Source organism: Orycteropus afer, unplaced genomic scaffold (genome assembly GCF_000298275.1).
Source record: "Orycteropus afer afer isolate SDZICR_OR568_19922 unplaced genomic scaffold, OryAfe1.0 scaffold00085, whole genome shotgun sequence".
NCBI lineage: Eukaryota > Metazoa > Chordata > Mammalia > Tubulidentata > Orycteropodidae > Orycteropus > Orycteropus afer.
The window spans coordinates 5,472,301-5,544,389 of record NW_006921672.1 but is presented as its reverse complement, the minus strand read 5'-3'; the positions used below and the strand labels follow the sequence as shown (position 1 = coordinate 5,544,389).

The 72,089-nt window shown below is 44.1% G+C and overlaps 1 protein-coding gene across 1 annotated transcript; it reads right to left on the bottom strand.

Moving 5' to 3' along the window:
* Positions 1-17,072: 17,072 nt before the first annotated feature.
* Positions 17,073-45,115, bottom strand: TTLL6 (tubulin tyrosine ligase like 6). Its single transcript, XM_007941956.1, is given in 14 exon segments — positions 17,073-17,341; positions 17,797-18,163; positions 25,389-25,667; positions 26,619-26,793; positions 28,045-28,233; positions 31,918-32,093; positions 33,348-33,573; positions 38,925-39,010; positions 39,596-39,739; positions 40,540-40,696; positions 42,421-42,551; positions 42,704-42,822; positions 43,755-43,795; positions 44,901-45,115. Coding segments are annotated over 14 exon segments (2,538 nt in total). The 5' UTR covers positions 45,080-45,115.
* Between the last annotated feature and the right edge of the window lie 26,974 nt (positions 45,116-72,089).

The following is a 72,089-nucleotide window of genomic DNA, read 5'->3' as shown; positions in this document are numbered from 1 at the left end:
GGTCTCTGGCCTTGCAGAGCTCCAGGTGCAGAAGCCGGGTGTACCCAAGCAGAGAGAGCAAATCGCTAACATTTCCTGAGCACTTATAGCACACCAGGAACTGATAGCTTGGAAGGTGGGAGACTTCAACCTTCGTTAAATACCTCACGGCAGTGTTTGACATTTAAAAACCAAATACATCTTTTCCAAGATTTTGTTATTAATTTTACTTCCTCAGAATATTTGGAAGTAAGGTGTGTATTAGCTTAATCAAATTTTAAAGTTTAAAAAATGACTTATCTATTTCTTTTTGTCAAAAGACCGGTCCCAGAACAGGCCTGATGGGCTTTCTTAGCTGGTTTCTGACCACAGACATTTAATTTCTTGGGCCCATTATCAGATTATGTCAGGTGGGAAGAAGTACTTCTGATTTATCCAAATAATTGCTTGAATTAGTGTAAGCTGCACACTTGAGTTTAGGACTCTACCCGCGGATTTCCTGTCCCAACTGCTCCCCCCACCTCCACCGGACCCTGCCTCTCAGGAGCAAGCCAGGCTTCCAGGGGACTCGAGAGCCTCCTCTTTTTTTGGAAGAAAGGATGGAGAGAAGAGTTGGGGGAGGGTGTGAGGTGGAACTAGTGTTGCTGGTAGCAGTAGGGGCACCCGAAGCAAACAGCTGCGAGAAGAAGAAACCAGATTTGTAATGGCAGCTCCCTCTACCATGGACAGATAGTCTGTGAATCTGGGGCCATGACTCACATTGGCTTTGTCCATGCTGCGTGATACCAGGTGAAAAACACTACCATCCCCATGTTTCCCAGCAACCGGGTGTTTTGGTGTAGACACTGCCCCCTATCAGCCTGACCCCTATTTGTTTATGAACAAGTTCAAAAGAGCAACGGGGAAATAAGAAGTTCAGAATATCATTTAGATATTCAGACCCCATGGACAGTTCAGCCCCGTCCCTATATTCAGGAGTGAGGTGAGAGGGATTTAAATTTCAGTTTCTGAAGTTATTTTACCGTATCTGTCATCACCTTCCACTTTCTGTCTCAGATTTGACCGTTTTCTGCAGCTTCTTGGAGGTGGTGTTTATGCGAGCTGTGGTGGTGGAGGTAGAGAGTAAGGGGACACAGAAAGTCATTTCCCCACCCAGAAGTAAACACCGGGGCTGGGGAGCAAAAAGCCGGTGTGGTGGACAGGAGCCCAGCTCCTGGGGAAGGGTAGACACAGCCCTAGCGATCCCCCAGCTTGGGTCGGGGAAAGGACAAACAGAGAAGTCTAGAAAAGCAAAGAAGTTAACGATGTTTGACTGTCTGGGGGCTTATCAGTGCGTCAGGGTCAGGCAGGGTGGAGCAGACTGGTGGGGGGTAGGGACAGCAACAGGGCGGGTGAGGGGCTGTCTTGGGGCCAGACCGTCCCACCAACCCAACCTGGGAGAACATGGCAGCTGGGCCCTGGGGACATGCCTCCTCAGAACCCCTAAGTGAGTGGAAGGGGGTGGCTGGTGAAATATCATTCCTCTTGGGCTCTGAAGGCAAGAAGAGGGTTCCTTGGGTACGGGTAGGGGCGGGAGGCTGCTATCCCCTTTTTTTCCTCCCATCCTGGTATTCACTTCCCCACGTTCCCCCGACCCCAACCCCTGGCCAGTGGAACAGGGCAAGTTCTGGATTTCTCTCTGGGCCTCCTGCCCCTCTTCCCCAAGCGAGAAGTCCCTTAGAGGGAGGTGGAGAAGGCTAGATGTTTCTGCCCATTCTGTGAAAGTTGTCCCAGGCATTCACGCCAATCTTAAGGTGAATTCAGGGTGAAGTGGAGTGAATGATCGGAAACTCCCTCCCCACAGTCCTGAACCTCAATCCTTGGCTGGGGAGCGCCCCGGGACCCGCCCCCCCAGCCCAGTTCTCTAGGGCTCAGCGCGCGTCGAGGCCGGAGGGCGCCCCGGGAGCACAGGCCGGTGGCTGTGGGGATGGCTGCGAGGCCGGGGTAGCTGCGGAGGCGTTTATTGGCGGGGCGGGGTGGGATTTTCCCAGTCCGGGTTTCCTCACCCTCGGCCGGCACGGGCCGCTGGGTGGGGGCCGGCGCGGGTGCCTCCCTGCCTTGGATCAGGCTCCTGACCTCCGCGCCGTCCGGGGCCTCGCTCTGGAGGGTAAACACCCTCCGCGCTTTGGAAACTGGTGGGACAAGAAAGGCGAGGGAGTAGGGGTAAGAGGAGGGAGGCCCGGGGAGGGGGTTCTGAACCCTCCGCTCTCCTGCGGGAAACCAGCGGGGCCTTCCTCGGGGGGCGGCGGTGCTGTCGCCCTGAGTCCGAGGAGGAGGCCGGGGAACATGCATCCCCCGGGCCGGGCCTTGCTCCTTTCAAGTCAGGTGAAGACGCGCCCAGGCCTTGGAAACACCTCGGAGGAGGCTGAGGCAGCCGCAGTCTGATTAATTTTTAAGAACATAGGTACCATGGCTATCATGTTTAATGTTGCAGTCCATGTGGAAGAAGCCTCTTTTTTGCTCCTGTTTCAAAGCCTTTCTTGGGCCAAGGGCCCACATGGAGAAAGCTGTGGTGGCAGACCGGCGCATAGACGCCATCCTACTGCCAGGCTTCAGGCCAGGGGCAAGTGTCGTCATCTCCCTCGATCCTAATTTCCTCATCTTTAAAACAGGAATCGTAACAGCAGCCGCAGAGCTGAGGCTGGAGTCAAACCAACAAGCCAGGGGCCTAGCCTAGCACGGTCCAGCACGCAGTGACCAGTGACTGAAAATGCCCCTTCACCCTCAGCTTCCTTTTAGACATTGTCAAGACTCCGACTGCGTGTGTCCTAGAGAAACACGCGCCCACTTGCCCTCTGTCTGGTCCTTGCCAGGTGACTATAGTCACTGAGAAAGGCAACAAAGGACTAGTCCCACCTGGTTCCCTCTTCTCCCCACAGCCCCCGAGCAGGGAGGGTGGAAGGAAACGAAAGCTCATTTCTCTCTCTTCTGGCCATCAGGTGGTGGCCCTCCACTCCTGGAGATCCCACGGCTCTAACAAGACTTAGATGCCATTAAACTGACGTTATTCTGGGCAGTGACACTCCTGACAGTCCGTGTTTCCTGTGCCCCATTTACTTCGTAAATGAAAATAATTTAGGAGAGTGGCCCGGCAGAAAGATCACCCCGAGTCAAGAAGACCAGAAAGCTTTCCCTCCAGCCTGTCTTCGGACTAGCCACGAGCTCGATATTGCTGAACCTGGGTTTCCTACTCTATAAAACTGAGGTAAAGGCTATCCTCACTCTGTCTTCCTCCGGGGTCCTTACGGCAGCGGTGACAAGATGGAGGGGATCACGCTGGGGCGCGCAGCCCTGTTCACGTGCGTGGCCTGACACGGATCTTCACTCTAGAAACAACTTTGAGTGCTCAGTTCAAATTAAAACAGTCGAGATCGGGGAAGGAGTGCACCAAGGTCCCGCCGGCCTTGGAGTGACGGTCAGCCATCTTCACTGTCGCTCCGACACATACTGTTGTACACCGTCTCCCGGGGCCAGTGTTCTTACCCGTAAATAGGGCAAGTCCCCACCCCATAAGGTGGTTTGGGGATAATACTGTTTGTAAAGCGCTTTGCGCTAGTGCCTGGCACATAATACACCCTAAATAAACAGCAGTGGTGCATATTCAGTAAGGGAGACCAGAGGAAGCCGGGTTTCACGCTGGCTGCGAAAGCGGCGTCACCTCTCTGGGGCTTTGGGTTCAGAGACTCAGCGAGCGAGGCGCTTGGAAACCGGCGATCCCCCTTCGACCTCGCTGGAGCGAAGGCCCGGCTTCCCCGCTAACAGCCCTTTCGTGTCGGCTGACTGCGGCCGGCCGCGGTGCCGAGTCCTAGATCCCGGCCGCGGGGCCGAAGTACGCCCCGGCGGGAGAGCGCATGTAGGTGGCCCCAGGGACGCCTGCCAGGCTTAGAGTCGGGGAAGCACCCAGGGAATAGCTACCCTGTGACCCGAGACTTTTCTCTGCCTGGGAGCGCGGGACTCAGCCTCCCGAGTCAGCCGCACTCTTTCGGGTGACTTGGAACAGCAACGTGCTCCTGGGCTGTGGAAAGCCGGGTTTCCTTCTCTGCTTGTCCTAGTCCCCAGTTCATCTCCGCCAACCGTCTCGCGCGCGTTCTCTCCAACGGAGCCTCCAAAGCAGCCCGGCATTGACCTCGCTCCCTTCCTGGGGATCACCAGCTCAACCTGCGCTCTAAGTCCCCCTTCCAGAGACCTGGAAATGGAGGACGGGCTCCAATCATGACCTCCACCCGGGATCTGCTGGCTCCTTCTGACGACTGGCTGGCATTTCCCTGTAGGATCCCCATAAGCAAAACGAATGAAAAAGCTAAGAAAAAAGAACTGGTTAATGGGGTCGGAGCCAGCAATCCAAAGAACTCTTCCCTTCTCCTATCCTTCCATCCCCTCAAACAGGCGAGTTGGAGAAGGAATTTCAAACCACAGGGAAGTCGGCTGAGGAATGAGGACCCAGGAGGGAACAGCTAATCCGACAGGAGAGTTTTTTTTTTTTTTTTTCCTCAACAAAAGCCCAGGCCTGCAACCAATGCCACAAACAAAATGCATATAGACTATTGAAATAGACTATTGAATGGAAAATGAATTTGCTCTGTAAGCTTTCACCTAAAGTACAATAAATAAATAAAAAATAAATATAAGCCTTATCCTTCTATCATGTATGAATATAGCTACTGTGCATCTCCCCTTGAAATATCATAAATTTCTCAACTGGGCCACCAAGGGTATGAATTTTCTAGGTACATTGGGCCCCAGAGACACCACGAGGCTGCAGGTCACAAGGGGTCTATTCAGGCTGTGTTCAAACACAACCAAATTATGACCTATAAACTGGAACTCTTGATTTAGATCTTTTGCATTTAAAGAAAGAAAGGGGGGACCCTACTGTTGAAATAACAAAATAATTGAGAAATTTTGGAATTGTATTCATCTCACCAGGCTGCCATTTGTGTTGGTGGGTGTGGCAGACAGAAGCAGAAGCAGGGGTGTAAACTAGCCGTTTCCTATTTTAAAAGCAAAATGAAAAGCCCCTTCCATTGAGCCTCTGCTTCTGAGGGGGGAAGTGGAAAAAAAGAACTCAAGTTCCACTTGGGCTGTGGGAGCCGTACCCATGAAGGGCTATGAGAACTGACATGGGGCTGTGGGGTAGAGAGGTGCAAGGGTGGAGGGAATGAGAAATTAGACAGAGTCAGAGGGTCCCCCCACACCCCAAGACTGGGTCTCTCTGTATTTAATGTTCCCAAACCTCAGTTTCCTCATCTCTAGGATCTCACAGGACTGCTGTGAGGAATACACATATGACACATGTAAAATGTTTGGCTATGCTTTATCATATCAATCTTTCCTTGGCCTTAATCAAATTGAAAAGGCCTTGTACAGAGACCATGGCAGGGAGCACAGGGGTCCAGTTTGGACTCCACCCAGGGACCAGCAGGAACATCTGTGTGGCTGCTGATGGGTGCCTTGATGGGCTCAGCTTGTTTAGTCTCAGCCTCAGCCAGATCTAAGGGGAAGTGCAAGCCCATTGCAGTGGGCCTGCCTCAGCTTGTTTGCTTTGGCTGGGTCGTGAGGGCCTTCCTAGCTCTGCCAACAGGATTTTGGTGTTTGCTCTCCTGCCTGGCCTGGCTGCTGAGGCAGCTGACATTCAGCTCCCCATTATCAATCTCCCACTGGTGCTCCTACTCCCAGCAAGAGGGATCTACCTCAGGCTGCTTGCTCCAGCCAACTCCCGCTGCTTCTGCCCCTTTCTCAGGTAAATGAGGTCTCTTTTCACAATCACCATTATCTTCAGACTCTTAGGTTTGGGAAACCAGGGTGGTGGAGGGACATCATAGTCTTTCTTTTTAAAATGGCTGCCCATGAAGTACATACCCAGGGACTAAGAGGAACCAGGAAGTAAGTCAGGAAAAGAAATCAGAAAGAGACTCAGAGAAACCATGCATCAATCCTGAGGTTTTTTTTTTTTTTTTTTTTTTTTTTAAGAACTTGCTTTGCTTTCCCACATTTCTTTCCTCATGCTTCCTGGGGATAGTAAATTTTGGGGAGTCAAGAGGAATGGGAGATCCTTGCTGAACGTCATCCCAGACCAATCACAGCCCATGGTTTGGGAGAGTCATGAAAGAAGCATGATTACCAGGTGGCTGTTGGAAAGAACACATGCTTAGAACAATCACACCCTCTCCCATCCCAGGCAGCCCCTGGAACCCCCAGCCACCTCCCCAGCATGCAGTGTGCATTCAGGAGACATGAAAACCCTCTACACGACACATTGCCCGCTTGGCTTTCCCAGGCTGCTAGTTAATAACTTAAGAGTCATGGCTGGAGAATGTAAAATAATTGAAAGCAATGCTTAGTAAATTGCAGTTTCAAGGTCTTCATTGCCTTCCTAACAATTTGCAAAACCCATTTTATTGCTTCTTTAGATTCCTGGAGTTGAAATGCCACTGTGTGCAGTAATTAAGCTAAGTGACATGCCAGCTGTAAAGACAAGGGTTGTGAATGATTACATTCAGCACATGTAATCATGCAGTATGGGTGGGGGAGGATGCTTGGAACAGCTGCCAATCTGCCTGACTTACACTCCCTGCTGGGGTAGAAGGAAAACTGGAGTCTGAAATCATCCTTTAAGGCTAACAAGAGTTACTGGGCATTTGAGGACGGTTGGACAATCTACTTCCATAGAGATACTGCCTCGGTAACCCAAGGAGGGATTGCGATGAGTCGGGCCAACTCGACGGCACATAACAACAACAACAACAACAACAACAACAACAACAACAAGGAGCCATTCATTGTGGGGTTATCTAGATAAAATTACTCCTAAACCCGGCTGGGCATCGGAACCCACTGGGGGAGCCCTTTAAATCCAGGTACTCCCCTCCCCAGGTCTATTAATTTGGTCTTGAGACCACATGTGTTAAAGCTGTCCAGGTAGTTCTGAGCCTGAGGATCAGGCAGGAGAAATTTCCCAGCCCAACTTGGCTATTTTTAACTTAGTCTTAAGGAAAATTATTTTTCCATTTAGAAAATTTTCCTTTAGTCTTGCTCTTTTAAATATATCTAAGGACAAGAACTCATCCAACTGCCTTATGAAAGAGATCTCCATTCCCCCAAAGTTCCTTCTCTTGGTGTTCCTAGTTTCTTTCAGGAGTCTCAGTTCTTTTGCAACCATCTTTGCTTCTTCCTTTTCCTTCTCCCCTCCATGCATTCAGCTGCTGTGTCCCAGATCGACAACGTTTTCCTCATCTGCCTCCTTTTCATTCCCACAGTCCATCAGCCTGAGAGAGGCTGCAGCGGCTTGAAACCTGGACTACTGATGAGCTTCCTAAACCCCTTTCCCATCTTGTCTCTTCCCTTGCTAACCATCCATTCTGCCATCAATTACCAGATCATCTTTCTAACACTGTTATGGATTGAATTATGTCCCCCAAAAAAGATACGTGGAAGTCCTGTGAATGTGACATTGTTTGGAAATAGGGGCTTTGAAGATATTGTCAGTTAACATGAGGTTAACTTACGAGTGGTGTCTTTATAAAGCAGGAGAAGAGACATACAGAGGAAAAGTGGTCATGTCATGATGGAGGCATACTGGAGTGACCTACAATCCTTGGTATAACAGGAATGGCTGCCCTTCACCAAACGTTAGGAGAGAGGCATGGAATAGATTCTCCCTCAGAGCCTTCAGAAGGAATCAACATGGCTGACACCCTGATGGCAACTCCCATCCTCCTGAACTATGAGACAGTAAATGTGTATGTTTATATCCCACTCAATTTGTGGTACTTTGTTATGGCAGCCCTAGGGAACTCATACAAATACTACATAACATCTTTCTCCCATTCAAAAACTTTCAGTGAATTCACACTGCTCACTGAATTAGGTGAAAATCTCCTAGGATAACCTTTCAGACCTCTAAAATATTATTTCACTTAACAAACAATTTATGAAGTCCCTGCTATGTCCTAGGTATATGCTAAAAGCAGGGAACATACAGATGCAAATAAATGGTACAGCCTAGTGGTGAGACAGTCATGCAAACAAGTTCACTGTCATGATGAGTGCAGAGGATACCTGGGTCTCCAATATGGTATCCAAACTATCTTTCCATCTTCATCTCCAGATTATTTCTGATCCAGTCAAATTAGACTAGATCTTATTTCTTGATCAAGGTCAGGGTTGTTTTTTTTCTTTCTAGGTTCTGTATCTCAGGACAAATCTCATATCCACCTGTTAAAATTTTGTTTATCCTTTTCTGCTACCTGAAGTATCACTTCCTCCAATGAACCACTTTGGTCTTTTCATCTGGGTGTAAGGGCATTTCCTTCCTTATCTATGAACCTGTCTTATCTGTCTTACTCCACTGCACTTTCCATGGGGGCAAGGACTGCTATCGCATCTTATGTCCCCTACATACATTCAGCAGATAGTTGCTCTGCATAGCCATAGGGTGAATAGGCAAGAGGCAGATAGGGTTAGGAAGGTGGCCTGTCATATTTCCTCCTCAATTAATAGCCCAGAGCTTTTCAGATCTAGAAAGAACTGGCTACATAATTTGCAGGGTTCAGAACAAAATGAAAATGCACAGCCCTTTGTTTCAAAATCATAAAGAATTTCAAAATGGCAAAAATAGAACATTAAACGGAGTGTGAGATGTGAGACTCTCTTCAAAAGACCATGAAGCCAATCCTCTCTCTAGGATAAAAGGTGCTGGCACCAAACTTCCCCTTAGAAATAATACTAACTTCATTGTATTAAATTTTTTAAATTTATTTTTATTTTTTTTAGTGATCTCAGGAATCTTGACTGGTTAGGGCTGGTGACTGGGGGAAAAGAAGGGGGAGGAGATTTAGAGCTTCTAGGAAGGCCATGAACTCTCTGGATGCCCCATTTCAGCAAATCTTGTATCTTTTGCTTGCGTTAGGCTATGATCTATGACAATCTGATAACTGCCACTGAGAAAACTGGCCTCTGGCCAGTCCATATTTTCTGAATGGTGTTGGGGAAGAGCTGGTAAAATAGGGTCTGAAGTGACAATTAAGGTTACATGTCTGCCCTGTAGTAACCAGGGACTTCTGTTCTCTAGATGGGCCTTGACTTACTAAAAAGAGCAGAGGATGAAAGTATTATGTTTGTTGTTGTAATGTGCTGTCAACTTGGACCTGACTCATAGCGACCCCTCCTTGGGTTTCCGAGGCCGTATCACTATGGAAGTAGATTGCCTCATCTTCCTTCCGAGGAGTGGCTGGTGGGTTTGAACCGCCAGCCTTCTGGTTAGTAGTCAAATGCCTTAGGCACTACACTACCAGAGCTCCTAGGTATTGTGTACATATGCCCACTTCATAGTTGAACACAAATGTTCAAGTCAGAACGGCGTCTCCATTCAATACCTTTGTCTTAAGGGTGTTGTGGGCTTCTAGGATTCCCAAATCATCTGGCATCCATGAGGGCATAAATTCATTCCATCAGAAATTCAGAAGGCAATGCCAGGTCAACATTGTGACGTAGGTGCATGACTTCAGACCTTACCTTTCCTCTTCCACTCCTGCCCCATATGCCTCCAGAATTGTCACCAAGGATCTAACTCAGCAAGAATAAGTGAGGCAAACAGATTGAGAGGGATCTGACAGATTAGGACAGAGTGAGCTGTCATTTCTAGAGTCTGGCCAGGCCCAAGCAGAGACAGAGAAGCCACAGCCCCCAGAGAGAGGGATACCTGAGTCCCTTGGCTCCCAGCAAGGAAGACAGGGATTAGTGCAGACTATTCAGACTATTTGTCCAAGGAAATTCTTCAAAGGCTCTTGGATCCATTTTCAATGAACTTGGAGTGGTCTTAATGAAGGGTGTTCAGGAGAACTATCTCCCCCACCTTCCCTTCCCACTCTTACTCTGGATCAGGCCCATCAACTTGGCATTGAGCATGGCAATTTATTTTATTAATGTACACCTGAGAGGAAAATGCCTTGTTTCCACAGGCGGTTGGAAGAAACATCTGCAGGCTGGGTACTGTTGCCTCACCTCTGTCTGCCGGCCAGATTGAGTTGAGGTGGTAGGGGAGGCAGCAAGAAGATGCTTGAGCACTCAGGTGATGGGGCTTTGGGTTGGCTGGAGTGGAAGGAGGCCTGATCTTTACCTGGTGAAATTAAAACTGCCCTAGTCCTTTACTCAGGGCTCAGAGTTAACCATCATGCCCAGCTCTGTCCCTGTCTTTTATCTTTGGAGTTGAAGACCAAACAATAAAGGCTTGTCAGTGTGCTGAAGGCTTTGGGCCCCTGGAAATTGTGAGGCTGTCTCTGAACACCCCTCCCCCAACCCACTCATCCAAGGTGTTGCACTATCTGGAAGAGTGTTCCAGTTGGTGGTGCCATGTGAGGGACCCACTGTGGGGCAACTGCGTGTGTCCTGGGGCAGCACCTCTAACCCCTGGAAATCATGGCCCTGCAGCAAGGTGAGCTAACTGGGAGAGCACAAAAGGCAAAACTTGGTTTCAGTGGTGCTAATGAGAAGTATTGCCAAGACCAGGATAACTGGGTGAAGAAATAAAAATGTCAGTTGACTCTATGGACATTGTGGACACTGTGGGAAGAAACAAATAATTTCCCAGAAGTAAGAGGTGGATGGAAAAATATGGTAGAGATCCAGTCTGATCCTGGGGGAGAAAAAAAGAAAAAGATTTTTCTTAGATTTTCCTTAAAAATGGCCTCCAGAATATTAAAGTCAACTAACTCATCATCACCATTCCTTACAAGTGGGTCAGGAAGCCCTTAGGTGATTCACATCCACAGTCAACAGAAACTTGTTTTAGCTGCACCACATTCATCTTCCTGCAGCTTTATAGCTCCACACCTTTGATACGGATCATTGAGGAGTAACCAAGATGGCAGACTGGAGATAATATAAAGGAGAGGTTACAAGCACCAGTTTTGGAATTCTAACTATCTGTGTGCCCTCAGATAAATTAGCCTCTTTCTGTTCCTCATTGGAAAAGAAGATAGCAATGATATCATCACTACAGAAGTAGCTTACCCAATCTTCCTTCCGAGGAGTGGCTGGTGGGTTTGAACCACCAGCTTTCTGGTTAGTAGTCAAATGCCTTAGGCACTACACCACCAGAGTTCCTACCATATAGAGTAGATTGAGATAATGAATGCAAAGTTTTCAGTACACAAGAAGTTAAGTGACTCAGCTTATCACCCACAGCGGCATCAGTATTATTAACATCATCATCATCACCATTGCAGCTACCATTTATTCAGCGGGGTGCCAGGCACCCCACTTTAGCAAGCCATTCAATCATCCTTAAAATCCTACAAAAATGGATTTGCTGTTCCATAAAACGCCACTTTGTAATCCTAGAAATCAGTGATCTAGAGGGAGGATAATGAGATTATAGCATTTTGGTCATAAAAGTGAAGGATTTTTTTCAGGGCTACCTTTCTCACATGGGTCAGGAAGAGTTCTAAGTTTATAGCAAAGTGGTGAAGAGGAAGGAACACTGAATCAGTTGTCCAGAATTTATCCATGTGTAAAAGTTGGCCAAGTCATTTAAATGTCCCTGGCCTTGGTTTTTTCTGTAAATTGGGAATAAGGTAATAATGTCTTCCTTGCCAATCTCACCTCATTGATGTGAGGCTTGCATGAGCTAGGGGAGGTGAACTTGATATGTGTAAGATATTATTATTACAATGACCAAGAAAACCATAGTTTGGATCTCTGCACTGCTCTTTTCTTCTTTAATTCAACCACTAATTATTTATTAATTTTAATTATGCATCACCCTGTGCCAGGCACAGGTGAGAATCCTTACTTTCACTCCACATTCTGCTCCATTTGTAAGTCAATGCATTGATAGAAGGGCATTCTTTTGTCTATAATTAGTCTTTTGCCAGTTTACCTCATACGCATCAGTCTTTTACTGTCTAATTAGTTTGGAGAGAATTTTTAGAAGCTATGATTTGACCTAAAAGCATAGGGCCAGCTCTGAGATCTGGTGACTCCACATGGTTTTCTAGGAGGTCCTGCTTGTTTTTGGCCATCTGTTACCTGCAGAAATGCCTTCAATGAAAAGGCATTTATTATACCTTCACCTCTGGTAGCATAGTGGCTAAGGCTAACCAGAAGACTGGTGGTTCAAACCCGCCAGCCACTCCTCAGAAGGAAGGTTGGGCAATATACTTTCGTAGTGATACCACCTTGGGAACCCAAGGAAGGGTCACTATGAGTGAGATCCAACTCGACGGCAGTGAGTTTTTTGTGTCAGATCCAACTGAAGACTAATATTAAAAATGTCATTTGGAAGAAAGATAGTGTGGCTTCAGGAACCTGGAGTTTGGGGATCAGAAAGATGTGACACAATAAATCAGGAAGACCAAAGAAGAATTGATGCATTTGAATTGTGGTGTTGGAGAAAAATATTGAATACCTTCTGGACTCTAGACTTTCTGGAACCATGGAAGGTGGGTGAACTCCTCAAACTATTGCCCTGAGATCATCTTTAAACTTCAAACCAAAACTAACCCCTAAAGTTTTCTTAAAACCAAACAACAGTTTAGTTTAACTAGTGAAAAAGGTCTGCCTTGAACACTGTGCTCTGTTAAGAACTATCTACAGGGGATCAAATCGACAACAGCCACTCAAAAGATTAGATAAGGAATCTTAGGGGGCAGTGAGTTTATGTTCATAAGGGAGGAACAACTCAAAAAAAGAAGGTGTGAATAGTTGCACAAATCCTTGCTCTACCATGTAAAAACTGTAGGACCCTCTGCTTACTGGAGCCTCAAGCTCTTTGAAACTTTGGTTCAAAGTTATTTTCTTTTCTAAAGCTCAGAGCTGTGGTTGGAATTGCAATTAGATAAAATACATATCCAGAAGATATGCACATAGTAGCTAATGCTACATATTGAATTGTGTCCCCCCAAAAGATATGTTGAGGTTCTAACCCCTGTACCAGTGAAGGTGACCTTGTTCGGAAATAGGTTTTTCTTTTGTTATCAGTTGAATTAAATGAAGGCATACCAGGGTACAGTGGGTCCTAATCTTAATCCCTTTGAAGTGATATAAAAGGGGAGAAGAGACAGGGACGGGAAAGTGACCCAAAGAGAGAAGACAGATTTCTAGCCTACAGAACTATGAGAACATGAATTTCTGCTATTTAAAGTCATCCACTTTGTGATATTTTGTTATGGCAGCCCTAGGAAACTAAAACAGGTAACCATCATCATCATTAATATGAATAAGAAGAAGGATGAGGTGGTAGGATGAATAGGTGGAACACAGGGGTTTTTGGGGCAGTGAAACGATTCTGTATGATACTGTAATGGTGGATACATGACATTATGCTTTTGTCAAAACTCATAGGACTGTAGCCATAAAGAGTGATCTCTAATGTAAACCATGGATTTTAGTCAATAATAATGTATCAGAATTGGTTCATCACGTGTAACAAATATACCGCACCAATACAAGATGTTAATAATAGGGAAACTGTGGGCAGTGGGAGAAGGAGTATATGGGAATTCTGTACTATCTGCAGTTTTTCTGTAAACCCAAAATTGCTCTAAAAAACATCTATTAATCAAAAAAGAAATTGTCATTGCTTTCAGCCATTGTCCACTATGATAGCAAAAGTCTATAAGATTTCATGTGACAAATTGCTCTTAGAAATTAGAGCCAGGGGAAGATATTTCTCTTAAAGAACTACTAAACTTATTTTTACTCATCTAGGAGAAAATATCAAAATCTTTTCTGTCTACAAAATCCTAAAGCTTCTAGAAGAGTCTGAACCCCAACTGGACTTCAGTAAAGAATGATATGAAGAAGTAGGGTCTGATGTCACACTTCTTTACCAAGCTTCAACAGAGAGGGAAGCCCTCCAGGTTCTGAGCTTACTACAATCCAAAGCTCATACTGAGTAACCAGTCATGTGAGTGCCTGTGTGTACTGGGATGTGTCAAAGGCTTAGGGGATGGAGTAACCAACAGAGCCAGTTCTCATCTTTGAGGAGACCCTAGCTTTAGGGGTAGACATAGCCCCTGCCCTGAGGGACACCCCAGGCTGATGGAGGAGACATGGTCCAAGCTTTTAGGTAGTCTCTGGTGTCACTGGGCAGATAAAAATAGAATGCTGTTTGGCCTTTTCCGCCAAAAGATTCAGAGCCAAATTCAATGGTCAATGCAGGTAGCACTTTATCTCACCTTCCTGGAACAAGTGTCTTTTCCTTTTCTCTGCTTCTGATCACTATTACTTCATCTTAACAGTCCTCTAAAAGCAGAGAATACCAGAAAGATGTTTACCTGTGTTTTACTGATTAGGCAAAGACATTCTATCAACTATATGGATCATAAATTATGGATGACATCAAGAATAGGAACCCTATTAATTGTGCTCACGCAGAACTTGTCCATAGACCAAGAGGCAGTATTTGAACAGAACGAGGGGATGCTACATGGTTTAAAGTCAGGAAAGGTGTGTGTTAGGGTTGTATCCTTTCACCATACTTATTCCATCTGTATGCTAAGCAAATATTTTGAGAAGCTGGACTATATGAAGAAGAATGCAGCATCAGGATTAGAGGAAGACTCATTAGTTATATGCAGATGGTACGACCTGGCGGGCTGAAAGTGAAGAAGACTTGAAGCACTTACTGATGAAGATCAAAGCCTACAGCCTTCAGTATGGATTACACCTCAACATAAAGAAAGCAAAAATCCTCACAACTTGACCAATAAGCAACATATGATAAAAGGAGAAAAGATTGAAGTTTGTCAAGGATTTCATTTTACTTGGATCCACAATTATGGAAGCAGCAATCAAGAAATCAAACGAAGGAAATGGGAAGAGAGCTGTTACATTATAGGAAATTATAGTCAATGTCATAAGACAAAATGTGTATGAACTGCTGTATGGAAAAAGAATTTGCTCTGTTAACTTTCACCCAAATTAAAAAATAAATCAAATGCCATTGGGCAAAATCAAATTGCATTGGGCAAATCTGCTGTGAAAGACCTCTTTAAAATGCTAAAGAAAAGAAAATGTCACTTTGAGGACTAAGGTGGTTTTCTCAATGGCCTCTTATGCATGCGAAAGCTGGACAATAAATCAGGAATACCAAAGAAGAATTGATGCATTTGAATTGTGGTGTTGGTGAAAAATATTGAATACCTTCTGGACTCTAGACTTTCTGGAACCATGGAAGGTGGATGAACTCCTCAAACTATTGCCCTGAGATCATCTTTAAACTTCAAACCAAAACTATCTCCTGAAGTTTTCTTAAAACCAGTAGTTTAACTAGTAGTGAAAAAGGTCTGCCTTGAGCATTGTGCTCTGTTAAGAACTATCCACAGGGGATCAAATCAACAACATCCACTCAAAAGATTAGATAAGGAACTGTAGGGGCCAGTGAGTTTATGTTCATGAGGGAGGAACAACTCAAAAAAAGAGGGTGTGAATGGTCACACAACTTGAAGAATATAATCAGCATCATAAATTGCTTGTGTGAAAACTGTTGAATTGGTGTATGTTTTTCTGTGTATACTTTTAATAATAACAACAAAATAAATTAAATTTAAAAAAAAGAATATTGAATACATCATGGACTATCAGAAGAATGAACAAATTTGTCTTGGAAGAAGTATAGCCAGAACATTCCTTAGAAGCAAGGCTGGCGAGACTTTGTCTCACTTACTTTGCACATGGTATCAGGAGGGACCATTTCCTGGAAAAGGACACCATGCTTGGTAGAGAGTCAGTGAAAAAGAGGAAGCCTCTCAATGAGAGGGAATGACGGGGTGGCTGCAACAATGGGCTCAAACCTCATAATGGCACAGGACTAGGCAATGTTTCCTTCTGTTACACACTGGGTTGGTATGAATTAGAACAAACTCAATGGCACCTAACAACAACAACATTTTTACTTAAAATGCCAATACCAAAAAAATCACAAACCTTGGGTTGAAGCCAGTGGGAGTGGACTCTGTAAGGATTAGGAGGTTTGGTCCCGATAAGAGGTCGACAGTTCAGGCCTGGCTGTTAACAGGTTCTTCTACCTTCGCACGGTCCAGATATGGGACAGTCCTTACTACTTACACCTGAGATACTTGTTCAAACGATAAATGCCCAGGGCCTCATCCCAGACCTTGTGTGTCAGAATTTCTAGGACTGTGGCCTAGGAAGCTATAGGTTTAATAATGGTCCTAGATAAGTCATAGTATCAGGGACATTGGGAATCATCAGGCCATTTTGCTGTGAGCATGATCAGAGAACCTTCAGAATCACTGACAGGAGCTTGTTAAAATGCAGATTTTTGAGCCCTCACCCAAGATATACTGGATCAGAATTTCTAGGAGTAGGACCCTGGAATATGCAAGTTTAATGAGCACCTGTGGTGATTCCTATAGGTAATGAAGTTTATTTGCTGGCCTTCCTGCAGTGTGAGCAACTGGTCACAAGGGGGCCAGGTCAGAGTGCCTGGGTGGTGCACTGCTATCTGCTTTAGGTGACAGGGGTAAGAGATGATTAAATTGTGTGGCCTTCTATAGGCAGCCAGTCAGCACAAACCCCCTTACATGCAACGCTGTGTTACAGAGTTCTCTTAAGATTTTGCATATGAACTTTCTTCAAAATATCTATTCTTACAGAGGGCTTCTTGCCATCTTCTTGGTCCTTCCTTACAGTGGAATCAAAGTTTTGCTGCCCTGGTGTTCTGTGGCCTCAGCATGCTGCACCAGAGAGCCAATGTCTTGGGCAAGTGACCTGGGCTGGCACAAGCACGAAGGTGTGAAAATCAACCCCTCATGGTTGACATGGTTCTACTTCTGGGACCTACACTTACAAAATTGTCTGAATTTAAGCCATAAGTGTCCATAAAGCCAAATTCACAATGGGGCTGATGGATCAGTCATTATCAGAAATATACATACCAATCAAGCCATATTTTGATTGAAGTGAGTCTTAATTGTCTACTTATCTGTATGTCTTTATTAATCCATCTACCTACTTATCCTACATTCCAAAAATATAGAAAGAGCACCTGCAATGCAATAAGCACATTAAGGAAATAGGGGTGGGCCTACCTAGTTCCTCTCACATCCTTTTTGGCCAGAGATCAGGGAGTGACTGTATGCTTCCTGACCAGATATACCCAAGTCCCTCATGGCACCTACATGGCTTCTGCCAGGCCTCGGATCTAATCGGGCTGGAGTGGCAACCACCAGCAGATCCTTCAGAGAAGCATCCTGGCTGGGAGCACTATGCAAGAGGAGGAGGGAGGACACGTCCAGCTGCTGCTTCTCGCCAGAGCTTCGGCTGCAGGGGTAGGCCTCCTGGGGGAGCGAGGGGTTTTCTGGAAAGGCAAAATCATTGGCATTATCAATTTGTGCTGCTGGATTCAACACAAATTCTTGGCAAAGGCCACCTCCCGCTAGGGTACCACAGTCTAGAACTGGCTGAATTGACTCCAAAACTCTCAGAATCAGCCATTGCTCCTTTCCTCCAAATATTTTCTCTTCCCAGTTTATTTATTTCAGCTCAAAACACACTTCTAACTGGTACAGACTCAGCTGAATGGGCCTCATCAGAGCTGAAGAGGGCGCTTAAACGTGATTCTGTTTTTATCTTTTTTGTCTTCTCCATGAGACTAGAGACTCCCTAAGGGCATGGGCTATGTCTCCACCACCAGGCGAAGGGCAGGGGCTGTGTCTACCTCTAAGGCTAGGGTTTCCCCAAAGATAAAGTTTGGTTCTGTTGGTTACTCTATTTCCTAAGTTCCCAACATATCCAAATACACACAGTACTCACGTGACTGGTTACTCAGCACCAGCTTTGGGTTGTGGTGAGTTGGGAACCAGGAGAACTTCCCCCTCACTTGAAGCTTGGTGAAGAAGTGTGACATCAGGTGCTGCTTTTTTATGTCATTATTTACTAAAGTCCAGTGTGGGTTCATATTCCCCCAGAAGCTCTGGGGCTTTGTAGGCAAAGGTTTTGATATCTTCTCCTGCATAAGGTGCTGGGGGATCTGCTGCTGCTTGTATTGAAGGGAGACCATCCTGTCCACCTCTGGGCTACTGCACTCAGAACTGGCTGTCAGTGTCAGATTTGGCAGCATCTTGGGGGAGGTTGAAACCTGAGTGGTAGATAAGGAACAGGTTTCTCCTGAGGCTAAAGGCTGAGGTTGTTGTTGTTGTTGTTATGTGCCGTCAAGTCAAACCCGACTCATAGCGACCCTTCCTTGGGTTTCCGAGGCAGTGTCACTACGGAAGTAGGATTGCCCAACCTTCCTTCTGAGAAGGCTGAGGTTAGTACAACATTAAGTAGATTCTGACAAGCCGAAGATGCATATTGTAATTCCTGGAAAAACTACTGAAAAAATGCAAAATCTTATAAGTAAAAAGGCAATTTTGTCATCATTGTTAGGTGCCATCAATTAGATTCCAACATATGACAGAGTAGAACTGTCCCAAAGGATTTTCTAGGCTGTAATCTATATGACAGCAGATTACCTTTGTGTCACCATGGCTCCCTTTAAGACAATTGGGGAATTAATATTTAAAAATATGAAAGTAACCCAAAAGGAGGCAGAAAAGTAGGAACAGAGGAATAATAATAATAAAAAAAGGATAAATAGAAAACAAATTCCAAATTTTCAGCTCTAAACTCATATTAATCAAATTAATAATGATATTAAATGAAAATGAAGTAAACACTCCCAGTATAAGCAGATATTGTCATACTGGATTTTAAAAAAGGCAAGACCTACTTATGTGTTCTCTGCAAAAGATGCCCTTCAAATGCAAGGAAGTAAAAGGACTATATATATATATATATATATACATATATATATATATATATATATATATATATGTATATTAGTAAAAGGATTATATGTATATATATATGTACCTGGCAGATCAGAGAGGGAAGAGTTTGGGAAAGTAACTTCATACTCCTGGGCTCACCCCAAACTGTGCACGTATGGATCTGACCCCCAACAGCATACCGAAGACTAGACCACTAAGGGACATGAGCTGCCATGTAAACACTAATCAAAAGACAGCTGGAGTATATATCAGAAAAAGTAGACTTTAAAACAAAGAAATTACCAGAGATAGAGATATTACATAATCATAAAAAAGGTCAATTCACCAAGACGTAACAATCCTAAATGTGAATGCACTTAATAACAAAGCTTCAAAATGCATGAGGCAAAAACTGATAGAACTAAAAAAAGAACAGATAGATTCTCAGTTATAGTTGGAGACTTCTAATATCCTCTGTCAGTAATTAATAGAATTGTTGTTGTTAGGTGCCATGGAGTCAGCTCCAACTCATAGCAATCCTATGAAAAACAGAATGAAACACTGCCCAGTCCTGTGCCAGCCTCACAATCTTTGCTATACTTGAGCCCATCATTGCAGCCACTGTGTCAATGCATCTTGTTAAGGGCCTTCCCCTTCTTTGCTGACCCTCCACTTTACCAAGCATGATATCTTCTTCAAGGATATCAAGCAGGGACACCAAGCATGATATCCTTCTGACAACATGACTAAAGTAGGTGAAACAAAGTCTGGGCATTCTCGCTTCCAAGGAGTATTCTGGCTGCACTTCTTCCAGGGCAGATTTGTTAGTTCTTTGGCAGTCCATTGGACTTGCAGAGTCTTTGCCAACACAACAACTCAAAAGCATCAACTCTTCTTTGGTCTTCCTTGTTCATTTGTTCAACTCTCACATGCATATGAGGCGACTGAAAATACTATGGCTTAGGTTAGGCATACCTTAGTCCTCAAGGAGGCGTCTTTGCCCTTCAGCACTTTAATGAGGTCTTTGGCAGTAAATTTGCCCAGTGCAATATGTCATCTGATGTCTTGACTGCTGTTTCCATTGGTGTTGATTGTGGAATCAAGTAATATGAAATCTTTAACAACTTGAATCTTTTCTCCATTTATTGTAATGCTTCTTATTGGTCTAGTTGTGAGGATTTTTATTTTCTTTATGTTGAGATATAATCCATGCTGCAGACTGGTCTTTAATCTTTATCAGTAAGTGCTTCAAGTCATCCTCACTTTCAGCAAGCAAAGTTGTGTCATCTGCATAGTGCAGGTTGTTAATGAGTCTCCCTCCAATCCCAATGCCATGTTCTTCTTCATATGGTCCAGCTTCTCAGATTATTTGTTCAGCATACAGATTGAACAATATGGTGAAAGGATACAACCCTGACGCATTCCCTTCCTTATTTTCAACCATGCAGTATCTCCTTGTTCTGTTCAAATGACAGCCTCCTGGTCTATGTACGGGTTCCTGATAAGCACCATCAAGTGTTCTAAATTCCCATTCTTCTCAATGTTATCAATAACTTATGATCCACACGATTGAATATTTTTGCATAGTCAATAAAACACAAGTAAACATCTTTCTGGTATTCTTTGCTTTCAACCAAGATTCATCTGACATCAGCAATGATATCCCTTGTTCCACATCCTCTTCTGAATCCAGCCTGCAGTTCTGGAAGTTCTCTGTCAATACACTCCTGCAACCATTTTTGAATTATCTTCAGCAAAATTTTACTTGCATGAGATATTCATGATATTGTTTGATAATTAATTAGCAAGGATATAGAAGAATTAAACAACACCATCTACCAACTAGATCTAATTGATATTTATGGAATCCACCACCCAGAAACAGAAAAATTTACTTTTTTTTCCAAGCGCACATGGAACATTTACCAAGATAGACCATATCCTGGGTCATAAAACAAACACTAACAAATCTAGAGAACAAAATCATACAACATAAGCTCTGGGCTCATAATGGAATTAAACTAGAAATAAGTAAAAGAAAAAAAAAAAGAGGATAATCTCCAAATACTTGGAAATTAAACAAATAATCTATGGATAATCTATGGATCAAAGAGGACATAACAAGAAAAATTAGAAAATATTTTGCACTAAACAAAAATGAAAATACAACATGTTAAAATTTATGGGATACAGCTAAAGTGGTTCTTAGAAGGAAAGTAATAGAATTAAATGCTTACATTAGAGAAAATAAAGGGGTAAAATCAATAATCTCAGCTTCCCACTTAAGAAACTAGAGAAAGGAGATCAAAAGTATTTTAAGCATAAGAAAAGCATTAATAAAGAGAAGAAATTAATGACATCAAAAATAGAAAAACAACAAAGAAAAGTCAATGAAACCAAGACCTATTTTTTTAAAGATCAATGAAATTGATAAATCCATATCAACACTTACAAAGAAAAAAAAGAGAATAAAAAATTACCACTATCAGGAATGAAAGAGGGCATCATTACAGATGTTGCAGACATTAAAAGGATAATAAGAGAATGCCACAGACGACTCTTCACATATAAATCCAACAACTGAGATGAAACGATAGATCCCTCAAATACCAGAGACTACTGAAACTCACTCAAGATAAAATAGATAACCTTAATAGTCTTTTGACTATTACAGAAATTGAGTTTGTAGCTTAAAATCTTACAATAAAGAAATCTCTAAGATGATCCACTAGAGAATTCTACCAAACATTTAAATAAGAAATAATATGAGTTCTATACAATCTCTTCCAGAAAACAGAAGAAAAGGGAACACTTCCCAACTCATTTTATGAGGCCAGCATTATTATTCTGATATAAAAGACAAAGAGAGTATAACAAAAAGACAAAATAAAAGCTGTTGTTGTTGTTATGTGCCGTCGAGTTGGCCCCGACTCATAGTGACCCCTCCTTGGGTTTCCGAGGCAGTATCACTATGGAAGTAGGATTGCCCAACCTTCCTTCCGAGGAGTGGCTGGTGGGTTTGAACCGCCAGCCTTCTGGTTAGCAGTCAAGTGCTTTAGCCACTATGCTACCAGAGCTCCTATGCTACAGACCAATATTCCTCATGAACATAGACATACAAATCCTCAACAAAATATTAGCAGATTGAACCCAACAATATATTTTAAGAAATAACATACCATGGACCAAGTGGGGTTATCCCAGGAATGCAAAGCTGGTTCAATATTCAAAAATCAACCAATGCAAACTGACATATTAGCAGTCTAAAGAAGAAAAACCACACAATTATATTAATCGATGCAGAAAAAGCACTTGACAAAATTCAACATGCAATTATGGTAAAAAGAAGAAAACTCTTAGCAAACTAAGAATAGAAAGGAACTTCTTCAACCTGATAAAGTACATCTGTAAAATTCATACAGCTTTTAACACTAGAAAACAAATCTGTGTAATACACCATTTTAATAGAACAAAGGGAGAGAACCACATGATCATCTCAATTGATGCACAGAAGGCATTTGACTAAACCTGACACTCTTTCAAGATGAAAAGACTCAACAAAATAGTAGTGGAAGGGAAATTCCTTAGTCTGGTAAAGGGCATTTATGAAAAATCCACAGGTAGTATCACAGTCAGCTGAGAAGGACTGAGAGGAACGACATTGCACTAGAGCAATTAGGAAAAAGAAAGAAAAGGCATCCAAATAGAGAAAACACAAGCATGTCATGTTGCAGACAACACAATTCTATGTATAGTTGTTGTTGTTATGTGCTGACTCCAATTAATCCATAAGAAAGCTACTAGAGCTAATAAATGAATGTAGCAAAGTGGCAGGATACAAGGTAAACAAACAAAAATCAGCCAGGTTTTTACACATCAGCAATGAGCAATCTGAAAAGGCAATTAAAGAAACAACTACTTTTACAATAGCATCCAAAATACCTAGGAATAAATTTAACCAAGGAAATGAAAGATTTGTACACTGAAAACTATAAAACACTGCTAAAAGAAATTAAAGAAGACCTAAATAAATGGATGAACAGTCTGTACTCAGAAGATAATATTGTTAAGATGTCTATACTGCCTAAAGCAATCTATAAATTCAGTGCAATTCCCATCAAAATTCCAACAGCTTTCTTTACAGGAATGGAAAAATCAATCCTCAAGTTTATATGGAACTGCAAGGGGTCCCAAATAGCCAAAGTAGTTTTGGAAAAAAGAACACAGTAGGACTCACATTTCCTGATTGTGAAACATATTATAAAACTACAATAATAAAAACAGTCAGGTGCTGGTAAAAGGAAAAACATATAGACCAATGAGAATCCAGAAATAAACCTGTATGTCTATTGTCAAGTGATTTTTCACAGGGGTGCTAAGTTCCCCCAACCAGGAAAGAATAATCTCCTTAAAAAATGGTGCTGAGACATATGGGTATCCACAAGCAAGAGAATGAACCTGGACTCATACTTCACACCATAAAGGAAACAACTAATGAACTTTGGTCTCTATTTATTTACTTATCCTAGATAATTCATATAAGTGAGAATATATAATACTTGTCTTTTTTGACTGACTTATTCCACTCAAAATAATTTTTTCAGGTTCATTTAAATCACTTGACACATTGTAGCATGTGTTAGAATTTTGTCATTATGGCTGAGTAATATTCTATTGCATATGCGTACTAAATTTTATTTATCCATTTATCTGTAGATGGCCATTTATGTTGTTTCCACCAGCACATATTTTGATATATATAACCCAATCACATTTAAATATATTTTAAATTCATGCATTAAAAATACCTAATTTGCAAATAAACATGCAAACAAAAAGATATACACTAAACACATCAGAATAGTTGCCTATGGGGATGAATGGGTAGGATAATGGGAGGTGAATACCAGGCCAAAAGGTAAAAGTAAATAGATAAAATAAACGACAGCCTTGGGTAAATTGACTAAATGATGCAGTATCCTAAAGGAAGGAGTTTAATTAAATCAACCTTCTGCATCTAAGTCTAAAAAATAACAGAATGTTGCTCCCTTATTCTTCTGAAAAATCTCTTCAGAGTCAAGTAGTGCTGCTTTAATTATTTTAGATGAATGAAAAAAGAACAAAGACCATCTTAAGAAGTAGTAATAATATTAAAAACACTTTCTGATTGTTATGTGCTGGACACCATCCTAAACACTGTCATGGATCTACTCAGTGGTAGATACCACTACCCCTAAAAAAGCAAACAAACAAACTCACTGCCATCAAGTTAATTCTGACTCATAGTAACCCTGCAGAACAGAGTAGAACTGCCCCATAGGGTTTCCAAGGCTATACATCTTTCTGGAAGCAGATTGCCACATCTTTCTCCCATGGAGTGATGGGTAGGTTTGAACTCTTGATCTTTTAGTTAGCAGTCGAGTGCTTAATCACAAATTCCATTTTTCAGATGGAGAAATTGAGGCTTATGGAAATTAGAGGATTGTGAAATAAAATGTCTTTCTTATTGTGGACTACAGTTAAATTTTTGAAAGGCACTGCACTGCTCTATCCTGCATTTAGACCAAGCAAAGGCCCAACAATGCTGAAGACTGTAGTTACAAGAGAAGTATCACGTGGCCCTTGGTGGGCCAGAGTATGATGAACACAAAAGAACCTGAGCTGTAGCAGTCAGCATCACATTGGCACCTTAGTTTCTGCAAAAAAAGAAAGCCAACTGTAACATTAAAGTAAAATTTTTTATTTGAATTTTACTAGCGCTGTATGTTCTAAATTTTATTTTGGCTTTGTAAGTTCGTTTTGGCTTTGTAATGGCATAAGAACTGACTGGTGTGTTTGAACCACCAGCCTTCTGGTTAGTAGTCAAATACCTTAGGCACTATGCCACCATAAAAATTTTATACTTGTTTTTATTTACATACTTATAGAAAGATTTTAAGTAACTTAGAAATATATGTATATTTATAAACTGTATAACTGTTTATAAAATATATTGTATGTGTATTTATATGTTCATAAAAGATTATATTATTATTATATTGTTTATTATAATTATGTATAAAATAATAGTTTATCTAAAATGAGGATCTGAGAAGTTTTTTTTCTATCTTCAAAAGGTGTTGATACACCACTAGAGTTTGAGAAATACTGTTCAGGTGGTAACCTGCCTAAGAAGAGGGGGATATATAAGAGGGGCTTTCTAAAAACCTTCCCAGGGGTCATGCAAATGGTTTGCACTTGGCTGGTAACCAAAAGGTTAGTGGTTCAAACCCATCCAGAGGCACCTGGGAAGAACAGGCCTGGCAATCTGCTTCTGTAAAGATTACAGCCAAGAAAACCCTATGGAGCAGTCATGCTCTGTAACACATCGAGCCTCCTAAGTCACAAATCAACAACAAAAAATCAACAACAATAAAAGCCCTCCTAGGCCTGTAATTCTCTAACAGATGTACTAGGACTTCAGAAATGGGGAAGCCCCCAAACTGGGGTTGCCCAGGGTTAGTGGTGAGTCAGGGTCAGAGAAACACCCAAAAGCAAGACTCCTGCCACTCATCCCAGAGCTCAGCCCTTGGGGAGATGGGCTGCTCCACTTACCACAGTGCTGGTAACTATGTTCACTGCAGAGGCAGATTTGGCTCCCTGGATCCTGGGGCTGGGTTTACTGAGCTCCATCCCGGAGCAACTGAAGCCTGAAATCCTTAGGTCGGGTACAGAGCTGGACTGCCTCACAGACGAAGGCCTGGGAAGAGCAGGGCCAGCCTCTGTCTTTGGCGCCTCCTGGTCGAGGCTGTTGTCTGTCTTGTTTTTCTTTACATCGCTGACACTCAAGAGCAAGTCCGGTGTGCAGGGCACTAATGTCAATGGCTGGAGTTGCTGGGAAGGAGGAAATCAAACACACAACCCTTGGGAACCCAGCTCTGTCCATCTGCACCCAAGAGTAGGTGCTAAGGAGATGAGGAGAAGGAAAGCAGTCAATAGATAGCAACACCTCTCTAATCTGGAGCTCTAACCTGGGGTTCTGGGTCTCCTTAAGGGCTCATGGACTGACTTCAGGGGGGATTATGAGCACCTGACATCACAGTTTTAAAATTGTGCATTTGTATATTTTATGGCAAGAGATTCATTCCATAGTTTTTATCAGATTTTCAAAGGGTCAATGACCCTAACGAGGTTAAAACAAACTAATCTCATTTCTTCAGGGTGAGTCTGTGAGAAAAAGGAGATGGATTGAAAAGTCAACTGAATCCGTCCAATGAGCTGGAAAAGAGAGTGAGAGGCAGAGAAGGGGGAAACCGAAGGCATAGATCGTGGAGGTAAGTTACTCTCTAGAACAACAGAAAGGGCTGGCCAGCACTTGGACCAGGCAAGGTCGGTTATCCCCAGGCAATGTTCTGAGAGTCTCGCCTCCCAGAAGTTCCTGCTAGTGATCTGTTCTCTCAGCTGTGCCCTCGCCTACTGGAGAGAACCAATCCAACTCAAGTCAGAGTCAAGGACCATGAGTCCGTACAATCCTGGAGCCCACTACCTAAATGGGGACCATGCTAAGCTTCCTCAAATGGTCCGGCTGCTTCTACATGGATTGGAGGAGGCAAGAAGGACAGATTAGGGCAGAGTCCTCTATTGCCTGGATGGAAGGGTCCTCAGACAGACACAGGGCTCTGCGCACCCACTTGCCACCCCCTCCTTTTGCCTAGCTCTCTGTGCGGCCTTGCTCTGCTGGTATGTCTGTGCCCTCAGCAGTGGCCTCCTTGGCAATCCCCTATGGACTGGTCCCAGCCGGGGAAGGGTGCTGGGGATGCCTGCTGCCCTCCTATCCAGGTTTACTTGTTTGGAGGTGTGAGCGGTGGCCTCTGGCTGCTGCCGCTGTTTTTGCTGCGAGCTCCCTGGCTGCTTGCCCCTTGCTTGCTCGCCTGCTGATTCCCCCTGCATCTCTGTTTTCTTCTCTTTCATTCGGAAGGCTTTTTTCTCTTGTTTTAGTCTCAGCTCCTGGATCAGCTGCCTGCACAGTGAGGAACAAGGGAGTGTCATGTGAGATAGGAAAGGGCTATGAATCCAGGGATTATTCCTGAGGGATGGACAAGATGGGGCAGAGAGACAAGAAGGAAGAGACTCTCAAGAGCTCCACACTCCCTCTCCCAGTGTGTCCAACTGGCACTCATGGCTGAAGGACAAAGGCAGGGAGGAGAGAAAGAGTCAGCCCTCCAACTATGCCATTCTTGTTGTTGTTGTTGTTATGTGCCGTCGAGTTGGACCCGACTCATAGCGACCCTTCCTTGGGTTGCCGAGGCAGTATCACTATGGAAGTAGATTGCCCAACCTTCCTCCTGAGGAGTGGCTGGTGAGTTTGAACTTTGGTTTTCAAAGGCACTATGGCATTCTTAGTCAGGTGAAAAGCATCCAAGGAGAGTTGCTTTTCACCTGAAGCAACTCTGTAAGGGTTGCTTAAGGTATGTAAGGGGGCTACATACTCTTCTACCACACCACCGACCCTCTACTTATTTCCTAATAGGACAGTTCCCACATGTCAGGTATAAGCAAGAGGGTCAGATAAGAGGCTAAAGAAGAGCTCCAAGGGCAGATGCTCCCGTGCTAGGCCACTTCACCTGCTGGACTTCTCTGGCTAATGGGTTCTGGGAGTGGACAAAGGTAGCATGGTGTAGTGGAAATATCTCAGGAGTCAGAAGATAGGAGTTCTAGCCCCTCCTGTCATCATCTTGCTGTGTGATCCCTTCTCTCTGACTCTTCCTTCCATAAAATGAAGTGGTAGGGGGACTGGACTGGGTGGCATGAGTCCCTTCCAGCTCTTAAATGCTGCACATGCATGAATCCATGAGGCAGCTCTGAGAGGTAGGGCATTCTGGAGTGGAGTGTGTATCTTACAGCTCCTAAAAATAAAACCCAACCCAACCCACTGCCATTGAGTCGAATTCCAACAAATAGTGACTGCCATTGGGTTTCTGACTTGGTAAATCTTTATGGTAGGATATTGCCTAATCTTGCTTCCACAGAGCGGCTGGTGGGTTTGAACCACCAATCTTCTGCTTAGCAGTCAGATGCCTTAGGCACTGTGCTACTGGAGCTCCATTTACAGCTCCTAGTCCTTGTGAAATCAAAGCAAATTTTCCTCTGGCAACTTCAAGGTTGGGGACTGAAGCGCAGAGGCCCTCCTCCTCCCTGTTGTCCCAGGCCTATCACCCAGCAGGTCAATCACTGGAACACCCCACCCACCTCAACCAGGGGGCATTCCTACCGAGCATACAGCTCCCGAGCCCTGGAAGCAATAGTATTCTGGAAGAGGGAGCTATTGTCCTGGAAGAACTTCTCATACTTTGCCGAGTTCAGACTGGGATAAATCAGCCGGAATCCTCCCTGGTTTTCCTTCTCATACTTCTTGGTTTTCTCTAACCACACGGCCTGAAAACCCTTAACTTCTTCAATCCTGTTGAGAAATAGAACATAGGGCTGCAGTGAGTTTTCTTGAGACAAAGCTTGGAGATTATGATACTTGGAAGAAACATGTCCAAACTGGATGTCATCTAAGGCCAATTGGAGCCCTTGCATATAATGTTGTTGTTGTTGTTATGTGCCGTCGAGTCGGCCCCGACTCATAGCGACCCCTCCTTGGGTTTCCGAGGCAGTATCACTACGGAAGTAGGATTGCCCAACCTTCACATAATAGTGGTCAGTTATTATTTGTTAAATAAATATATGAATGTTCCTCTCAAAGGAGAGTCTAGCTGTCCTGGGATAGCCATTGTCAGAATGCACTAAGAGCTGGTTAAGATAATCTTTCTTCCTGCCTTTGGGCAGGAGGTGTCCAGATAGAGTGGGGTGCTTCTGAGCACTTGTCCATGGAGCTAGGCTTACTGACCCTGGAAGTGAGAGAGCTGACTGCCTTCAGGCCAAGGCTTACTGGTGGACTTGGGTGGCTCCAGGCACTTATAGGAGAGCTTTATAACATTTGCCCAAGCTGGGCAGAGGCTGGGCTGGCCCAAGAGGCCTGAGGGGGTAAGGGGTTAGAGATCAAGGAGCCAGGAAGCAGAAGTTAAAGGGAAAAGGACCTTCACCCCAAGCTGGCAGAGAGAGAAAGCCTTACTCTAGAGCTGGTGCCCTGAATTTGGACTTCCAGCCTCCATTTGTTAAGGCCATCCATTTGTGGCATTTCTGTCATAGCGGCACTAGATAACTAAGATATAATCTGGTACTGTGTTCTGGTTACCTAGTGCTGTTCTGACAGGAATATATCACAAATGAGATGGCTTGAACAAACAGGATTTTATTCTCTTACCGTTTTGGAGGCCAGAAGTCCAAGTTCAAAGTGTCAGGCTCTAGGGCTGGGTGAAAGCCCCTTGATCTTGGGCTTTGGCTTTGCCTCTTGCTCCCAGCCCACTGAAGCTGAAGGCTTTTCTTCATTCAGGCAGCTGCTGGCTGCTGAAGCTGACAAGCCCAAGGTCGACAAATAAAATGGCACAGGCCTGATAGTACCAAACCACACAGCAGGCCATTGATTCAAGTCCTGAAAAAGTCCCAAGATCAGCAGGGCAACATGGCAGGCTGCTGAACAGTGACTTGGCTACATGCAGGGTTCAAGCATGCCATATGCTGGAGACCTTCCTCAAAGTTGCTTCTTACATTCTGGAAGCAGACCACATCCCTAAAACAGCTACTCAGCTGCTCCAATAGATTCCACCATGGAGCTGATTACCAATCTCACCATAGGGAATAACTACATTCAGCTGCCCAGCCACTCAACCAGGTCCAGTCAAGTTGACATACAAACTCAACTACCACATACTGTGAGTGGGGTTCTGCTCTAACAGATACCTAAATTGTGGAAGTGGTTTTGGAATTGAGTAATAGGTAGAGACTGGAAAAGTTTAAAGGTACCTAATAGTAAAAGCCTAGATTGCCTTGAGGAGACTGTTGGTGGAATTATGGACATCAAAGATAATTCTAGTGTGGGCTCAGAAGGAAGTGAGGAGAGCTGTAACACTGGTTACTGGTTGAGAGGGGTGACTCTAGGCACTAAAGAGCTTTGTAACACTTGCCCGAGCAGGGCAGAGGCTGGGCCAGCCCAAGAAGCCCATGGGGGTGAGGGACAGAGAGACCGTGGAACCAGGAGGAAGCAAAAGCTGAAGAGATAAGGACCTTCCTCCAGAGCTGACAGAGAAAGCCTCCCCTTAGAGCAAGTGCTCTACATTTAGACTTCACGCCTGTGTAAGAAAATAAATTTGTTAGTTAAAGCCATCCATCCACTCATGGTATTTCTGTTACAGAGGCACTAGATAACACTTTCAGCTCACCAAATTCCCTTCTATTAAAGTAAAACCCATACTCTCCATGGCTTAGTTCTGACAAAGCTAACTATTGCTACCTTCTTGTTTACAGCCTTGATTATCCTTCTCTGAAGAATGACAGCTCATGTTTTGCTAAATTTGAGGGCTTCTTGGATGCGTTTGCAGGAAAAAGACGTGGCAGTTTGCTTCTGTAAAGATTTATAGCCTTGGAAACCTTACGGAGCTGTTCTACTCTGTCCTGTAGGGTTGCCAAGAGTTGGAATCCACTCAGCGGCAATGAGTTTTGTTTGGTGGATGAGCTTGGTGAGTTTTTATGAGCTGTGATGATCTCATTCTTCCTCACAGCCTCTTGGGGAGGTAGAGGTCAGTTAGAGAGGAATGATAAGCCCCCTTTCACATCACAGAAACCAAGAGCTGAGGTAGCCAGGGCCAAATAATGATGAGGATACTGCTTCTGAGGAGGCTCTGATGATCCCCAACGTGACTTTATTTTCCTCTTAAGGAGTTTAGAGATAACACGGCATAGTGGTACCGGTTGTGAAGTCCCAGGTAGCAGACCACTGGGCTCTAGTGCAGCCCTGCCACTTACCAACAAGGTGCCTGGACAACTCAGTTCTCTTTCTGGAGCCATCATTTCCTTAGCTTCAAACACAGGATCATACAACACCTCATCATACCTTTCTACCCATCTTCCTTACATCTGAAAATGCTCTGAGAGTTACCAAAAACACCCAAACCAAACCCATTATTACATCGAGTTGATTCTGACTGATAGTGACCCTATAGGACAAAGTAGGACTGCTCCCAAAAGGTTTCAAGGCTGTAAATCTTTAGGGAAGCAGACTGCCACATCTTTCTCCCATGGAGCAGCGGATGGAGTTGAGCCACTGATCTTTTGCTTAGTAGTCAGGCACCACGCCACCAGGACTTCTAGCTGAAAGACACAGTGCCATCCAAAAGCATATGCTTATTGCTCCAGTGCCAGGCACCCAATTCCAAAGGATCAGGCTGGCTCTGCTCATGAGGAGGGTGGGTGGCTGTGGTGCAATCTGGAAAGCAACAAGGATACCTCCTTGACCAGGCTCAGAGAGGCTAGAGTCATTCACTAAAGGAAGGCCCCGGTGCTCCAGAAGACACCTCTTAAAATGCAAATTCTGGCCAACAAGAAGCAGAGGGACATTAAAACCAAAAATCTAAACCTAATTCCAACCCCAGGCGTTTCAGAGTAGAGCTATATTTCACAGGGTTTTCAATGACTGTAGATCACCAGGCCCTTCTTACACAGCACTACTAGGTGAATTCCTACTGCCAACTTTTCAGTTAGTAGCAGAGTGCAAACCATGTGTGCCACCCAGTGAGTCAGTGGGACATTAGCTCCTGCCAACACAGTGACATGGAGGAGGACAGACATAGTTATATGTCTCTAACTTTCTCTTCTATTTTTAGAAGCAGAAAAATGGTCATAGTAAGACTGTTCAAACTGCAATTCTTTGCAAATACAAACTTATTTTCCAAATAGGATTATTATTTGTTAAAAGTGATTGCCTGCTACCCAACTCCAAGAAAGATTCTTAATAGTCTTTAACACAAATTATAGGGCCAGGCATGCTGATAAGCTTTTTATATGCATTATTTCATTTAATGCCCCCCAACAACCTATGTAGTATGTATTATTAGCTTCATTTCACAGACTCAGAGAAGTGTCATAAAGACCACATAACCAGCAGGCTATCAAGTCATAACTTGGACCAGGACAGACCAGTCTTATTAGGAAGAAGGAAATCATATAGAATGGAGTTCCCTGGGGAGGTAGGGGGCTTCTGCACCTGTTCTCCCGAGAACGACATTGCTGCAGGAACCTTCCCCGCTGTCTCTCCTCCTCCAAGACTTTCTTTTTGTCACAGGTCCCCAGATTGATCAGAACCAAGGTGTCGTACAGCAGACTGTCCTTCACCTCTTTATCCAACCAGGAGTCAGTGGAGAAGCTTGGAGAGTGGTTGACCTGTGAGAGCAAGAAGGCAGCTGGAAACCAGCGGAAAAATGGCACCTTCTGAATGCTATCAAAGCCTGCCTCGGGGCCTTGGTGATGGAGACCAGAGGAAGGGAGAGGAAAGAGGGTCTGGACTAGAGCCACAGTGGGGAAAGCAGGAAGCAAGAAGTCCCTCTAGTTTAAACAGATTTTATTTCAATCCTTTCTTGAGACTGAAGCACTGGGCTTCCCCTTCATCTGGTATGTCTATACTCACACATGCACTGTCATTCCATAGGGCAGGACGGGGAGAAGCAGCCCAAAGAGACAGATTTGGGGATAGAAGTAGAAAGAAGAGATACATCAGGAGCTTGACCAAGGCTGAGGGAGAGACAGCTGGGAGGAGGAAGAAGACTCCTTCCTGCCCACAGGGAAGTCCACATTATTCAGAGGCAGTGGTTAGACTTCTAATGTGACATTTGCAGAACTGTAGCAGTTTCAGAAGGCTTGCTCTTGGGGACTAATTCTGCTCTTTGAAAAACAGCTCCAAACAGCTATATTCTCTTTTCCACCCATAACTGGGAACAAAGGTTGGGAAAGGAGGAAGGGCCAGGCCCCATGAATCTGATCTATAATTTTGGGTTCTTAGTTCTGAAGTCTGGCTTTGGGTTATTGGCACCTGGTGTTTGCACTTCTGACTTGCACTTCGCATCTTCTGCCCCCCATGAAGCATTCTGAATGGCCTCTTTGAAAGAGTTCTTGAGGATAAGTCCAACTGAGAAAAGAGACAGCCACCCAGAAAGCTAGTTTTCCTTCTCCTCTCACCACCCCATGGGACTGAGGGGCTCCCCCACCCATACCCATGGCAGCAGACACCAGGCCACTCTGTTGGTACTTGGAACCAACTAGTGATGGCCCCTCAGAGCCAGGCATGGCAACTTCTGTTTCATATTGAACACTAAAGTCAGCCCAATTTTGATGAAGAACACCCCTTTTGAGGGAGATGAATTTGTAACAAAAGGTAGAGCCATCTTTAGAGTCACTCTGTACCTAAGATCAAAGTTTCCATGCCTGGGTGGACCTCAGGACTGCGAAGAGATTCTCTAATTCCCTGCTGTCTAACCCCCTCTGGTGGCCACTTCTTGACTAAGACAGAAGCCCCAGGCGTACGGAGCACCCTGGGAGGAAATAGCGTGAGAAGTTGATTACAGCAGTCAGGTGAGTGTGGTAAAGCTTGCGGACCCGAGTAAGAAGACACGGTTTTCACCCTCGCCCAAACCTCTCTACCTCTAGAAGCCAGGGTTTGAGCTTGCAGTCCAACAAAATGTCGAAACCAAGGATTTCAAAACAGGCACTGTTGAGAGTATGGTTGGGGAAGCAAGTGTGGTAGTTGTGCTTGATGGTGGCGTGGGCCGAGATGATTGTCTTGATAATGACGTCCTCGATGTCTCTCCAAATCTGCTCCACGTTGTAGCCGTGGGTCTCCATGTGGACGTTGAAAGTGGAGAGTTTCCTGAAAGGGCACCACAGGCAGGGTAGCCGACCTCTTGTCATCTAAGACCATGGCATGCTGGGAACAAGAAATTTCTAGAGAAGATAAGGCTCCGGAACCAGTAGGGAGGAACACCCAGGGACCAAGGTGACACCAGGACTAGGTAACACAGGAGGGGGCCTGCAGGAGTTACAGGGTCATGTTCTTCAAGCCTCCCTAAGCCCTGGAGTTGGGGGATGGATATAAAAGACATACAAGATATGGTTTGGGCACTTTGGCTATGACCCAGAAAACAACTGTGGGTTCGCGCAGGGATTTGGTATCCTCAGTGGAAAGCTTAATGGGTGGAAAAAAACCTCCAAGGCACCCTACATGGTTTTGCTTTAGTGGCAATTGTTTCTCAGCCTTTGGTGTTCATTAGAATCACTTGACCCTTTTAACAACATAGATACCTGGGTTCCACCTTAGCCACCTGAAGGGATTCTAGAGACACTAAAGCACAGGAATGTTGTTTTAGGGCTGCCCACAGGGAAAAAGCAGGCAGGCATTGTCACAGATGGGGTTACCAACCACCCCAGGCAAACCAGGACTGTCCCCAGTTTTGACACTCAGAGTCCCACATCCCAGGAAATCCATGAGTCCCAGCCAAATCGAGATGACTGGCCACTCTATCACAGAGGAGATTGAAGGATGTCTCTCTTGTGTAGAAATCTCTGAGTGGATGCTCCAGTTAGTGCTGAGCTGGGCAGTACATACAGAGACAGGGTCAACTTGATAGTTCCAAGAGGCAATAGTGGGGACATACACGTACACCCTCATACTTACATGCTGGTGCACATGGAGAGCGTAAGTGAGAAGTGGAAACACAGGAGGAGGAGATGCAGGGGAGTGAAAAGCAGAGAAGAGAATGAAGACAAGAGACACTGCTGACCCAGGCAGTTTTAAAAGCTCGCTAGAACCCAGCACTTAGGGTGAAAGAGGAGGAAGCAGGGTCCACCAGCCAAGGAGCATTTGCTAAGTGCCTGCTGTTCATGCAACTCTTTGTGCAATGAGGGGATACCAAGAAATCACCACCCTTGTCAAGGGACGCCTAAGGGCATTTGAGGAGTCAACACACACATGAAAGACTCAAGAATGCAGTTATGTAAAGACAGGCAAAGCCCGCTCAATGTAGAGGCCCACCTCCTCTACCCGCCATTGTCAGGAAATGGGGTGTTGATCATAGATGAATTTTCCAGATCACTTGAAGCCAATCCTTTCAAGTGCAAAAAAAAAAAAAAAAGTATTTAATTTGCCTAACTGGGAAATAAATCTTCCTGAAATAGATCATGTACTTCCCTACCTTCTTATAACAGAGGTTACAAAACATAACCTAATCTTTTCTTGATGACTCAGGCACATCACAATGAATATACATTATTGTGTAATTTCATAATGCCCAGCAGTTAGTCAATTCAATTTAACACACCAGTCATGTGCCAGGCACTCTGCTGGGTCTTGGAAATGAAAGATAATGATGACCAGGTCTCTGTCCCAGAGTCCTGCCAGGTTTAGTTTTTCTGTCTTTTCCTTCAATATGACCAAAACACTACCCCTACTTGGTTTGCAACCTGGAAACTTACTGAAAATGCAGTTAGCCTCAAGCTGGGGAGAGGGTAGACTGAGGCAGGTAAGGCAATCAGTATGAGAATCATATTGTCTGAAAAGATGGGAGGAAGGGAGAAGAGGAAGGGAGAAAGGAAGAAAGAACAGGAAGAGAAGGAATGAACTCGGCAAGGTATCACTTCTGGGAAGCAGCCAGATGGCCATTGCAACCCTCAAGGGGCTTAAGTACAATTGGGAACACAAGACAAATGTTCAAAGAACCAAGTAAGAACAGTTAGGGACTATGACAGATGTTGACCATAAGGGTGCTAGGATTTGAGATAGAAAGGTCACATGGGTGGTTAGACTCAGATTGTACATCTTGTCCTAAGAGATGGAACCCATCTGGTAGGTGAGGTGACAGAAGCCCAAAGAAAAGAAGGGTTTGACTCATATGACAGTGGTTAAGTGACTGGACCAAAACCTAGAACCAGGTCAGAGAAGACTACATGAAAGTTTAGTAAGACTGAAGAAGGGTCTTTAATGGTGTTTTAGGTTGCTGGTGAGCAAAGCCAGAGTGATGAGAATGAGAAAAGCCTGTATATTGAATGTGAACCAAAGAAAAAGTATCCTGGCAGAATGCCATGGAGTGAACAGCACAGGCATGAACTTAGGAGCTGGATGGCCTGGATTTAAATCCTAGCTCTACCACTTCCTAGCTGTGTGATCTTGGGAAAGTTACTTTATCTTACCATGCCTCAGTTTCCTCAAATATAAAATAGGGATGATAATAATAATGCCAGCTTTATAGTGTTGCTATAAGAAGTAAATGGAATGAAGCATAAAAATAGCTTAGAACAGTAATTTCTTAGTGTGTGGCACACAGCACGCACTCAACAAATAAAATGTGGGCTATTAATGTAGAAACAGCAGTGGAAAACGGGGTCTGGTCGAATTATGGTAGATTGGGCAGAGGAATTTGAACTTGATGCCATAGGCTCCTGGGAGCCATAATGGTTTCCTGAGAGCAGAAGTAATGAGTGTACAGAATGTACAATAGTAACAGCTTGCACGGGGGCTACTCTTGTTGAAGCCCATTCATACACATCATTGCACTAGATCCTTATGGCAGATCAGTTGGTAACCATGTTTTATTATCTCATTTTAGAGATGAGAAAATGGAGGTACAGAGAGGTTTAGCAGAGGTGTCTAGAGCTAGGGAAAAGAGTGTGGAGGCCAGTGCAGCCATCTGCGTCTGAGGCTGAAGACAGGTTGGACCTGGTGGAAATGAGGGGACTCTGAGAGACATCTGAAGGAGGATCTCTCAAGATTGAGACTCTGCAAAAGGAAACATCCAAGATGATGCCAAAGTCTTTAATTCTGGAGTTTGTTGTTGTGAGTTACTGTCAGATTGATTCCAACTCATGATGACCCCATGTCGACAGAGGAGAACTGCTCTATAGAATTTTCCACTCCTTTTGGGAGTGGATTGCCAGGCCTGATTTCTGAGGCATCTTTGGGTGGGTTCAAACCACCAGTATTTTGGCTGGTAGTCGAGTGCTTAGCTATTTGCGCCATGCAGGGACTCCTTTTTGGAGATTAGAATGTAGAAATGGGGAAGTTGGGCAGAGGAACCAGTGTAGAATGGTGGGGTGGGAACAAGGAGAGAGAATGCCTTCACACTGGAAAATGCTGAGATGGAGACAACAGGGAGATGTCCAAGTGGAGCTGAGGAGAGATGGGCCTGGAGCTGGGGGAAGAGAGGCTGAGTCAAGCAAGGGAAGGGCTGCGGCCATGACAGCAGATGGCTGTTCCAACAGAAAGAGTGTGGAAGAAGAAGAGCCGAGGGGTGAGGTCGGACCTAGGGTGCAAAGGAAATGGGGAGAAGGAAGAGGAGGGAGGGAGGGGGAATGTAGGGTGGCAGGACAGTATTGGAAGTCACCACACCCTTGCCTTTGTCCTGCCACCCTACAAAGCCCCGTTTGTCACGGCTTGTTAGTAGGCTTGAAGCCTACTTTTGGGGTGTCAGTTCTCAGAAGAAAATTGAGGACTCGTCATATTTCTGCCACATCATGAGTCTCACAGTGATCTTCTGAGGTGAGCAGGTAGTCTCAATGCTCTCATTTTCTTGGACAAAAAATGAGCCCAGAGAGATAAAGTGACTTGCCCAAACACACTCAACTGGCAAACACAGAGCCAGGCCTAGAAGCCAGGCCTCCCCGAGCGCCAGTGCTCAACATACAACAGTGCAGGAGGCTTCGCAGGTGCCCAAAGTCTAGGTGGGAAGAGGAAGGGGGAGACGGCCTCCTCCCTGGTCTTGACACATTCCCTTCAAGCAGGTTTGACCTCGTGATCTGCCATTTGCTTTTTTGGAACTCTGCCACTGAGGGTGTCGCAAAAGTCATGTGCCTTTCCAGTGCTTTGAAGTCAAACTGAGGTCTTGTTTATCAGTCTTTTGAAGCCTGGTGTGGCAGAAAGAGTATGAATCTTGGATCTCGTAGGGCTACATTCTTGTCCTACTATAGCAGTTATATGTCCACGTAGCAGTTATAGCTATGTGACCTTGGACTACTTAACCTCTCAGACACTCAGTTTCCTCATCTGTAAAATGGAGATGGCATCTAAATCAGTTTCCCCGCCTACAAATGGTAGATCACGATGCCTGTGCCATAGGGTTGTTGTGAATAGTCAATGGAAAAAAAATGCATACAAAGCACCCGACATAGGCCCACCCACACACTGTTGTTAGGAACTGTTGAATTGATTCCTGCTCATAGTCATCCCATGGGACAGAGTAGAACTGCCCCATAGAGTTTTCTAATCTTTACAGGACCAGATTGCCAGGTCTTCCTCCTGCAGAGCCACTGGGTAGGTTTGAACCACCAGCCTTTTAGTTTGTAGCCAAATGCTTAATTGTTGCCCACCAGGGCTCCTTCAAACACACACTAAAACCCACTGCCATCAACTAGATTCCAGCTCATAGCAACCCTTATAGGACATAGCAGAACTGCCCCATAGGGTTTCCGAGGCTGTAATCTTTACAAAGCAGACTACTACATCTTCTTCCTTGGAGCAGCTGGTGCGTTTGAACCACTGACCCTTCTGTTAGCAGGCAAGCGCTTAATCACTGCACCACCTGGTCTCCTTTCAACATACACTAAACCTCCATAAATACTTTCTTCTTTCACTTTTCCCTGATCATGTTCAGATTCTTCAGTCTCTCTTTTTTCTTAAAACTCAAATAAGACATGATTCGATAATAACATGAATGCAAAGCCCCTTTGTGAAGATACTTTTGTGAATTACCCCATTTCCTCCCTCTTTTGGGGAACCTTAAAAGCCAGACAGTCACAGGTCATGCCACACTGGGGCATCATGACCTATCCTTTGAGGATCTATAAGGCCAAAGAAAACTGCCTGGCAGGCACTTCTTACATGGCTGACTAGCAATCAATAAATATCTGTTGATTGGGAAAAGTCAGAAGGGCCAACGGTAACAAGAGTATGTTTTGGTGTGTTGTGTGTATCCTGCTGTGGAAACAGTTCGTGTTTATCTCTCCTCCTCCCAGCCTCCCAGGGTTTACGACGAGGCCTTCTTTTAATGATTAACAGCTCAGAGGGCAGAGAGGAAGGAGTCTGTTCTGGGTTCAGAGGCAAAGCGATATTTTCTGAGACCACATGACCCAGGATGGCAACCCCTCTGGGGACTAACAGGGTTTAGGTGGGATTCCAGAGGGCAGCTCTGAGGCTGTCAGGGAGAGGAAAGAAAAATGAAGCTACGTCCTTACCTCTTGCTGCCAGAGTGAGAATCTTGAATGAAATTTGAACTGTGCTTATTAATGGAATAATTAGTCAGGTGCATGCAGATATCATCCTGGGAAAAGAGACACAGCTCTGTGGGATCAGGCAGGGAGGGCAGGCTTCCCACTTCCTCTTTATGCCCTCCCATGGTCCCTGGGGCTTAACGGGATATTAAAGAAAGGGGATGGTTTAGGGTTTATTTAACCTGGCAAATTAGAGGAAATAAGAAGAGGTATCCTATGGGCTGAAGTGTAAGAAGAAATTCCATCTTCTCCTGAGATTGACGACCTGCCTGAAGGAAGCTTCAGACTCCCTGGGAGGGCCTCACGTGGGACCTTCTCTGCCTGAGCACCTCTGAGTCATGGGACTGGCGTTGGAGTCAGGCAAACCCAGCCACCAGTCTCAGCTTCACCTCTTCCTAGCTGTGTGACCTTGGACAAGACTCAGACTCTCTGGGCCTTTATTTTCTCATCTGTGAAATGGAGATGATAATCCCTATTTCTGTGTGCTCCTTAATGAGAGAATTTATACAACCTGGCACATATTAGGTGCTTAACAAATGATAGCCTTAGTCGTAATATTTTGATAATGTGGGTTTAAGTAGGATTTCTGATCATAATAAGAGGGTAGGGCTAGGTGGTGTATCCCCTTAGCTCACCAGGTTGTCTGTGCGAGGGTAGGAGTAAGACGTTGTGGCAAAGCGGGCCAATCCTTCTTTGTACACAAAAATCCTGAGAGGGTCACAGGATGTCACTAGCACATAAATCCGTAGGTCAAACTTGAAACCATCAATGACAAAGGGCTGAGAGGAAAGGACAAAAGTCACACATCATCAGAAGAGAAACGGAAACTCCCATCTGGTTTTCATGATGTCAATTCCAACATTACCTAATGTGGTACAGTATAGGTTTGGCTGGGGTTGGGAGGGGGATAAGAATGCTGTTCCAACATGGGACCTCGTGGAAGTCACTAAATATGCTGTCTTCAGTTTCTTGATCTGTCAAATGGCACGTAACCACAGCCAAGAATCATATTGGGAATTAAAAGAAATAATTAACATTAAAAAGTCCTTTGATGAAAGAACATATGGTCACCAGCGAGGGATACATTAACGCTACAGTTCTGCAAGAATGTTCCCTGTAGTGTCATCTCCTGGCCATTCCTGTCCTGCGGATCCAGTTCTTCCCTCTCCATACACCCTGCTAGAGAGCTCCAACCCTGCAGTGGGCTTATGCCATTGTAACCTCTGACCTCCAGCCAGGGAGGTTACCATGATCTCTCCAGGACTAGTCCCATCCCCCAAATGAGGTGGGGCCTCTACAAACCAAAGGTGTTCTCCCAGCTGTCACCTGTTAAGAGGAAAGAGGCCAGCCTGGTAGGGTTAGACCAACTGACAAGGGTACAGGAGTAGCTGCAAGGGCAATGGACACTCTGGCCTAGGAGCTTATCAGTGTCCCTATTCTGAAGGCTTGGCCTGACAAAGTCCAACACAGGCAGCAGGATTCAGCCTCACCCTCTTTCATCCCCCCATTTCACATCCTGTCCAATGGAGCTAGAGCCCGAAGTTGCCATGGATGATAAATAATCACAATGAGGACGTACCTTTGAAATATAGAGCTGACAGATCATATCCTCTCCTGGCTTGATTTCTCTCACCTTCCGCGTGATGAATATACCTCTCCCTTGGCAGCCTGAATCCGGCTTACAAATGTATGTCTTATTTTTTCTTGACCTGCTGTAGTTCTGCAAATCTCCCCAGCTACCAGAGCAGGGAGGGAATGAGATACACATTCACCTGGGATATAATGGAAAGCAAGGCTAGCTTTTTAGGAAAAAAAGAAATGCTAATTCATGTGACAAAAGCCCTGATATTGATAGAAGCACGGAGGTCCAGCAGCCAGAGAGACAGTAGTGCATACACAGTGGAGTGATTATGGGCTCTGAGGGAATTCAAACATAGATTTAAATCCAGGTAGCACTACTTACCAGCTGTGTGACCTTTTGCAAGTGATGTAACTTCTCTGAACCTCAATTTGATCATTTAAGTAAGGAGGATAATGACAGCTATCTCATATCATTATCATCTATCTGGTGGTCACCCTTTCATAACACGGGCCAAGTGCTGATACACACTGTGCATCCCACAAAGGTAGCAAGGATCTGAGTGATTTAGCTTTCTGGGTTTGTAGATAGATTTGGACCTGGCTCATACCATGACAAGTTATGTGACCTCGGATGGGCTTCAGGTTTTCATCTGTAACACCTCTACTTCAGCTTCAGTGTAGGAGGGCAAATTACATCTTGGAGTGTACTTTGAAGAAAGTACAGTCAGAGGGAAGAAAGAAATTAATTTATTGCAAGTCTCAATCCTATTATACCTCTTCTTTTGCATTTTAATGCAAAGAAATCCTGTGACCACTGGAGAAGTCACTTAATTACAATGTTCCTCAGTGGCTTTGAAATCTAGAGGCTTCTGTTGACCTGATGGCAAACATCTTGCCTTTTTAGTTGCTGCTAAGCTCTGAAGTTGTTCCAGACAAGCTAGAGAGCTGGGAAACCTGGCGCTCTTGGCTTTGGCCTACTGTCTCTTGGGTGGGGAGCACTTACTGGAAAGGGAATGGTAGGATTCCTCTTGTGCCCCTGCCATTAGGAAATAATCCTGTCGGCATTGTTTCACTGCTGTCTCCCTGCCCCATCTCAACCACTAGATTATACCCCAGGCCATGTTCATCTCATTTTACGTTTCTCCTGCATCTTGATGGTGTAGTGAGCTCTGGTGGTATACTGGTTAAGGTCATTTTGGCTGCGAACCCACCAGCCACTCCATGGAAGAAAGATGAGGCAGTCTACTTCAGTGAAGATTTACACCCCAATGGGGGTTGCTATGAGTAGGAATTTACTTGAGTAAGAATTTACTTGAGTAGGAATCGACTTGATAGCAGTGAGTTTGTTTGTTTGTTTTTGAGTTCTTGATGGCACGGTCCAGAGCACTTTATGTACTAGAAATGCATGTCTGATTCCAAGATGGATAAAGTAAGACCAGAGAAGGAAAAGGGCTGAGTGCCATCCACTGTTCTAGGCACTGCCCTGGAACAAAGGCCAGCACCCTCCTTGCTCCTAACCTGGGTGCTAACCATTACCGCACTCTCTCCAGAGGTGCTCCTGGTACTTAAAAATTCAGAAACTGCACAGAGAGAAGGATGCAACACTTATACATTTGCATTCACAATCAACACCTTTCAGAGTCAGAACAAATGTTGATCCCAACTGCAAGAACCCAGCCCCTAATGTATCTTAATGTCATAGGCAGAACCTTGTGTTTTCTCAACTTGGAACATATGCTTTATCCTATCTCTTTCTGAATAGTAGGAAAAGAGATGGGAGAACATATGGGAAGGGAAAGTAGCAACCAGAGAATCAGGGGTAAGAGGGAAATGTAACTTGGGGGTGGGGAGTGGAGATGAGAGCACCGTGGACACTCACTCAGCAGGAAGACACCAGGTCCTGGGGAAAAAGTGGAAATCTTTAGGGAACATCTTTAACATGCGGCTCATATTCCTGGCCAGCAAGTCCTTGCGGCAGATTTCAGTCATCCCAGGGAAGTGATTGATTTTCTGCAAAGGAAGGCGGAACCCATGAACAATGGGGGACCATGTGCACACCCAAGAGATTCCCTTGGGGTAGGGTTATAAAAACGGAGGCTTCCCTGGCAGCCTCATTAAGCAGATGCCACATTTACACTGAGGACCAACTCTGACCCAGATACCTGGTAACTTTTCATTTCCATCACTCGCTCCAGTGACACTGAGTAGTCTGTCCAGTAGAGAGTCCAGTCATCGTTTTCCCCTGCCTCTCGAAGGCCATACTGTTGAGCAGCCCTACGCACTGTGACAGAGTTGGAGGAAGAAAGACCTGTTAGCCTAGGAAGTGGGGTAGGGAGGCTACATATCAAGGTGCTCTCAGACCAATCACTTAAGCTAAAGAACTGGTCTCCTTGGGACCGGCAGCTATCTCAGCCTAGCTGGACATTCACCATTGGCAAGAAAAGAACATGGAGAGAAAGAAAGCTATTAAAGAATATAGCCTATGCTCAAAGATGCCCACAGAACGTTATCTCTGATGAATGTTTTACCCACCCTGGCTTCCCCTTGCCAGGAAGCAGGCCTCTGGCTTTCCTCCAAACACTAAGCCACTGAATGTTCAAGGAATACAAACTAACCCTTAACATTAGCCTGAGCCAAGCTTGATTAGTGAGATAAATTGGCAGAAAAAAATTTACACAGTGCATTAAAAACCATACATATGCTGGCATATCCTTCTCCTGTCCCTATTATATTAATAACTAGGGGCTGGCTCCAACACACAGTCAAGTGGTTTCAGGGGCCTGTGAAGGGGGAAATGGCTGTAGTAAACAGGAGGTGCCCGACTAGCCTAAAGCATTCAAATTCAAATAAAAAATAATAGCAGCTCTGTGCTCTGCAGTATAAAATAGTAGGCCACACTCACCCATGGACTGCTGGTTTGTAACTCATGCTGAAAGCAGAGCCTTGACTGCAGCACCAGCTGCCTTCTCAGCAATCATATCCCCAAACCACCATGTACAAGAATTCCAGAGACTGAAGTACACACAACACTGTGGTCAAACCCACGGTTCTTAGAAAGAGATCCCCAATGTCCTTAATCAAGCTGAGAGAACCAAAGAACAGGATTCAGAGACACCCCTTTGTATCCACAAGGATACACAAGAGTGACCCTTCCCAGCCCTCTGGGGGATCCTGTGGGTCCTCAGCATGGGCCCCCTGAATGCGGATACTCACCACTCTCATATCGGCAGTTGGATAGATTGATCACCAATCATCTGGAAAATAGAAGAAGAAAAACAGCAAGACAGAGACAGATACACTTGCCAGAACAAGTCAGTAACCCACTGCCGTCAAGTCGGCTCCAACTCATAGCGACCCCTCCTTGGGTTTCTGAGGCAGTGTCACTACAGAAGTAGATTGCCCAACCTTCCTTCTGGGGAGTGGCTGGTGGGTTTGAACTGCCAGCCTTCAAGTGGTTAGCTGTCAAGTGCCTTAGGCACTACACTACCAGAGCTCCTAGAACAAGTCATTGCACCCAAAAATATTCATCCAAAGTGGAGCTGATAAAACCTAACCTGTTGGGGCAGCCTGACCGTCTGCCACACTAAGCTTGATTTTACCTTTCCCATTACGGATGATATGGATCCAAAGGGGTGTAGAATGGTAGGGGGGGAAATGGAACAGAGTACTATTATTCTGTCTATGAGATAGAAATTCTGAATCGCAGTTACAGCTAATTTTGCTTGCAGCTTTATGTCAACATCATCACCTCCTCAATCCTTTTACTCCAGTAGTCCATTAGGGACGTTAATTAGAAATCTTTTTGACCAAAAAAACTTAATTGTCTCCTTCACCTTCCTCCTATTAAGGGAAGCTGAGTGTTAGAAAGTGGGCAAGCTTTCAGGCTTCAGTCCGAGGGGTGATTCATTTTCCCCAGAATAGAGAAATACTAAATAAGAACCAGGATGGAAAAATTGCAGTCAGATCTCAATCAGTTGGTGTGGTTCTAGTATATTTCAAGTGTACTAAAGTCCCAGGACAATGAGCACTCTTTGAAAGCATGGAAATCCTCTCTCCCTACCCATTAAAAAAAAAAAAAAAAAAATGCTTTTAAGGTATTCTGCACACAAATAGAATGAAGATTAGGAATTAGGACAAAGTGTGGCTTTAGATTACATACTCATTACTTGATTTTATAAAATAGATCATCAGAAGATTATATTTATACGACCCAAAAGTGGTGTGATTTTGACAGTCACAGTCACACAGTTTCTGCGTTCCTTCTCCTTTGCCCTCTCTTAAGCAGCCAAAGCCCCCTTCCCTCCAGGCCCCTCCTGTTCTTACAACATGGGTCCCCATTCCCCATTTTTCAGTCCTAACCTCTTTTTCTTCTTCTTCTTCTTGCCTTGCTGGTGGGCATTCTGAAGCCCCTTTTGTGCCCCAGTGTTCTCTCTCACAAAAGCCAGGGTGATGATTTCTCTTGGACCTTCCATGGAACTGTCCTCCCTCTCTTCTGAATCTGCCCCCTCCTTGCTTCCCAGAGTCTCACAAGGCAGCATCTCCCTGGCCTGGGAGGAGGCTCTGGGGAAATACTCGGCCCCTCTGGAGAAAGGGGAGAGGGAGCAGCAGTTACATGGATCTACCTGCAGGGGGACCTCCTCCCTTGCTCATGTGGGTGGTGAACTTGGGTTCCCAGGCAAGGCAACAGGTTGTGGTCTATAAAATGCCACTCTACTACCATGGTTAGTGCAAGCTGGCAAAGGACTTGAATTCATCTTTTGCCACCGTGTATGACCTTGGGGACTCATTCAGCCAACCCTGGCCTTGGATTTGCCCTCCTGGGATTCTGAGGAGCAGGTTGAGACATTATGCATTGCACTACCTGGTAAACAATCTTATTTTTAAAGCTAGTGGGTGTCTGGAGACAGCCACTCAGAACCAAGCCTGAAGCTTTCCTAGGTTAGGGAGTTAGTCCCAGAAGGTGCAGATGAGATGCTCTGAGGTCTGTTAACTCTTTCAACACTGCATCGAACCTCCCACAGCAGCAGTGTGCTGGTGTGCAAGTTAGTGCAACTGTGGGTTCTGGAGTACAAGACTGACTTGTAGCTGATTTAAAAACAAGATTCAAGCCCAGGGCCAGATGTAGACCTTCAAAGACTCCAGTCACAAAAAGGCTATGTTGTCTCCTCCATCATCCAATTAAAAATAAAAACAATACTTAACTATGAAATACGTACAAGGAAATCCAGCAAAGTTCTCATTCCCCTCCCTCATCTTTGATATTTGAAATTTCAGATTTCCAAAACAAAAGAAGACGTTTTAATTCTCCTGCATCACTAATACTTAGGAATGTGCTTGGTCTATTTTAGGAGCCCAGAAGTGCTCTGGCCCGATTAATTGATGCATGTTTCCTTCACATCCAAAGTTCCTAGGGTCATACAGCCACCTTCCCTCCTTACCTCCTAATAGTCTACCAACCTCCTTCTCACCATTTCAATCCCTCTCTTTTGATGCTGATAATCCTCTTGCTACTTACTACCTGCTCTTGGCTTTGTGAAAAAATTTAATTTATTATTATTGAAATAACATAACATTAAAGGAAATCTGAAAAATGGAGTAGGGTGGAATTTCACCCTTAGTTTTCCTGCCTTAACATAACCTTGACCCTTTTGTGTATTCTCTTTTATTCCTAATTTCTAGCAAATTAGTCTCATATAATTGTGATCATAAGATGTAAACAATTTTGTAGTATCTGCTTTGTGCCTCCATAGCATCGTATCATAAACATCCTTTCGGTTGTGGCAAAGTTTTCATGTTTTTAATGGCTGTGTAATATTCCATTGAAGGTATCTGCCTGAATGTAACCAACCACTGCCTGACTGTTGTATATGTAAATTGTTTTACATTTTTATAGTCTATAAATAACTCTAAAATGAACACTTTTCATGTAAGAAGGCCTTTTACTTATTTAGAATCATTTTTTTCTTAAAATAAAATATCCAGAAGCAGGATTACTGGGTTAATGAATATAAAAATTATATAGCTTTGGGTGTGGGTATGTACATATAAATGTACGTGTGTATATAGCTATATATATTTCCAACCAACCAACCAGTTGCTGTGTAGTCTTTTCCGATTCATGATAACCCCATGTGTGTCAGACTAGAACTGTGCGCCATAGATTTTCAACGGCTGCTTTTGCAGGAACTAGATTGCTAGGCCTTTCTCCAAGGTGTCTGTGGATGGACTGGAACTTCCAACCTTTTGGTTAGCTGTCAAGCATTTAACCATTTGTACCACTCAAGGATATACTACAAACACACACACATTTCTCACCATGTTATTTCCCAGACGGATTCCAACAATTTGGACTACCACCAGAAAGATGCACTTATGCCAGGCTTACTAGAGCTACACACCCTTTTGGGAATCATCTTCCCTCTGCACACTTCCACTGTCTCTACCACTTTCCCAAACAAAACTTGGTGTGGGGCGCTTTCTAATAGTGGATGTTACCTGCAAATGATTTAATCATAAACTCACATGGGGTATAGTGCTTTAGGCTTTTCAAAGCGTTTTCATATACAAAATTGCATTGAATGCTCACCACCCCCCCAAGAGAGTGGGCAGAATTATTTAGTCAGCCGACTGCCATTCGGTTCTCTTCTTGATGAAGAAGGTTGCCGCCTACACTCAGTGTCCTCTATGGGGACACTTGAGCAAGGGAACAAAGTTGGGTTCAGTGCAACTGACAGGTGAAACCTGAACCCTGTGAGTTGATTCTTCCCACTGAACAGGCACATTCCTGGCAAAGTTCAAGAGTACATGAAATCTTGACCTTGGGCTGCTCCCTTCCTTGCAGGTAAACGACCAGTTCCACTCCCCTAGCCCTCCACAACTCCTGTTTACTGAGCCCTCAAGGAGGAGTGGTTCCGTTTACCTAAAGGTTAATGTTAACTTGGGAAGAGAAAACTGACCCTGAATTTGGCCTCTGGAGTTGCGGGTTGTCTTTGCCATTGTTATAGTTCTTGCCCAAGTGGTAGGAATAAGTCATGGCTGCCTCCATTTGTCTGCCTCAAAGAAAACAAAAAAATTGTCAGACTGTACATAGTTCTTACATGAAAGGGCCTCAAATACATAAGAGCAAGGAACTGAGCTCATGTATTTTTAAAGGAACTTGTTCACCATGGTATTCTTATCTGCATTTTCCTGCAGTCTGGGTCCTTATGACACAGAGCCACCTGGATAGCACCTGTTGTTGTTGTTATGTGCCGTCGAGTTGGCCCCGACTCATAGCGACCCCTCCTTGGGTTTCCGAGGCAGTATCACTACGCAAGTAGGATTGCCCAACCTTCCTTCCGAGGAGTGGCTGGTGGGTTTGAACCGCCAGCCGTCTGGTTAGCAGGCAAGTGTCTTAGCCACTATGCTACCAGAGCACCTAAGAAGGTGCAAAACGGCAACAACAGTCCTTGCCATGTATGACTACTTTTTGCTTTGTCTCTGGGCCCCTTCTTTTCCCCCAGCTTTCTCCTCCCTGTTAAATCCCCAAGGCTGAATCATGCTGGCTTCTCTCACAACGCTACTGAAAGAGAGTATCTCATTCAAAGTTGCCTCCTGGGGGCTTGCATTCTGAAGCCAGCCTGCAGAAATCTTTGCTCGGCCCATGAAGTGTTTTGTTGTTATAGTTTTAGAACAGAAGTAGTTGTTAATAATTTAAAAATGAGATTTCTCATAAAATCCCAGATTTCCAGTTTCTTTTGGAAAAGATTTCCTTCATGCCAACAATCAACTAGAGCCCAGTGTTAGCTTCCTCTTTTGACATTTTCTGGTTTTCGCAGACCTCAACACTCCTTATTGTCTCCCTGACACAGGAGTCAAGTGTCAGGTCAACCGTGAGGCCTTTCATATGGCAGTCATGTAAAATATTTAGTTTCATTCATTTATAACAACAGCTGCTATTTACAACCTACTTACTAAGTAGCAGACATTATACTAAAGCATTTTAATGTCTAATCTTCATAACATCATATCGTAAGTATTGTCTTCCTTCTATTGCCTCTCATCTAGTAGATGAGAAGACTGAGGCACAGAGAGGTTGTCATAAGAGGAAGAGCTGGGATTAGCAGCCATGTCTATCTCACTGCACAACCTGTCCCTCCTCTACACTCCACTCGATGCCTCTCAGCTGATAAAGACTGTGACTATAAAGTAAATCAACTAATCTCCTAGCTCCTAGAAGCAATCCTGATGACTTTTGTCCCTTAAGAATCAACTGGTCTCCTGGATAGAGCGGGAGAATAGTGTGGAACAAAACTCCGAATCATAAAAAAGACCAGGTTTACTGGTCTGATGGAGCCTGGTGAGACCCCCTGAGCTAGTCTAGTTACCATTCAGATCTGGAATTGAACTCATTCTCATGGCTTCCAGTCAAACAATAGACAAGGCATATGGGGTGAACATTTATATCAGGTAGGTACACTCCTTAGAATGATCAATCATGGGAGAACAGAAGGGCAGTATTTGCACAGGGAGATTGCTCAGGGGGCAGGGATGCATAGGAAAGAAGGACACAGGGAAGAGATAACTAAGTATAAGGAGGAAGTGGTAAGAGAGCTGTTACATTGTGGGGAAGTGCAGTCAGTGTCATGAAACAAAACGTGGATGAACTACTGTGTGGAAAATGAATTTGCTCTGTCAACTTTCATCCAAATCACCATAAAAATAAAAAAATTCAAAAAAAGAATCAATTGGTCCCACATAACTTTCTTTAAAGTCATCTGCCTCTAAAACCTTCATCTCTAACAAGGGGCCTGAATCTGTCCAAATTTTCCATAACCTGGGAACAGCTCATACTGTTGCTTCTACTTTATATTTATTTTTCCTCTTTTCCTGGCCTTTCTTCTCACCAATGTTCACAGTATACAGGGCTCTTATAGAACACTTTCTAAGCTCTTTGGGAATCTCTGAGTATTCAGTCTGGAAGGGAACTTGCAGTGTCTAGTGCAAACCCTTTGCTGTTTAGAGGAGCTGACTGAGGCCCACACACCGTAGGGAAGAGGACTTGTACACAGCCACAGCAAGTCAGTGGAGCCAGGATCCAAGCTGCCTTTAATTCTCTTCCCATTATGCCAGACTAGTAGGCCAATGGAGAGGCAACGTGTGCCCAGGGCTTTGGAGAGTTAAAAGAATAAAAGTTGTGCTACCAATGTAGCAAATATGGTAAATAGCATCTTCAGTTCCTCTTAATGACAGAAGACACATTCAGTTCACTTTTCCAAGTAGGCTAGTTAAGACAGTGAAAACACACAGACCTTTCTTTAAAGCATTTTAGTGTGGGGTTTGATCTTGGTATCTTTCAAGCCACAGCCTGCCAGCAGATCCTGGTTGGTGTTGTTAGGTTGTTAGGTGCTGCTGAGTCAGTTCCAACTCACAGCAACCCTGGGTACCACTGTCCTGTGTCATCCTCACAATCGTTGCTGTTGGAGCCCATCATCGCAGCCACTGTGTCCATCCATCTCACGGAGACCCTTCCCCTTTTCACTGACCCTCTACTTTACCAAGCATGACAGCATTCTCCATTCTAATAACATGACCAAGTTCTAGGAAAACAAAGTTTGGCCATTCGCACTTTTAAGGAGCATTTAGGCTGTACTTCTTCCAAAACAGATTTGTTTGCTCTTCTGGCATTCCGTGATATATTCAATATTCTTCACCAACACCACAATTCAAATGCATCAGTTCTTCTTCGCTCTTCCTTATTCATTGTCCAGCTTTCATATGCATATGAGGTCATTGTAAATACCATGGCTTGGGTAGACACATCTTAGTCTTCAAAGTGATCTCTTTGTTTTTTAACACTTTAACCCAAAACCAAAACCAAACCCAGTACCATCGAGTCGATTCTGACTCATAGCCAGCCTATTATAGGACAGAGTAGAACTGCCTCACAGGGTTTCACTTTAAAAGACGTCTTAAATCCTGGTTAGACAGCATAAAAATGCCCTCCATTGGCCACCAGGGGGAGGGAAAGAGCACTAGCACAGCTCCATGCAAACACACTGCAGGATTTTGGGGAAATAAAGGAGGGACCATGCCTCATTTCCACGTCTGAAGAATTACACAGGTTTACTCCTGTCCTCTTCCTTGGGGGTAGTGGAGAAAGAGGTAGAAGGATGGGAAATGTCTAGTGCTTTATTTATGAAGCTGAAGTAATGTGGGTGTCCTGAAGATGAAGGACAGAACGATTTGGTAGTTGATTAACACAAGAATGATAGGGGAACCTGTTTCAAGTTTCAGCCAAGGTTTTTCCATCTCTGATCTTCATGGCCTGAACTTTTCTTTCCATCTGTAGGAAGTTCCTGAAGTTTCTGAAGAGTTCTTCTACTGTGTCTGCCTGGCATCCTCCTTTGCCCTCAAATAATAAGTTTTCCTGCACCCCCTTTTTCATCTTTTGGTTTTCATTCCCTTACTAGAAGCATCTTTCAGAAGACTGCTTGGAATATGTCATAGTGGAGGGTGAAAAAGATGTGGAAGACCACTGGGTCTTACTTTCAGCTATGCCTCTCTGACTCAGTATGTGATAAGAAGCCAAGTAACTATTTCCTGCCTCATTCACTACCTTCTCTGTGCTTACAAAATCGCCAGGAGGATACAAGGAAGACCAGCTGATACCATTATTATTCAAATTTACACACCAACCACTAAAGCCAAGTATGAAGAAACTGAAGATTTTTACCAAATTCTGAAATTGATCTGAAATCGACCAAACATGCAATCAAAATGCATTGATGATTACTGGTGATTGGAATGAAAAAGCTGGAAACAAAGAATCACTGGTAGTTGGAAAATTCGGCCTTGGTGAAAGAAATGATGCCAGAGATGGCAATGATATAATTTTGCAAGAGCAATGACTTATTCATTGCAAATAACTTGTTTGAAAAACATAAATAGCCACTACACACATGGAACTTGCCAGACGGAATACACAGGAATCAAATCAACTACAACTGTGGAAAGAGGCATTGAGAAGCTCGATATCATCAGTCAAAACAAGGCCAGGAACACTCAATGGAATATTATGCAATATTAAAGAATAATGATGAATCCACAAATCACCTCATAATGTGGATGAACTTGGAGGACACTATGCTGAGTGAAATAAATCAATCACAAACCAAAAAAAAACCTCATTGCCATGGAGCTGGATCCAACTCATAGCAACCCCTCCTTGCATTTCCGAGGCAAGCTTACCCAAGGAGGGGTCTCTACAGGTCAGATCCGACTCAATGGCAGTGAGTTTGGTTTTATCACTATGGAAGTAGATTACCCAAACTTTCTTCCGAGGAGTGGCTGGTGGGTTTGAACCTCCAGCCTTCTGGTTAGCAGTCAAATGCCTTAGGCACTACGCCACCACAGCTCCCTAAGTCAATCACAGAAGGACAAATATTGTTTGAGTCCGTAATTATAAAAAGTCAAGGGAAGGTTTACGCAGGGAAGGAAATTTACTTTGTTGTTTACTAGGGAAGGGAGGGAAAATTGTTAACTAGTTAAGAGTCATGTGTTGAGTAGGGTGAAAGGAAAGGCAATATGACAAAAGTGTGGAACCGGTACAATAACAATAGGGAAAAGGACATAAAAAGGTACACAAAAGGTGTAGACAACAGAGGGAAAGACTATTACATACAAAATACTACATTATCAGCAATAACAAACACTAGTCTATGGATGGCTACATAGGCAGACAGGCGAGAAGATCACGTGTGGGTAGGTGAGAGGAATATACCCATGCCCACAGATAGATTTGGCTGATGACACATTCCTATGTGCTAAAAAAATATCCATACACATTATGGAACTAACAGGGGACAAGGTTGGGATAGCTTCTTAGCCACAATCAAGCACCTTGAGGGACTGAGTCGCCAGGCCTGCAGGCTTTGGACCATGGTCTCAGGGGATGTGAAGTTTAATTGTTACAACATAGTACATAAAAGTATTGTTCTACATCCTACCTTGGTGAGTAGCGACCAGGGGTTTTAAACGCTTGTGAACAGCCATCTAAGATGCAACTATTGGTCTCTCCTCATATGGAGCAAAGAAGAGTGAAGAAAATTAAAGACATATGGAAACAGTTAGTCCAAGGGACTAATGGACCACTGGAACCACAGCTACACAACCCACAAGAGACCAGAAGAACTAGATGGTACCTGGCTACTAATTCCAACCACTGCAAAAGGCATCAAAATTGGAGATCCTGGATTGAGTGGGAGGAAAATGTGGAACAAAATTCAAAAACACAAAAATGACCAGAATTACTTGTCAGATAGAGACTGGTGAGACCTCCACAACTATGGCTCCAGGTTACCTTTTGGGACTGGAATTGAACTTACTTACTCTCATGGATTAGCTCTCAGCCAGACAACAGAAAGGCCTACAAGCTGAACACCTACCCGCGGGAGATGCACCCCTTAGAAAGTCAACTGTGAGAGATTGGAAGGGCAATATTTGTATAGAAGGAAAGACAGACAGATAGGGATGCAACCAAAAGGGAAGAACATACTTGATATTTTTCAAGCTGAAAGAACTGAAGAAAACATTGAAGCCTCAAGTTGTAATACTGAAGGATTCTGTGGGCAAAATATTGAATGATGAAAAAAAAAACAAAAACCAAACCTACTGCTGTGGAGTCAGATCCGACTCACAGAGACCCCTCCTTGGGTTTCCGAGATGGTATCACTATGGAAGTAGATTGCCCAACCTTCTTTCCGAGGAGTGGCTGGTGGGTTTGAACCTCCAGCCTTCTGGTTAGCAGTCACATACATGCCTTAGGCACTACACTACCAGAGCTCCCATTAAATGATGCAGGAAGCATCAAAAGAAGATGGAAGGAATACACAGAGTCATGGTACCAAAAAGAATTGGTTAATGTTCAACCATTTCCGGAGGTAGCAGATGGTTAAGAACTGATGGTGCTGAAGGATATCCAAGCTGCACTGAAGGAACTGGTGAAAACAAGGCTCCAGGAATTGATGGAATACTCACTGAGATGTTGCAACAAACTGATGCAGCACTGGAGGTGCTTACTGGTTTATGCCAAGAAATTTGGAAGACAGCTATGTAGTCAACCAACTAGAAGAGATGGATATTTGTGCCCATTCCAAAGAAAGGTTATCCAAAAGAATGTGGAAATTATTGATCAGTATTATTGATATACACAAGTAAAACTTTGCTGAAGATGATTTAGAAATAGTTGTAGCAGTATATTGACAGGGAACTTCCAGAAATTCAAGCTGGATTGAGAAGAGGGCATGGAACGAGGGCATTGCTGATATCAGATGGATCTTAGCTGAAAGCAAAGAATACCAGAAACATATTTACCTGTGTTTTATTCATGATACAAAGGCATTAAACTGTGTGGATCTGCAAAAAGGACATGGGGGCGGCATCTTCTGACCTCCTCTAACTTCACAAGGGGAAGACAGAATCACCATCAGCTGCCCAAGGCTTATTCCTTAGGCCAGACATGCCGCCACCCCCCAGCCTTTTCACCAACTTTGACACCAACCGTCCCTCCCACGGCACTCACTACTTCTCTGGTGCGTTCAAGAATTCCTTGCAATGGCCACACAGAACTCACAGACAATTCTCATGATTATGGGTTTATTAGGGAAGTAACAGGCTGTATATAATTCAGGTTCAAGAAAGTGCTCAGGATACAGTTCTTTGATTAGGACAGTCTCCTCTGCTGTGTTCTCAGACACTCCTCTCTGGCCCTTGGCCTCTCATGCTGGCCTCTGCCTCTGGCGGCCAGGTAAGCCTGCTGCTCTGTCTCGCGCCTCTTGGTTCCACTGCCTCTGTCTCTCTGCCGGGGCGTTTCTTCGCTGGGACCTCTCTCAGACCTTACTTATTCAATCTGTATGCTGAGCAAATAATCCAAGCAGCTGGACTATATAAAGAAGAATGTGGCATCAGGATTGGAGGAAGACTTGTTAACAACCTGTGATATGCAGTGACACAACCTTGCATGCTGAAAGTGAAGAGGACTTGAAGCACTTACTGATGAAGATCAAAGACCAGTTTTCAGTATGGATTACACCTCAACATAAAGAAACAAAAATCCTCAGAACTGAACCAATAAGCAACATAAATGGAGAAAAGATTGAAATTGTCAAAGATTGTATTTTACTTGGATCTACAATCAACACGAATGGAAGCAACAGTCAAGAAATCAGACAATATGTTTACTGGGCAAATTTGCTGGGGAAAAAAAAAAAAAAAAAACCTCTTTGAAAACTAAGGTGTGCCTAACCCAAGCCACGGTATTTTCAATAGCCTTGCATGCATGTGAAATCTGGACAATGAATAAGGAAGATCGAAAAATAATTGATTAATTTGAAATGTGGTGTTGTCTAAGAATACTGAAAATACCATGGCCTGCCAGAAGAACAAACAAATCTGTCTTGGAAGTACAGCCAGAATGCTTGTTGGAAGTGAGAATGGCCAGACTTCGTCTCCCCTACTTGGTCATGTTGTCAGAAGGGACCAGTCCCTGGAGAAGGATATCATGCTTGGTAGAGTAGAGGGTCAGTCAAAAAGGGAAGACCCTCAACAAAATGGATCGACACAGTGGCTGCAATGATGGGCTTAAGCATAGAAAGGATTGTGAGAATGGTGTGAGACCGGGCAGTGTTTTCGTTCTGTTGTATGTGGGGTCATTATGAGTTGGAACCCATGGTACCTAACAACAACAACATGAGGATAAAAGGATCACATCTAGAAAAGGGCTCTAAGCTTGGATCTAGGCAGGATAAAATAAAATACCTCTCTAATTTCAGCACAGGGACTGAGGGGTCCCTAGTAAAGAAAACATGAACAAGGGAGGGATGTTGTTGTTGTTGTTGTTGTTGTTATGTGCCGTCGAGTCGGCCCCGACTCATAGCGACCCCTCCTTGGGTTTCCGAGGCAGTATCACTACGGAAGTAGGATTGCCCAACCTTCCTTCCGAGGCACCCAATTGCCCAAGGGCTTTGCCAGTAAGTGCTGAGAATGACTGGCCACATTTACTAAAACATCAAGAATCCTGCTGACTCGTGCTGTCTTTGATTCTGCTAGAAATTGAGGAGTTCTTAAGACTGGAATCATCAAATTATGCTCATGCCCAGCCATTTTTGCCACAATATTCAGTGCATTACAGCAAAGATAGACAGATCTGGATCCAAATCCCAGCTTCACCACTTACCAACACGTGTGACCGGGATGAGTAATTTAGGCTCTGTGTGCCTCATAAGTAAACCGAAAATAATAGTCATTTCACAATGTTGTTTTAAAGATTAAATGAGTTAATATTTCTAATGTTCTTACAGCAGTGCTTGGCTCGAAATAAGGGCTATATTTTAAAATAGAAACATAACGGTAGGATTGGTGCACACATTAAATAACTTATTGAAGTGTCTGGGACACACTGGTGCTTAATAAACGTTAGCTCCTGTTCCACTTCATTTACATTTTTGCTACGGTTCAAATCCCAAGGGGAAACTTTCCTCAAGCCTAGACGTTTTCTCTCAGGAGGGTGAGAAGTAACAATTGGAAGTGAAAGAAATGAGGCTATGGAAAGGAATGGGCGCCATGAGCAGAAGGCTGTGTTGGCCATAAAAGAAAAAAGAAAAACAAAAAACAGAGGTGGTCTTTTTGGAAGATTTCTCCAAAGGAAGAAATGTGATGAGAAGGACCCAATGAAGGGGAAGAACTAGGCAGCGAGAGTGGTATTGGCCCCTGGGATCCCTGATATCGAAGGAACAGATCAATGTTGGCATCAGATCTAGAAAATAGGCGGAGGGCAAGAAGCGAGGGTGAGCGCAGGGGCGACTCGCGTTCGGGAGGGAAGAGAGGGCAGGAGGGAGTGTGGGCTGCGAAAAGAACAGTCGGGGTGTGGGCAACGTCCTGGCATCGGGTCTTGAGAGTGAGAAAAGAGAGTGAGGGTATTGTAGAGGAGAACGCGAGCCTGGGGCCCGGGAAGAGAGCGAGCGTTAACAGGAGAGGCTGAGAAGAGCTACGGAGCCGAGGGTGTGCAGTGGCTAAAGGCTTAGCGGCTTTACGCACTAGAACGCCCCCAAAGAGGTCAGGAGTGCCCTGGGATGGAAAACGGGTGTACAGAATCAGGCTTTCAATAGGAAGGGTACCGGGAAGCCACTGTCTGGGGCCAGCACCAGACACTCTTACCGGCGACTCCTACTGCCCGGTTCGCCCCAGCTCTGCGGCCCGTATCTCTTGCAACCACTCTGGTCGCCCCTCTCCTCTAAGGATTGAGGAGACACTCTCCCATTAGCTGCCAGTCAAACCCTAACCCCAACCCACGCTCTTCCTAACTTCTGGTCCACCTAGCCCTCATATTTGCATACAGGGCATTCTGGGCCTTCGATTGGCCCCTGCAGTAGGCTGCCATGCCCCCTGCCGAATGCAATTAACCGCCCCTGAGCTTGGCAAGGGAAGAGGTTGTCCCGGGAGACGCCGAGGACGCTCGGGTCGCGCTCCTCCGCGCGAAGGGACCGACGACCGCTCGCCCTCGGCCGGCCCCGGCCGGGCCCACCCACTCCTGCCTGGCGCCCCCGTTGGAGTGCGGTGCGCAGGCGCGGCTGGAACGCCTGGGGCCAGCGCCTGTCCCAACCGTCCGGCTCCCGAGCTCTAGCTTCGCGGGGTTGGGACACAGAGGAGGGGCCCTTTAGTCTATGCCCTCTGGGGAGGATAGACATCAACAACAAAAGCAGGAAGGGCCGTAGGGAGAGTTTTGGATCAACATCCAAATCAAAATGTAGGTTTATTAGTGTATTGCTATGTTCTGTAAGAACTCCCATGGTAAAGCTGACAAGGGACAAGGTTGTAGTCACTTCTTGGGCACAGCCAGTTAAGCAGAGGGAGTGAGTAGTTGAACCTGTAGAATCAGGACCATCATCACAAGGAACACCAAGCTCAATTGGCATAACACACTGCACAAAACATTGTTCCACATCCTACTTTGGCGAGTAGCCACAGGGATCTTAAAAGCTTGCAAGCATTCATCTAGATGTAATGATGGGTCTCTTCTCATCCAGAGCAAAGAAGAATGAGGGAAAACAAAGATTCGTGGAAACAATTAGTCCAAGCAACTGGCACACCACGCCATCCTCAGCCTATATGACTATGAGACCAGAAGAACTAGATGTTGCCCGACTACCACTGTCAACCATTCGGAGGGGGATCTATGTAGGAGATCCTGGATAGAGTGGGAGAACAACGTAGAACAAAACTCAAAATCATTTGGAAAAAAATGGTCTCATAGAGCCTGGTGGAACCACTGAGACTATGGTCCCTAGCTGCCCTTCAGGTCTGGAACTGAACCCACACCTGTGGCTTTCAGCCAAACAAAAGACAGGCATATGAGGTAAACATTTACACTAAGATAACTATCATGGGAGAACAGAAGGGCTGTGTATGCACAGGGACATAGCTCAGGGGGCAGGAGTGCATGGAGGGAAGGACACAGGGAAGAAGTAACTATGGGGAAGAAGTGGGAGGGGAGATGTTGCATCGTGGTAAATTGTAGTCAATGTCATGAGACAAAGTGTGTGTGAACTGCTGTATGGAAAGTGAATTTGCTCTGTAAACTTTCACCTAAATCAATAATTTAAAAAAAAATTAAGTATATTGTCTGTGTAGCCTTGAGCAGTTGTTATTACTTCTCTGGTGTTTAACTTATTTAACAGTAAAGTGAGTATTACATATATATCATGAACAGCTCTTACCAACTCACAAAGACCCCAGAGAGTTTCTAATGCTATAAATCCTTAAGAAGCAGGCTGCCTCATCTTTCTCTCGTGCAGCGGCTGATGGGTTCGAACCGCCAATCCTTCGATTAGCAGCCGAATGCCTTAGCTGCAGCACCCCAGATCTGCTTTGAATCATGACAACTCTTCAAGAGTGTGAAAGTCATGACCCTCCACTGAACTGATCTCCTAGGCCTATGGAAGAGTCAGTGACTCTTCAGGGATTGAGGGTCTTGGCTACTCAACAACCATCTTGATGGTTCTCAAACAGGTGGGGAAACATAGTAGTGACTGGATTCAAATAATTATGGTTTTCCTTCAGTTTCCACCTTTGTGAAGCCCAAACTACTGCCTACCAGGTTGCCTACACAGCAGAGTTGGTTTTTTTTTTTTTTAATTGTGATTTGGGTGAAAGTTTACAGAGCAAATTCACTTTCCATACAGCAGGTCACATGCACATTGTCTCATGACATTGACTACAATTTACCACAAAGCAACAGCTCCCCTCCCACTTCCTCCCAATAGTTACCTCTTCCCTGTGTCCTTCCCTCCATGCACTCCTGCCCCCTGAGCTGTCTCCCTGTGCAAAAACAGCCCTTCTTTCTCCCATGATTGTTCTCTCCAAGGAGTGTATCTGCCTCAGGTAAATATTCAACCCATATGCCTGTCTTTTGTTTGGCTGGAAGCCACAGGTGTGGGTTCAATTCCAGACCTGAAAGGCAGCTAGGGGCCATAGTCTCAGTGGTTCTAACCAGGCTCTATCAGAGCAGCAAACCTGGTCCCCACCCCCGCCATTTTTTTTCCAAATGATTTTGAGTTTTATTTCACATTGTTCTCCCTCTCTATCCAGCATCTCCTCCATAGATCCCCTGAGTGGTTGACAGTGGTAACTGGGTACCATCTAGTTCTTCTGGTCTCATAGTTGTATAGGCTGAGGATTGCATGTTGTACCAGTTGTGGGGACTAATTGTAGCAGAGCTGTTTTTGCCTGGGTTAATTTAGGATTTGGTGAAGATTAAAGGATAAATTTTTAAGTTCCCAAATCTTAGTGTTTTTAGGAGATTTATGGATTGAGCCAAAGATTTCTTATTGCCTTTGTACATCCCTCTTCATCCTTGAGGATTTTCCAGGTGCTTAATTGGAGGCACTGAAGCAAAGTTGCTCCTGTTGGAGGGGAATAGGACTGTCTAATCCAGAGTTTACCAAGGGACTACCAGAACAACAACAAAAAATCTGCTTTGGAAGTACAGCCAGAATTCTTAGAAGTGAGACTTCATCTAGCTTATTTTGGACACATTGTCAGAAGGGATAAATCCCTGGAGAAGGACATCATGCGGCAAAGTAGTGAGTGAATGGAAAGAAAGGAAGACCCTTGAGGAGATGGATTGACACAGTGGCTTCAACAGTGGGCTCAAACTTACTACCTGTCCTGGAAGGCACAGGACCAGGCAATGTTTTGTTCTGTTGTTCATAGGGTTGCTATGAGTTGGAACCAACCCGATGGCACCTAACAACAAGAAGTCTAAAGGAGTGAACCTATGGGTCATTACTTTCTACTAAAGGCAGAGGTCTATGCTGGACATTTGAAGGGCAATACAGGAGGAGAAGAAACAGTCCCTTGTTGGGAAACCTGTAAAAGCCAAAACTAAACTCCATCAAATCAGATCTAACTCATAGAGACCCCTCCTTGGGTTTCTGAGGTGGTATCAGTACAGAAGTAGATTGCTCAACCTTCCTTCCGAGGAGTGGCTGGTGGGAACCACCAGCCTTCTGGTTAGCAGTCAAGTGCCTTAGGCACTACGCTACCAGAAGAGCTCCTATAGTCAAAGGATAATGGAAGAGGTAATATCCACATCTCTGAATGGAGCATGTTGGAGTTAATCCAGGGAAGTTTGCTGAAGGATGTAAGCTTTTAGCGGATTCATTGGGAAATTTGTCCCTGTGAGTGTGCCCAGGACTTGATGCTTCACTGTGATAGGATATTGGGGAAATGACAGTAAACCTCCCCTTCACCTGCAAGACCTGCCCAAGCAGGAGGCTAGAGGCAAAGGCATGGCTTAGACCCATGGAGATGCTGAAAATCTTGCTTAAATTCACCCTGGAGGGAATGGAGGGCTCAGGGTGGAACCACTGGCCCATCTGCTGCTCTTCCAGAACTCTCTCTGCCAGCAGGTCCTCTTCTCTCTAGTTGGCCCCGGCAGTAATGCCCCTCCCCCTCTGTGAGGCCCCTGGGGCCCCCCAGGTGACTAGCGTCAACTGGTCACCTAGCAGATGCTTCCTCAAGACCAATTGTCCCAGCTCTGTTCCCTCCCCCATCTCACCTCTGTCTTTCCCCAGTGTCCTACCAATCTGCCCTGTCAGGCTTCTGCTTTGGTCTCAGGTCCCTCTGGAGTGATATTGTAATGGAAATGAGGGAGAGGATATGGGAAAGAGCAGCAAAGATTTACGGCTTCCAGAAGGTTTCCATTAAAATCCCTGACAACTGGTTATTTATGAGCGGGCTGGCTGCAATGGAACTAATAGGCCAGAGCCTGGCACCGCTTTCCTTTCAGGGTGATGGCAGGGTGAACAGTATAGTTGCCCCACTGTAGCGCAAAGCAGGCTGCAACCCCGTGAGGCATACTCACCAGGGCCAGAGAGTGACAGCTAGGAAATCAGAGGAGAGCATCAGTGATTTGTGGCGGGCAAACCAGAAAGAGAAACATCTACATGGCAAGTGCTGAGGGACTTTCTGAGCCTGGGTGTGGAAGATTGAAGCAAAGTGTTGAATCTTCTTTCCAGCCATCAAAAAGTTTGGACCTGTATTAGAGCTTGAATTCTGAAGCACCTGGTTTTGTGGAAGGCTGTGGTCTACAGTGGGAGCCCTAACTCCATATTGAGTTTTGACATAAGTCAGATGCCACTTGAGTTCTTTCTTTTCTTTTTTCACTTAATTATTTTAACTTTTTATTGTGATTTGAATGACATTTTACAAAGCAGATTTCATTTTGTATTCAATAGTTCATACACATTTTGTTTTGTGACACTGGTTACATTCACCACACTGTAACATCTCATCTCCCACTTCCTCCCTGTGGTTACCTTTTCCCTGTGTCATCCTTTCCTATGCATTCCTGCCTCCCTATCTTTCTTCCTGCGCAAATGCTGCCCTTCTGATCTCTCATGGTTGATTGTTCTAAGGAGTGTGCTTCTCAGGGTTCAGGTGTTCAGCTTGTGTTGTTGTTGTTATTATGTGCCTTTGAGTAGGACTCGACTCATGGCAACCCCTCCTTGGGTTTCGAAGGTGGTATCACTATGGAAGTAGATTGCCCAACCTTCCTTCTGAGGAGTATCTGGTGGGTTTGAACCGCCAGCTTTCTGGTTAGCAGTCAAAGCCTTAGGCACTATGCCACCAGAACTCCCCTAGACTAAACCTTGTTGTTGTTGTTGTTATGTGTCATTGAGTCGGACCCGACTCATAGTGACCCCTCCTTGGGTTTCCAAGGCAGTATCACTACGGAAGTAGATTGCCCCATCTTCCTTCCGAGGAGTGTCTGGTGGGTTTGAACCGCCAGCCTTCTGGTTAGCAGTCAAGTGCCTTAGGCACTATGCCACCAGAGCTCCCCTAGACTAAACCTAGGGAGAAGCAATTTGCCTTCAGGAAGACTGTGGTTGAAAGTAGATTATGCTCACAAATAACTAGGGAATTTGCTTGGGTGTGTCCTCATCTAATAAATTAAGGTTGGGGTCCTCGTATGGCCTTGTAGCCATCTTGTGGATATGACTCAGGCTGCATGGTCATGAGTCATATATGGACCACCACGTAGCTAAGTAGTCAAGCCCCAGAACCAATCTTGTAACTCCTTTTAATCTTCAGTTATGTATGTATCCCAGGTATGGTCCTTTCTTTGCTTCTGTAGCCCTGCCTGCAACAGTGATGAATCAATCTGCCACCAGTCATGATTCTGTGATGATTTCTTTTGTTTTCAATCATGTATAATTAGACCCAATGGCTGTGACTCAGTGGATGCCATTCAGCTTTCTGTACTGTGTACATGTTGATGGTTTCCCTCATCCTACATGATTGTCTTTGTCTTAAGGCTTAATAAAACGGTCTCTATAGAACACGTTTATGGAGTGCTGGTGATGTAGTGCTTAAGCCATTTGGCTGCTAACCAAAAGCTGTGTGGTTTGAGCACACCAGCCCCTCCACAGAAGAAAGATGAGGCAGTCTGCTTCCATAAAGATTTACAGCCTTGGAAACCCAATGAGGGTCACTATGAATTGGAATCTACTTAATGGCAGTGAGTTTGGTTTTGGAATAGACGGCACATAACAACAACAACAACAACATAGAACATGTGTGAATCTGGCCTCTCTTTTTCCTCCACCACAGACCATTTCTCCTCCTCTGAGTTCCAAGTCAGAGGCAAGAGTATGGGGGGAAAGAAACCGGTCTGGGACTGTTGTTTTTACTGTTGTTTTGTTCCACGGCACCAACCTGACAAATAAATGGTAAAACCACAACAAAACCCTCAGAAAGCTGTTTGTTCTGCAGTTGACACACAGACTCTGTTTCTCAGTTTGAGACTCTTAAGAAGTTTATGAAAGCCGGATAGGGCCTGGTGAAACTCCCAAGACTATGGCCCCTAGTTACCCTTCAGATCTGTAATTGAACTCACTCCTATGGTTTCTAGCCAAACAATAGACAGGCATATGGGGTAAACAATTCACATCAGGTAGATACACTCCTTAGAATGATCAATCATGGGAGAACAGAAGGGCAGTATTTGCACAGGGAGATAGCTCAGGGGGCAGGGATGCATAGGAGAAAAGGACAAAGGAAGGTGTAACTACAGGGAGGAGGTGGGAAGAGAACTGTTACATTGTGGGGAAGTGCAGTCATGTCATGAAACAAAATGTGAATGAACTACTGTAAGGAAAATGTATTTGCTTTGTAAACTTTCACTCAAATCACAATAAAAATTTAAAAAAGAAGTTTATGAAAAATAGAGACAGTCCTTCTTCTGTGCCCCTGAACCAAGGTCACTCCCTCATGGAGGGCTTTCTTCCTGTCTTGGCTATTGACCAAGGATGGGGTAGGGAGTGGGGGTGAGACAAGGATGCTTCTTAAAAAGGGAAATTTTGTAAGCTCCAGGCTTATTTTGCTTCAAGTCTACAATACAAGAGGGAATGTTGTAGAAGTATGTATAGTCACAGACAGGGTTCTTGTTAAATCAGAAGAGCTTAGAGACCACTCGGCATTTCTCTTATTTTTGATGAGGAAACTAAGACCCAGAAAAGTGAGATGGCTTTCCCAGGGCTTCACAATTTATTCATAGAGCCCACCACTTCCTTCACAAACTCTTATCACTATTATTAGTGAAGTGAAGTCAAAAGAAAAAATCTGATCAATCTGTCAATTAGAGTTAAAAGGTTTTATTGGGCAGAAAAAAACTTCAGGAACAGGGAACACCCCTCCAAAGAGATGAGCTCATCACATTACAATTTTGATTAGTTATGGTGGTACAACTGCTAACTAAAAGGTCAGCAGTTCAAGCTCACCAGTGGCTCAGAGGGAGAAAACATCTAGGATCTGCTTCTGTGAAGATTACAGCCTAGACACTGTTTAGTCCTGTGGGTTATTGCATACTTGCTAACCATTTTTCATTAAAATGTCTGTCTTGTATCCACTGGGAGGAAAAAAAAAAAGATTACAACCTAGGAAACCCTATGGAGTGGTTCTACTCTGTCATTTAGGGTCACTGAGTCAGTCATCTTGACAGCACACAATAACAGTGTTATGTTATTGTTGTTGTTATGTGCCATCAAGTCGGACCCGACTCATAGCGACCCCTCCTTGGGTTTCCGAGGCAGTATCACTACGGAAGTAGATTGCCCCGTCTTCCTTCCAAGGAGTGGCTGGTGGTTATGCACTGCCAGCCTTCTGGTTAGCAGTCAAGTGCCTTAGGCACTATGCTACCAGAGCTCCTACACAATAACATATACAGTACAAACTATTAGTGGATATCTTGAAAGGGAAATGTAAAATGATGGCTGTCATTGCTTTAATGGCAGGAGGCTGCTTAGAGAGGTTTATATAATTTCAAGTCCGCATTCTATTGGCTAGCTCTGGCTTATCTGATTATCTAAATTTTTCTCAGAACTGTCCTTATCACAAGTCTTTTCTTTCTGTGAAGGGTTAAGATTTAAGTTTAGACATGGGGGGCCACTTCCTTAAACGGTGAAATAGAAACAGAAATTGCTGTCCAGCACCTCTTTTGGGATGTCCCCATTTTGAATGTGTATCTAATGGAGTTGAGAGAGCCCCCTGGAGATGGGGCCACTCAGCCAAGAGCGATGGAAGCTTCTGGGCTTCTGTTTTACTTGTCCTTCTTCATCCACCTCCACTGTCTGGGGAAAACTTGCCCTGGAAAGAAGCAGTTCATGGCTGTTTTGAGGGCAGCCTTTTCTTGGCTCTCAGAAACAAGTTCCAGAGAAAGCACCCTGACTGCAGATGAAATAAAAGGCACATTACTTGAGCACTTCCTATGTGCAAAGCACTTGGTGGGCTGCAAGGGAAACATACAGATGATGCAATAATATACACACTGTTGTTGTTGTTGTTGTTGTTGTTATGTGCCGTTGAGTTGGACCCAACTCATAGTGACCCCTCCTTGGGTTTCCGAGGCAGTATCACTACGGAAGTAGATTGCCCCATCTTCCTTCCGAGGAGTGGCTGGTGTGAACTGCCAGCCCTCTGGTTAGCAGTCCAGTGCCTTGGCACTAGGCCACCAGAGCTCCCAATATACACACTACACATAGCAAAAGAATCCTATACAAAGTAACCTTTTCTTTTTCTTCAAAGTGCTTGGGGAAATCCATTTCCCATTAACACTATTTTAGGTGGGTTATGCTGTATGTATGTGTGTTTAATGGGTACATAGTATGAAGGATTCTCATTCTCTCTCTCTTTATATATATATATATATATATATATATATATAGTGAACTCCAGATTTATAAAGTGGTTATATAAATGCAAAATCTTTGTTTTAAAAAATAGTTTAATGAACAACTTAAACATCCAATGATTAGGAAATGGTAAAGTAAATTATGGTAAAAAATATTTTTGGTTCTCATGGTAACCAAAAAGAAACGAATAATTATTAAGTTTTGTAGCAATATGAGGAACCCTGGTGATGCAGTGGTTAAAGTGACCATGTGCTAACTGAAAAGTCAGCAATTCAAACCCACCAGCTGCTGTACGGGAGAAAGATGTGGCAGTCTGCTTTCATAGAGATTACAGCCTTGGAAACCCTACTGAGCAGTTTTACTCTGTCCTATAGGGTTGCTATGAGTTGGAACTGACTCGACAGCAGTGGGTTTGGTTTGGTGGATTTGGTAGCCATACGAAAAAAAGTTTGTTTTTTATCTAATAGTAATAACACAACTGTTCTGGTTACCTACTTCTGCTCTGACAAGAATATACCACAAATGGGATGGCCTTAACAAACAGGAGTTTATTCTTACCATTTGGAGGCTTTAAGTTCAAGTTCAAAGTGCCAGGCTCTAGGGGCTGGGTGAAAGCCCCTCAACCTTGGGGTCCAGCTCTACCTCCTGCTCCTGGCCCACTGGAGCTAGAGGAATTTTTTCACTCAGACAGCTGCTGGCTGCTGAGGCTGAGAAGCCCCAATGTTGACAAGTGAAAAGGCTCAGTCCGGATGTTACCAAACCACATGGCAGGCAATTAACTTAAGTCCATTGTAAGTCCCAAGGTTGGCAGAGCATAGCAGGCTGGTGAGCAACAACACAGCTACATTGAGGGTCCAAGCGTGCCATAGGCTAGAGACCATTTCCAAAGCTTCTTCTTATATACAGGAAGCAGACCACATCCCAAAGGCAGCTACTCAGCTGCTTGTGGTAGATCCCACCATGGAGTTGATTGCCAGTCTCATCATGGGGAATACTACCACCAGCTGCCCAGCCACTCAACCAGGCCCAGCCAAGTTGACACACAAACATAACCATCACAGCAAAGCAATGCAACGCACTGCTGATGAGTCGGATTTGACTCATAGAGACTCCTCCTTGGGTTTGCGAGGCAGTGTCTCTAGGGAAGTAGATTGCCCAACCTTCCTTCCTAGGAGTGGCTAGTGGGTTTGAACCACCAGCCTTCTGGTTACCAGTCAAATGCTTTAAGCACTATGCCACAGAGCTCCCCCTAAAATCTTTGGGAAAGCAAATTGCAGCATCTCTCTCCCACAGAGCAGCTAGTAGGTTTGAACCACTGACCTTTCAGTTAGCAACAAAGAACTTAACCACTTTGCCACCAGGAAAAAATAGTTTATAAAAGCTATCACTATAATCAAGTCAAGCACATATTTGGATATATATAAAACTTAAAGAAACATTAAGAGAGATTTTTCTTAAAAAAATAGAAATATTTCTCAAATTCCTTTCCTTACCCAGCATGCTTTTAGCTGCTGTTGTGGGGGGTGGGGTGGGAATAAGGAAAACCAGTTAACACTACTATACTCCAAATTTATGCACAACCACTAAAGCCAAAAATAAAGAAATTGAAGATTTTTTACCAACTTCTGCAGTCTGACATTGACCAACCATGCAATCAAGATGCAGTGATAATTATTGGTGACTGGAATGTAAAAGTTGGAAACAAAGAAGAAGCACTGATTGGAAAATGTGGCCTTGATAATAGAAATTACACTGGAGATTGCATAATATAATTTTGCAAGATCAACAACTTATTCATTGCAAATACTTCTTTCAACAACATATACACGTAGGCCTCAACAGATGGAATACACAGGAATCAAATCAACTACGTCTGTGGAAAAAGGTTATGGAGAAGTTCAATACTATCAGTCAAAACATGGTCAGCAGCTGACTGTGGAATAGACCATCAATTGCTCATAGTTCAATTATTCAAGTTGAAGGTGAAGAAAATTAAAATGAGTCCATGGGAGCCAAAATATGACCTTGAATATATCCCACCTGAATTTAGAGACTATCTGAAGAATAGATTTGATGAATTGAATACCAATGACTGGACCAGATGAGTTGTGGAATGACTTCATCACACATGAAGAAAGCAAAAGGTCATTAAAAAGACAGGAAAGGAATAAAAGACTGAAATGGATGTCAGAAGAGACTATGAAACTTGCTCTTGAACACAGAGTAACTAAAGCATCTGGAAGAAATGATGAAACAAAAGAGCTGAACAGAAGATTTCAAAGGGCAGCTTGAGAAGACAAAGTATTATAACGAAATGTGCAAGGACCTGGAGTTGGAAAAACAAAAGAGAACATGCTCGGCATTTCTCAAGCTGAAAGAACTGAAGAAAAAAATTCAAGCCTTGAGTCACAATATTGAAAGATTCTAAGAGCAAGAAGCATCGAAAGAAGATGGAAGGAATACACAGAGTCACTGTACCAAAAAGAATCGGTCAACTTCCATCCATTTCAGGAGGTAGCATATAATCAAGAACCAATGGTTTTGAAAGGAGAAGTCCAAACTGGACGGAAGGAATTGGTGAAAAATAAGGCTCCAGGAATTGACAGAATACCCACTATGATGTTTCAACAAAAAGATTTAGCTCTCGAGGTGTTTATTTGTTTATGCCAAGAAATTTGGAAGATAGCTACCTGGCCAACCAACTGGAACAGACTGATATTTGTTCCCATTCCAAAGAAAGGTGATTCAACAGAATGTAGAAATTATTGGACAATATCATTAATATCATACACAAGTAAAATTTTGCTGAAGATAATTCAAAAATAGTTGTAGCAGTATATTGACAGAGAACTGCCCAGAAATTCAAGCCAGATTCAGAAGAGGGCATGGAATAAGTGTGTCATTGCTGAAGTCAGGTGGATCTTGGCTGAAAGGAAAGAATGTCAGAAACATGTTTGTCTGTGTTTTATTTTTATTGACTATGCAAAGGCATTCGACTGTGTGGTTCACAAATTATGGATAACATTGCAAAGAATGGAAATTCCAGAACACTTAATTGTGCTCACGAGTAACCTGTACATAGACCAAGAAACTGTCATTCAAACAGATCAAGAAGATATTGCATGGTTTAAAATCAGGAAAGTGTGTGTCAGGTCTGTATCCTTCCATCATATTTATTAATCTATATGCTAAGCAAATAATCCTAGAACCTGGACTATATGAAGAAGAATATGGCATCAGGATTGAAGGAAGACTCATTAACAGCCTGAGACACGCAGATGACACACCCTTGCTTGCTGAAAGAGAAAATGACTTGAAGCAGTTACTGAGGAAGATCAAAGACTACTGTCTTCAGTATGGATTATACCTCAATATAAAGAAAACAAAAATCCTCCTAATAGGAACACTAAGCAACATTGCTCTAAATGGAGAAAAGATTGAAGTCATCAGGGATTTCATTTACCTTGGATCCACAATCAACATCCATGAAAGAAGCAGTCAAGAAATCAGACACCATATTGCACTGGGCAGATCTGTTACGAAAGATTTCTTCACAATGTTGAAGAGCAGAGATGTCACTTTGAAGACTAAGGTGTGCCTAACACAAGCCATGGCATTTGCACTAGCCTCACATGCACAAGGCTGGCACAAGACCAGGCAGTGTTTTGTTTTGCTGTGCATATGGTCGCTATGAGTCAGAGATGACTCAACAGCCCCTAAAACAACAACAGCGACATATGTATGTGAAAGCCGGACAATGAATAAGGAAGACCACAGAAGAATTGATGCATTTGAATTGTGGTGTTGGCAAAGAATACTGAAATTACCATGGACTGCCAGAAGAATGAACAAATCTGTCTTGGGAGAAGTACAGCCAGAACGCTTCTTAGAAGCGAGAATGGCCAGATTTTGTCTCATGTACTTTGGTCATGTGGTCAGAAGGGACCATTTCCTGGAGAAGGCTATCATGCTTAGTAAAGTAGAGGGTGAGTGAAAAAGGGGAAGACCCTCGACATGATGGATTGACACAGTGGCTGTGAGGTGGTCTCCAGCATAGCAAATATTGTGAGGATGGCACAGGAACTGTAGTGTTTCTTTTGGTTGCTTTGGTCGCAATGAGTCAGAGCTGACTTGACAGCAATAAAAGGGATTAAACAAGTGAGCAGAGATCAGAGAGATCTACTCTCACCAAGAAGGAAGAGCTGGGAGCAGAGTTTGTCCTTTGGATCAAGAGTCCCTGTGCTGGGAACCTCGTTGACTCAGAGGAAGATTGATGACAAGATACACAGAGATCTCCAAGGAATACCAGGCCACAGATGCTGAAAGGAGACAAGGACCTTCCTCTTAAACTGTGAGCCAACAGAGAGAGAAAGACTTTCCCTAGAGCTAGTGCCTTGAATTTGGACTTCTAGCCTCTTAAACTGAGAGAATAAATTTGTTTGTTAAAGCCATCCACTCATGGTATTTCTGTGATAGCAGCATCAGAGAACTACAAAAGGCACCATTTCCTGGGGCTGCCTCCTGGTTCTTCTTCTTTCCCTAGTCTACCCATGCCACCCAGGCCGCCTGTGGCTATTAAAACTTTTTTTTTTTTTTTTCTATTTTAATTTTAATTTTTTTAATTCAATTTTTTAGTTACAGTAGCCATATTTCAAGTGTTCCAGAGCCAAATGTGGTTAGTGGCTACCTTATCACACTGCACTGCAGAACATTTCCACCACTGCAGAGAATTCCATTGGATAGCACTACTGTGACTACTCTCCCTCCATCTCATATTTCTCTCCTACACATTTTTCTGCTTGCCAACTTGTTATTCAAATAAATGTTACCTCTTCTGTAAATTTTCCTTCTTTGGCCCCTGGAAAAAATAATTCTGTGTTCTCATAAACCAAAAAAAAAAAAAAAAAACCCTCACTGTGGTCGAGTTGGTTCCATCTCATAGCAACCCTCATTAGGTTTCTGAGGTAGTAAATCTTTACAGAAGTAGATTGCCCCATCTTCCAGCCACAGAGTGGCTTGTGGGTTTGAACTGCCAACCAGAAATGCCTTAGACACTGTGCCACTAAAACTCCTTTGCTTTTTCTCATAGCACTGTGTAAATTACTCTTCCAAAGCCGTGTTATGTGGTATTGTACTCATTTATGAGTTTGTCTTCCCTGTTGGCCTCTTCAATGTGATCAATGGATTCAAAAGGCTAGTCACTGAAGTCACTGGGCAAGTAACTTTAGAGCTCTAAACCTTAATTTTCTCATCTGTAAATTAGGGAAAATAAGAGTGCTTTCCCTGCAAGGATTAATTGAGATAATCAATCTAAGACACGGTGCCTGGCATCAAGTAAGTCCCCATTTCTCAGTATTTGTCCCCATGCCTAGTAGTGGGCCTGACACCCAGCTGTTTGAAGACAGGAGTGGAAGACTCTCCCTAAAGTCCAGATATCAATTCTCATTCCTTCAATATCTAATTATAAAGGGTTATGCTAGCAGCCTTCTCTTGACATTTCTATTGAAATTAAATCAAATTAATGCATTTTTTGTTATTTTGTCCTATTGAATTTAGTTCCTCAAAATATCATCAAAAGAACTGGTTGATAAGGCAAAACTGAGTTTATTCTTACCACAATAAGGAAGAGCACCACCATAAAATTCTTAGTATTGGCTCAGAGAAGGAAGGAGAAAGTTGATATTTATTAGACTTTGAAGGGGGCAGGGCTAGATTAGAACTGGATAATATCATGATACAGTAGTTTTGGATTGGTGGACACAGCAGAGAAAGAATTCTGAAGCCAAGAGTTCTAAGAGTCTAGGAATATGTAATCTGTTATCAGATGTTTTCTATTGAAGAGTTGTGTTCTGGTGGTATAGTGGTTAACACATTTGCTGTTAATCAAAAGGTCCATGCTTTAAACCTACCAACTGCTCCATGGTGGAAAGACGAGACAACAATCTATTTCCATAAAGATTTACAACCTTGGTCGGGACCATAGTCGCAGGGAACATCGTGCTCAATTGACATAACATACTACACAAAACTTTGTTCCACCTCCTACTTTGGCGAGCAGCAACTGGGATCTTAAAAGCTTGCAAGCAACCATCTAGATGCAACAATGGGTCTCTCCTCATTCAGAGCAAAGAAGAATGAAGAAAACCAAAGATTCATGGAAACAATTAGTCCTAGAGGCTGGTACACCATGTGATCTCCAGCCTATATGACTATGAGACCAGAACTAGATGGTGCCTGGCTATGACCGTCAACCACTTGGAGGGGGATCTATGTAGAAGATCCTAGATAGAGAGGGAGAACAATGTGGAACAAAACTCAAAATCATTTGGGAAAAAAAAGGGGGGGCTGGGTTTGCTGGTCTGATAGAGCCTGGTGGAACCACCGAGACTATGGCCCCTAGCTGCCCTTCAGGTCTGGAATTGAACCCACACCTGTGGCTTCCAGCCAAACAAAAGACAGGCATATAAGTTGAACATTTACCTGAGGTAGATATACTCCTTGGAGAGAACAATCATGGGAGAAAGAAGGGCTGTTTTTACACAGGGAGACAGCTCAGAGGGCAGAAGTGCATGGAGGGATGGACAAAGGGAAGAGAAAACTATTGGGTGGAAGGGAGGGGAGCTGTTGCACTGGGGTAAATTGTAGTCAATGTAATGAGACAAAGTGTGTGTGAACTGTTGTATGGAAAGTGAATTTGCTCTGTAAACTTTCACCCAAATCACAATTAAAAAAAAAAAAAAAAAAGATTTACAGCCTTAGAAATTCTGTGGGGCAGTTTTATTCTGTCCAAAAGCGTCACTATGACTCAGAGTCAACTCAA